Below are 72,089 nucleotides of genomic sequence, written 5' to 3' on the forward strand. Positions count from 1 at the left end.
ACTTGTTTATCCTCCACAATTGAGGTTTTGGGTTGTTTCCAGGGTTGTTTTGAGTTCTTTTATTTGCTTGGGGGTTTGTCTGTTTGTTTCTTTGCTATTATGCTTTTATGGAAAGCACTGCAATAAACATAAGCAGGCATATTTCTGTTCGTGTTGTAGTGTTGATTTCTTTAGGGTATGGACCAGTCGAGAGACCACTGGATCACAAAGCACTTGGGTTTGCATTTAAGGAAGTGCGTCCTGATTTCCACAGTGGCTGTATAGTTCAAGGCCACCAGCAATGTAAAAGCCTTCTTCTCTCTCCACATCCAGTCCAGCATTTATTATTTTCTGATTTACTGAATTTTTCTAAAAGGGCTATTGTGAGATGGTATCTCATTAACATAAAATGTCAATCCTTGTTTCGAAGGTGCATTAGACTGTATGTCTTCTAAGTTAAATCTGTTTGTTCTTTGGCCGTCCATGACACTCTCACTATTGTTTGATGGCACTAGCATTAAGGTACGTGGATTCTCCTCAGGTCTACTAATTCTCTTTTGGGTATATCTATTTATTTTAAATAAAGTGAATACATACTAAAGCATACAGAAAAAATAAGAATCTAGAGTGCACAAAATAAATAAGTGTATCCATAAATAAATAAGCAAGTACGAGGGAGGGGGTGTGGGGAGAGAGGGGGGAAATGAGGAGCTGATATTAAGGGCTCAAGTAGAAGGCAAATGTTTTGAGAATGATGAGTGCAACAGATGTGCATATGTGCTTGACACAATGGATGGATGGATTGTGATAAGAATTGTATGAGCCCCCAATAAAATGACTAAAAGTAAATAAGTGGGAACAAAGCACTCTTCTTTACAGTATAATGCTGTGTAGAAAGCACTGTGGAGTAAAACATGTATCATTAGGCAGTTATATTAATACATATTTTAGGCAAGAATCGATCTGCAAATGTTAAAAAATAAACAAAAGTTTGAGGACCGTATCTTTACATAGTCTCAAGGTATCTTCTTAGAAGATGATTAGTATTTACAAAGGGAGAAGATGAGCTGCCTTAGAATAAGGCGCTAGCAGCCCAGTAAGCAGGTAGTCAACGCTGATTTCCCAAGCAGCGTGGTAGATAGATGTCCGCGCCCCCGGAGTGGTGTTTTAGGCAGACAGAGTTTCATTCAGTCACACGCGGTCAGAACCGCCTCAACAGCACCTAGCAACGAAGCTGCAAAGTGCCGGGAAAGTCTGTATGGATTCATATTGATTCCTGGGCTATATGCATTTATCTGTTTATCTTCAAACTCACAGAAAAAAAAGTTCCCCAGAGGGAAAATAAATGCACACAAAGGATGTCCTTCCTACTGAATTTTTCCAGAGACAACTTTGGCAGAGGTAACAAGTAGGGCTCCTGGTCGCTTGGACTCGGAAGGACACTGCTCCCCAAGCTCGGCTCTCCCGGACGGCCCTTTCCATCTATGGCTCTTCTGCAAACAATGCCCATCGGTTAGAAATGCATTAAATGGAACTCGGTGACTTGCCGGACAATAATATGCCTAAAAAAATTGGTTTTTACATCAAAGTCAGAAAAAAAAGTGAGTTGTTCAAATAATCCACTTATTTGAGATAGGGGTGAAGGAAAAAAATAAATGGGAAGAATGTGCCTCTCATACCAAGCAAGTAATAATTTGGAAGATTTGTTATACACTGCAGGCATCGGAAGGAAGGCGCTATCTAATTGCTTTTGCTCACCTGGGAAATAAATTGGCCTCATAAGTTTTAGTGGCTTACCTTTTTATTGTTTTCTTCGGGGGGGATTTAATTCAAATTTATTCACTTGCAATAACTGGTCCTTTCTTAACCATGACAAGAAAAAATTCAGGTTTAAATGAGGCATCAACAATTATTATAGTTGACTTTCAGAGTTTCCTGTTACAAAACAGCCTCATATTAAGAGACTTGGGAGTAATGAACACTGCGCTGTTCTTCCTTCCTGACCATGACTCAATTGCAATTTATGTTTGTCAATCATAGGAGACACCAAACAGTAATATTGTCTCCTGTAAGTCACTGGAGTTGAGAATATTCAATATAAGAAGCAGCTTCATGAGTTTGAATCATGATGGGTTTCAGATTACCTCATTGACTTTGCAAAGTGTGGGCAGAGTATTTGGTTCCATTGTGGTCACACTAGGAATAGTCTAGTAAATTAATCATTCAGGGGGGGGGGGAAACCTAAAGGTTTCCATATGCAAGACATTATATCTCTAAATTCCAAAGTGGAAAGAGGGTGGCAGATGGGGGAAAAAATGTGTTACAATGTGTCACAAAAGGGTTAAAATGCTAGTCATCGTAACTGCAGTTGTGCTTACTGTGATAATGGGTTGTTGTTGTTTTTTAATGCAGAAGGATAAGGTAGAAGCTTAACTCAGAATATCACTTCATGAGAAAAGTTATCAATGATTGGGTTATTTGAAATGAGAATGGAGTTAGGAGTGAGTAGGACAGAGTGGTAACCAGACTACGTGGAGTCTTTATGTGCACATCTGCCTGTAAGAAACCATTAGACACATCCCTCTTCTCTACCCATGGTTTTAAATCTCCAGTGTAAAATCGTTATAACCTATGTGAGCACAGCATTGTTTTAATATAGGTTAGCCCTTCTAAGTAGTGACTCAAGGAGCCCTGTGATTCTGTGGGTTGGGCGTTCAGATGCCAATCACAAGGCAGGCAGTACAGACCGCCCGGTCACTCCCTGGGAGAAACAGAGGCAGTCTTCTCTTGTGTAAAGTTACCGGTTCTGAAACCCAATAGAGAGTTGCTGTGAGTCAGAACCAGCTCAATGGCAGTGGGTTGAGTGATTTGCTTTTCCTTTTTCTTCTAGTCCTCCAAACCATCAAAGAATGTGTCTTTCAGCGTGAAAACCATTTGTTTCCTGTTTACAATTGGGGTCTCATCTAACATTTGTTCATATGTGATTGATTTATTTCACTCAGAAAAACGTCCTCCGGGTCCATGTTATAAGGTGTTTTACAGATTCATCATAATTTTTTTAACATTCTGTAGTATTCTATTGTATATGTGTTAATTTCTTAATCTACTTCTGCATTGATGTGCACTTAGGCTGTTTCTATCTTTTTTCCACTGTGAATAGCACTGCTGTGCAATTGGGCTGTTTCTATATTTGTACTATTGTGAATGGTTCTATAATATACATGAGAATATTACATTATGGAAGTAAAACTACTGTTATTCTTGAAAAATAAACATGAGAATAATACAGTTTTAAATAGATACAACCCTGATGCACATCATTTTGTATTGAAATGTCTTATATACTTTGGGCATAGTGACAGGAAAGACCAGTCCCTAGAGAAGGGCATTATGCTTAGTAAAGTTGAGGGCATTGAAGGAGAGGAAAGACCTCACGGAGATGGAGTGGCACCGTAGCTGCAGCAATGACTCAGGAAGAAGTGTGAGGATATCACACGACTGGACAGGGTTTCCTTGTGTTGTGCACAAGGTCGCTATGGGTCAAACTGGCTTGATAGCACCTAACAACAACCTGAGGATAGCAAAACTCAGATTTCCTCTTGTGGATAGTTTTTGTTTTGTTTTTCTCCTGTTTCTAAAGGTTTTCAAAGCTAATCTAAAGCAGTTCTCATTTCTAAAAGTTAGCAACAATGAAACCAAGGCCTATGCATTCCAGAATGTATCGAAGAATTTTCAAATTTTGCATTTTAGCTCAAAAACAAAGTACAATGAGTCCGTGTTTTCTTTACAACTTCTTAGTCCCTGCCATGGAAGGAAAGGAAACAGGGAGGAAGCAAGGACTGGAGGGAGAAAAAGAAGGTGAGAGGAGGTCAGAGGAGGGAGGGAGGGAGGGAGGGAGGAAAGAAAAAGAAAATGAAGATAAAGCTTACAAAAACCAAAAGAATATAATAAATCTTTTCTCTCACATTTACCGAGACATTTAAGAACTCATTTCAAGTCAATGTAATGAGCCATAGACAAATGCAGATGAAATGCAGACTAGCCCAGAGAAATGATTGATCATTTTATCTTTGCTGAAGGGCAGAGCAAGCAAATAGATAATGGCCTGAAGAGGTTATAAAAAATGCATTAAAATAATACAATGTCAAATCCATGTGCTCACAAGTTTCCGTGATAAACAATCAGACACAGAGGAAAAATAACTGTGGCAAAATATTGTTTTCATTATATAAAAATTACTTCTTTGGTCTTGAGAAACTGTAAAGCCAAGAAATAACATGAGATTCATATTGCAACTTATACTTAAAATAGCTCTTATATTTAATCTTATAACAGAGTAATTTATAATTATTCTTTATGTGAAAATTTTAAAACATTCATTTAAAAATACACTTTATACATATAATAGTATGCAGATATAAAGTTACTATGTTGCATTTTAATGCATTTGCTAAATAGAGAACTATATTTTATTGGGTTTCATGCAACGGGTTGGCATGCTGTCAAACAAACTCATTTTTGGATCAATATTTGTTTCCTGATGATCTTTTACTGTACTTAATCTTATTTAAATCTTCATCCTTTCCCTTTCTCCTCTGGATGTAAGAGCTGTATACCTCTTCCATAAGAATTAATTCATAATCATCTTGTTTCAACATGCAAGTAGTAACTGATCTTTCAAGTCAATTGGATTTTAACACATTCCACTATCAATTTAGCAATCATACTAACTGATGTTCCCCCATTATATGTCGGGCAATCTTTCAGGTCCTTTTTGTACTAATTCATGCATTCTCACAAGTGCTCAATGAGATGCAAGGTAAGTAAAAAGGCATTACTCTTAGGGGTTCAGTTCATACGTGCACAGGTTTATTCCAAATTAAACATGTTTAAGCATGTGTGTGAAATCAATGGATGGCCACAGACAAGTTCTCTCAATACCACACTTGCTTTGACCGCCTTAGGGGGCTTCACAATAAAGGTCCCATCAAAACAGTGGTTGGAGAGGCTCTGCAGGGCGCGTTGCCTACAAAGCAGAGTCTTCTTTGAAGCTTATGGTGACTGTGTTGTGCGATTCCCAAGCTGTAATCTGAGCAGATTTTCTCAAAAGACACAGCATAACCTACTCTTTAATAACTGTTTAATTGTGTTACAAGCACATGTATTTAAGAATAAATAGAAGGGGAAAAGCACATCAGATTGATCCCTAGAGCAGTCTCCAGTGACTGCTTGCCCTATTAATGTCTTTGGGAAAGGTTGCTGACTGGAAATTTTAGTCCTTGACATCAAAAAATGTAATTTAAAATCAAAAAGTTGTTTTGGACCAGAGAAATAAGAGTGACGGTGACTCAGCATTTTGCGCAGTATTGAAAAACCAAAATCCAGAAGCCAAGGAAACAAAACAAAACAAAAAAAGAATAAATATAAGGGGGCCATAGATAATGAGCATACAAATCTCCTAAAAAATAAAAAAAAATATGTTCTGGTTGTTTCTAGGTGCTGTTGAGTTGGTCCTGACTCACAACCTCCTATGTAGAACAGAACAAAATACTGCCATCCCAACGCCATCCCCCCAACCATTCCTGTGCCCAATCCCACTGCTGAAGCCACTGTGTCAAACGAGAGGCTCTTCTTTGTCATTGATCCTCTACTTTATAAGCATGTTGTCCTTCTCTGGCAATTGGTCCCTCCTGATAGCATGTCCAAAGTATGTGAGCTGAAGTCTTACCATCCTGTCTTCCAAGGATCATTGTGGTTATATTTCTTTAAAGCAGGTGTATGTGTTCTTTGGTAATCCATGGTGAACTCAACATTCTTCTCCGACACCATAATTCAAATGCACCAGTTCTTTTATCTTCCATGTTCGGAACTATACTAGTCTGTAAGCCAGTTTTGTCCTTGGAATATGAGTCCTGAAGATATTCTGAGGAAAATCGATTCAGAAGTATAGAGATGCACTTCTTGAATATTCAAAGTGAGTCCTGCAGCCCTGGACGTACTGATGCAGAATGTTGAACAATTTCTACCTCAAAATTTATCAAATTTATCCAATCTTTAATTCCATTTTTTAGCAAAAGTTTTTAATATCCCATGCCATCGATTTAACTGGAACACTTGAGGAGATACAGCATTATTTTATGTTAAATCCAATGCAAGGTACATATTGTTGCTGAGAACTTCACTCCAGCTCATGACCCCCTACTTGTGCAAAGGAAAACTTCCCCATATCAAAGCTATGACCTTTTGGAAGCAGACTACCAGGACTTCCTTCTGAGGTTCCTGTAGGTGGGTTTGAACCACCAATCTTTGCTTAGTAGTCCATCGCTAATCGATGTGATTCAGAAGATCAAGATTTTCTCTAAAGAAAGAAGAAATAACAACATGGTCCTCACACAAAGCAGAAAACGCTCCCAATGACAATAGGACTTGTTTTGCTGTCTTAATAGAAGGCTACGGTGAGTGTTGAGTGCGGGGAATGAAAAGCCAATGGAATCCAGTTGAAGGAAAAGGTATTCTGACTTTGACCCACTTTACCAAAAAAGTTGTTTTAAAGAAACATTCATTAAACTGAGCAAGCTTATCCTGATGAAATCCTTTAAGGACTATCCAGCTGCTTTGTTTGCATCTTGGTTCATTTAACTGCCTTCTAGTCTTTCCTTGTTTTTTCAGCACTGACCCAACTGGAACACATTTAGCTCTTTGTTCAGGTGAAAACACTGAGATTGGAAGCAGCACTTTGTTAGCTATTCAGGGTCAATAAGTGAGCAAAGACAGACAGAACTTTCTATTCCTCTAAAGAGTCATAGTCTCAAAAACCCACAAGGGAAGTTCTACCCTGTCCTGTACAGTCACTGAGTCAAAATTGACACAGTGGCAATCAGTTCTTATAAGTAAGCAATAATTATTATGTTGGAGATTTCTGCTAACAGGCACTAAAGAAAACAATGTAGCTGAGAATATTAAGAAAAGGTACAGAAACTCAAAAGTCAATCAGCATCTAATAGAAATAAAAAGTAATTTTAGGGTCAGATATCATTTCTAACCACATGTTATGTCTCAAACAGATTTCTATACGCTTCCTTCCAGATTTGATAATTCACTGCAAGTATCCACACAGAAAATATTCATAGCTAAAGGGCTTATTTGGGAAATTAACACATTATAATGCAGGTGGGAAATGCTCAGGATATAGATAGTCAGGGCATGTTCCTTCAGGACTGCCAATGAATGTCTAAAGGGTGGGCTACTCCACTGAAATCCTCAACTTGAAGTCACTCAGCTCTACCTCCACAGGTTAGCAAGCCCAGCTTCCCCATTACCATATATACTTGTGTATATGCCGAGTTTTTCAGCACATTTTTACACAGGTTTTGTGGTAAAAGTAGGTGCCACGGCTGATATTTGGGTCAATTTATACTCAAGTATATACGGGTAAGTGCCTTGGGTAGAAGGGCAGAGGCATCACTCATGGAGTCTGATACATAGCTCCCTGAGAACACTACCCACCCTTCAACCCTGCATCTGGATCTGCATCGGAGTAGAAGTAGAAGTAGACAGAGAAGAAATAGAAATCAACAACTATGAGACAGATTTTATAAATTAAATACAGTCTGTATTAGGTCTGGTTGACTAGAGAAACAAATCCAGTGACATATATATATATATATATATATATATATATATATATATATATATATATATATATATATATATATAACTTTATGTCAAGAAATAATTATATATCAAGCGAACATCCCAGCCCATTCCAGATCAGGTCCATATATCTGATACTAGTCCATAAGTCCTTCAGACTTAGGCAGTCACATGTAATGATGCAGAATGCAAGAATATAAGGCTGGTGGGTACAAAGTTGTGTAGCATCACCGGTCTTTGGTAACAATCAGTTCAGCAGCAGGAAGGTGCAGGCAGGGAGGTGGGGGGAGGGTATTCCCAGGGCCCTACTTATGAGAAATCCATGCCCACAAGGAGGTACTATCAGGCTGTGATCTGATTGACAGGTTGAATATAACCCCTACACTTTTATATACCTTCAAGTTGACAAGAAATTATGTAACTACCACATAGTCTTTACCTCTTTGGTAGCTTTAAGACTGCGTTATTAACTCTCTTTGAGCCTCGGACATTTTGTTTCAATCAAATGAGTTAATTATCTATTATGTGAGTTTGTTTGGCTGTGAGAGAGAGAGAGAGAGAGACAGAGCTTAGCAAGGAACTGAGATTCCTGGTGTCATAGTGGCTATGTGTTGGACTGTGAACTGGAAAGTGAATAATTCAACTCCATCAGTGGCTCCATTGGGAGAAACAGGAGACTTTTTACTCCTATAACGATTTACAGCCTTGATCTTGACAGGTTCAAATGGTTGACCATTCTGTTAGCAGATGAGTACTTCACCATTGCACCACCAGGGCTCAGTTCAAATACATGACACAGCTAAATATGTAAGACTTGCTCTACATTTTAGAATATGACTTGGATAACTACTCAACATTTCCACCTAGTCTCACTTTAAATTATTCATGTTTACCCACCCCAAGGAAGCCTTTAAAGATACACTGCAAGCGGACTCTATTTTCATTCATTCTTCCATCTAATAGTATTTTCACAATTCTAATGCATCAAACACCAGCATCTCTTCCACCATCTTCCTTCCCACTGACCTTCCTTCTCATTTAATTGAAAACAGTGAAGCAATTAGGGGGGAAAAATCCTATAAATGAGTACCAAACAGCTTTATACAGTCTCAACATAATCATTGTAGTGACATGACATTCCCTCCCATATTCCATTGGTGGGAAGCAAGGCACACATTCCATCTATTCTCAAATTTAAGGGTCTAAAATACCAGGAGCCAAAGGGTCACGGAGGACCTACCCTGAGCACAATTTCTTCTCTGGCTTCCAATGATTTCTTTCACTACCACATACCGCATACCTTCCCTCCTCTTCTCAGATTTGCAAAAGCATCACAGTATCCATTCAAAATTTAACCTCCTAACATCTAGATCAGGATATAGATGAGGTTCCTTCCTGACTATAAACCAATCAACAGGTCTTGGAACCGGCTCATTCTGGCTCAACTCCTCAATGAAAGTTTGCCTTTCCACCTCATATGTCCTGAATCAGAACCTACATTTTATTATCCTTCCCCTGGTGGCTTTATGTGTTTTGAAATCCAGCCTGGAAAACCTTGGCAATTCCTTGGTTCCGTTTCAAGGCCTGAGAATATTCCTCCCTAACTCTGTGATCCACCTGCTGAATCCTGGATTTTGTCTGCTGAATCACCAGGGCCCTGGTGGACTAGCAGTTACCAGATGGCCTGCTGATCATTGGGTCACCAGTTGAAAACCACCGCACTATCTCAGCGACGGGGTTCAGCGTCTCTGCTCCAGCAACCAGTCGCTTTGCAAGTAGCCCAGGACGACGCGGGGGTTCTGCAGGGCCATGTCCCTACTTGGCTTCACCAAGGTCAGGTTGGTGCCGCGGCCGCCCCGCAGGGCCTCATTCGCCTGCTGGAAGGTGGAGACCTGCACCTGGAGCAGCGCCTGTCCTGCTCCAGCCTCACCACCTGCCTTTCCGTTTGGTCATCAGGTTCAGGTTCAGCTCCCCATGCTCGACCATGAGCTCCAGGTCACTGTAGTACTGTTTCTCCTGGGCCACCTTTGCCTCCAGCGTCCTCACCACTTCTGTTTGAGTTTCAGAGAAGCTCTGAACCTCACTCCGCTTTCTTCTTAGCTTAGATATTTCCTCTTTCAGTGCTTACTAGCTTACCTGCAGCGCTTGCAGGTGGAGGACTACCAGAGACTCTCCGTGGCCTGCAAAGTCTGGCTTGGGACTCCTGGAGGGGCACTCGGGAGAGGCTCGGGAGCCCCGTGTCACTCAGCGCCCACGGGGGCAGAGACTCAGGAGTGCCAGCCCCGACTGATAGGCTGGAGAAGGACACATCCGTGATGCAGGGCGACCTGCTGGCGGTGGCCCTTAGGATGTGCATCTGCTCCACCGAGGACTGCAGGTAGGTCCCTGCCCAGGCGGTGCCCGCGTCCGCATCCTCGTCCCTGTTTGTCCTGGAGGTCGCCAGACCCCTTTGGGTCTTCCAAGAATGGCTGGGAGTAATCCAGGCTACATCCCATGGTCTGTGGGCTGGGGGAGCGGAGTCCCAGGGAGTGCCGAGGGGCCTCCTTCAAGTAACCTCCACTGTTGGAGCGTGGGGGTGCTCCTCTTTAGCAGGCTGAAATTCTTGGTTTTCTTCCAGAAAAAGGAAGTTTTCCACTCCCACAAAGAATCACAGTCTCGGGAACTCACAAAGGCGGTTCTACACTGTCCTGGAGGGTTGCAATGAGTTGCATAGACTCACAGCAGCCACTGTGCCGGTTGTGTTCCCGTAATCATGCTTCCTAGTTCGAGTCAGGTGTCGCTTGTTTAGCTAAGTGGCTTTAGGGCTGATTTACGGTCATTACGTTTTGGGGAGTTGTCAGCTCTCCTTCATTTCATACTCTTTCTGTCCATTTTTATCCAAACTGTCCATCTGTTTGCTAAAGCAAGTTTCCCAAACACTTTGTCTCTTGTTGATTTCAATGTGCTGAGCTCCAGTAGACAAAAGCTGCCCCTACAAATATTTTTTCAAAGAAACACTTTGAGGTAGTTAAGGTTTATTGTGCCAACCTGGCCGATAAGCACACATGGGGTTAATTGAAGAGTGGAGGGATGAATGGCTCGATGTGCCTCACCTTTCTAGTTCTAGGGTCTCTTGCTTTCTGATGGTCAGACCAGGGTACGACTGCCTTAGCCAGGTCCCTTCTTCAGCTGGCAAGGCTCACTTCCTGCAAGACATCCCTGAGGAGAAGCCACATGGACATACCCAGATACAGCCCTGGGTGCTGGAGCAGCCATGTGGAGACACCTGCTAGCGCTGAGATGCTTACGCATTCACTGACTTGGCTTTCTCCTACAGTCGGCATCATTGTGTCTGTTTTGTGAGATGGAGGAAGACTTTGTGGATTAGTGTCAGACATATGGGTTAATGTTGGACTTGTGGGCTTGGGCAGCACTGGGTTGGGATGTTTTCTTGATGTGCACTTAACCTTTATATAAAACTTGCTCTTATACATGAGTTTCTGTGGATTTGTTTCTCTAAAGGACCCAGACTAACACACCCTTCTCCTGGCGAGATGGCTGAGCAAAATCATTTAGGTGCTTGAAGGTTCAGAGTACGTGAAGCATACACTGGACTCTTGAAAGTTCCCTTTGTCTTCCTGAAATTTCCATCTTTCTGAGGTTTAAATAAAAGGTTGTTGAATCATACGCTTGGTCTTTTCTGAAAAGCATGCTTTCCTGAAGGCGATTCTCCTCATTACGGTGTCAGTTACCATCCAAGCGTTAAGTGCCTTTGAGCTAGGTGTGATTCAGGGCTGTTCTATGTGCAATCGCGGATGTAGAGCATCTCCCAGTGTAGCATTGCTGAGTGAGGCCATGGTGGAAGGTCCTGTTCCAACCTTCCTGATTGACGGAGCGCCTCTTTAATGATCCTCTGTGTTAACAATAAAAATGTCTTCCGACTGCTACTGGAGATGAAATCTCAGGATTCTCAATATTGACAACACTCTGTCTGCTTTTCTTCAAAGACAGATTGATTCATTTTTCTGGCAATTCGTGGTGTATTTAATATTCATGAGCATCATAATTGAAATGCATCTGGTCTCCTCTGGTGTTCCTTATCTTTTGTTCACTTTTCACATGTTTAAGAGGCAATTGAAAATATGATGGCTTGGGTCAAGCACTCCTTTGACCTGAGTGACATATTAAAAATAAATAAATAAGCATTTTAAAGAAATATTTTGAAGCTGATTTTCCTGAGGGCATTGTTTAATTTATTGACTACTGCTTCTATTGGTAGTTAATTGATCTAAGTATAATAAGATCCTTGGTCGCATTGATCATGATATTATGTATTGGCCCAGTTGTGGAGATGTTTGTTGTCTTTATAGTGAGGTATTAACTTGCAGGCTTTGAGCTTCATCAGTTAGTGCTTCAAGTCCTCTCTTTGCTAAAGCGGCAGGTTCTGTCATCTGCATATCACAGGATGTTAATGAGTCTTCCTTCAATTTGATGCTACCTTCCTAACATACTCACACCTCTCAGTTTCTCTATCATTTTAGCATGTCCAGTAATTTTCAAAATCATCCAGTTCTTGTTACTTCTTGTTGAAGTCTTCCTCCCTCACATTCTCTCTTTCCTCTACTATTAGCAGCATGAGAGGATCAGGTGGCATCTTCAAACGTTCGCTTGAGATCTCTCTAGTTATATAACCAACCCCATCATCCAAGTTCCTGTTGCCACACAGCTACAGGCACCAATGACACGCTGCTCTTGTCCTCATAGAATAAGCATCTCCCTTCCTCCAGGTTCTGGGTTATGCTCCACACTTTCTCGAAGCCCTCCTCCCAAGTCCACGTCTCTATGAGCAGTCTCTTTAGGTTTTCTCAAAATACGTCCAGCCTTCAAACCTGCCCCTACCTTTCTAAGTACCTGTCACAGAACTATTTCAGTTTCAGGTATGTACGTCTATATTCCTTTTCTAAGCTCCGTAATAAATAAATAGGAGATTAGTGGCTCCGGAAGTGCCAGTGGCTCGGTAGCTACAGGTGGGATTGCTAGCTCCAAGGTCAGCAGTGACAAAACAGCAGCTGCTCTGCAGGAGAAAGAGGTGGTTCTCTAATCCCGGGAAGAGGTAGTCTCCAAAAACCACATGGGCAGTTTTACCCTGTAGATCTATGAGTCCGCATCATGGCAACAACTCCATGGTAGTGAGTTTTCGTTGCTTAAAACCATGTAGATTTATTATTTCTCAGTTTCTCTGGATTAGGACACTAGGTTCAGCTGGGTCTTCTGATTTGGGCCTAATGAGGCCACAGTAAAGGTGTTGGCTAAGCTTTGTTCACACCTGGAGGCCTCATTTAGAAACATTGGGGTAACCAGTATGTTGGCAGAATGCTCCTCCTTATGAGGGGAATCTGAGGTCCATTATGGGACTGCAGTACCATTTTATTGCTGGCTGTTGACTAGAAACCGTTTTCATCTAGACTGACAGTTCTCAACCTGTGGGTCGTGACCCCTTTGGGGGTGGAATGATCCTTTCAAAAGGGTTGCCCGATTCATACAGTAACAAAATTATAATTGGGAAGTAGCAACAAAACTAATTTGATGGTTGGGGGGTCACCACATCCTGAGGAACTGTATTAGGAAGGTTGAGCACCACTGCTCTAGACACTGTCCATAGTCTCAAGGTCCTCTCGACAGTTCACAACAAGCCTGCCTGCTTCTTCAAAGCGAGCAGGAGAGGAAGAGTCACCCCAGGCTGTTTGTTCATGTGTCTACTTGGAGAGCCAATAGCTCTTGTATTCACAATGTCCAACTTGAAATCCAACATCTCCCCCGAGACCTGCTTTTACTCGAAGTACTTTTCGTTGTAGTCAAGTGTTAGCCTTTACATCTAGGTGTTCTCTCCCACTCTTCTATGCTCACGGCTATCTTGCTATCTCTTTCCCATTTACCCCCTACTCAATCTGTAGTAAATTCTTTCAATGAGACAATGGTCACCATCTTATTTCAAGTCCAATTACCATCTGTCACATGTGGTTGATTGAAAGTCTGTCAGTGGTCTGCTGTTTTCCTCCTTGATAAGCACAGTGGAGTCAGTGTGGTCTTGTTTAATGTCTGTGGGTGAGCAAGAAGTTGCCAAGAGGCCTATTAAACCCTAACCCTGGTACATTCACAAACTCAGTACCTGAATTATTAGGTAAAGATGAGAATTATCTAAGCATTGGCCCAGGGCTATTGGGATATGTTAACAAATTCCCCAATGGCTTACTATTTCTTCTTTCCAAAATCTATGGAATTAAAATAAAAGTATATTTTGAGAGCATTCATAGATTTGAAATGAGGCAAAGTAAATTACTTTTATATGTTATCTTTAATCAACCTAATTCCTTAAAAATATAATCTCACTGGTTGCACAGCTTTTGTCTGATTAAAAAATATATATGACTTAAACTTCCCTTATCCTATGTTCTGACTTCTAATGTGGCTGTTGACAAATGCGGCATTATCTAATTACCTTTTCCTAGTAAGTAGCTAGTCTTTTCCTGTGGCTGTACTGCCAATGGGAGAAAAAGGATAACTGACCATCAGGTTAAGTTATGGAGCAATTTTTCTTGATTGTCTAACTCGAAATAATCAATTTTATGAGACTTATAACTTGTAAGATACCCAGTGACTTCTTTAAATCCTTTGGTTTACATATAAGTTTATAGGAATATATTTATAATGTACTCAAAGGGAGAAAACTGTGTGTGCTAATCTTAAAAGTATTTAAAAGAATGGAATGGACAGTTAGTTAGTAGAGATAAAGAGAATGTTTTGATACATTCTGAAGTCATAGTTAAAGATAAATTTTGTATTGTTTTGTTCCAAAAACAATGGGCTTAAAACATACTGTGAAGATGGGGCAGGACCAGGCAATGTTTTGTTCTGTCGTACTAAGAGTTGGGTCACACTGTGCTAGAGTCAACAGGATGGCATCTAACAACAACAACAACTACAACAAGAAAATCAATAGTAACATTCATTGAAGGATTGAGAATTTAAGCAGCTTGTAAATTATTTTTCACAATCAGTAAGTGAAAGAACCAGGCCCTTGTCCTAGCAATAATTCTTCAAATTCACATGTACACAGTGTAGCAGCTTAACAATCTGTGAGGGATATTTATACAGTGTAATATTGTTCTACAATTAAAATCGATGAGTTATTGCTATCTGTAACATTAATGGGTTGCAAAATACATTTTTCTAAGTGAAATAAAGGCTGCATACTGAATGAGTCAATTTATATGTCATGCTAGGAAAAAAATGTAACTTTAGGAATAAAGCACTATTGGCACAATAATCTCCATTATTGTCTCTTAACCCAAAGGTCAGCAGTTCAAATCCACCAGCCGGTATTAAAATCTTAAATTCTGAGCACCCCATTGGCAGAAGGCAACAGATAATAGTGAAAGCCCAAAATCCATGATTAGAGTCCCCATGGGGATTCAGTGTCCATTGAACTCCTTCTGTTACTTAACTAACTATGAGAGCAATGTCCTCATGCAGAGTGCATTGAAGGGTGGATTGCGTCCACCCCTCTACAGTCAGGGAAGGGAGGGACATTCTTCCTTAGAGTCTTGCCTGCATGTGTCTTTAATGGACAGAACTAAGGAACACGTAGTCACAAGCCACATCCTTTCAGTCATGCCCTGACTGCTTTGCTCTAAAGACCCAGGACCCATCTTATAAGCTCTTCCATCTAACATAGTGTGCACCTCCTAATCGTGGCTCTGTTCCCACTTCTACAGTCCCACCTGCAATTCTGATGTATTGATCTGCTGCCATCCATGAATTAGTGACAGTTTCCTTTGTTCCATTCCTTATTTAACTAGTATTTTGACTGTGAATTCTTAGGGACCAGTTTGGCCTCATGCTAATTGTCTCCCTGTCTGGATGTTGCACCTTTTTCTTTGTCTTATTCATGTCCCATTTAAGACTTAATAAATGCTCTAGTTAAACTATATTTGAAATTGGACTCTGTATTCAGCATCATTGCATATGTTTCGTGAGTTTGAACAGGACTTTATAATTGGTATCAGACATATGAGCTAATATGGGATTTATGGACTTAATCTAGACTGGACTGGTATGTTTTCTCAATATTCAATTGCTTTTGAATATAAAGTCTTTTTTATACATAACTGCCAAATCACCAAGAATCATGGTCCAGCTAAGTTGACACATTTTATGGATAAAACTCAATCCATGACACTATGGTATATTCAACGATCACATGTGAAAGCTAGACAGTGAGTAAGGAAGACTAGAGAAGAATTTATGCCTTTGAACTATAGTGTTGGCAAAATATATTGAACCTACTATGAAATGTCAGAAGAACAAAAAAATCTGTCTTGGAGGAAGTATACAAGAATGCTCCTTAGAAGTAAGCATGGGAAGACTTTGGCTTATATACTTTAGATGTGTTAAAAGAAGGGATTGATCCTGGTAACTGGGAAATACTGAGGGCCTGTAAAATGTTTCATTCTTGATAAATTAATTTAATGCTTGGTAGAAGATCAGTCAAAAACAGGAAGACCCTCAAGGAGATAGACAGAGTGGCTACAATAATGGGCTCAAATCGAGTAATAAACGTGAGGATAGTGAGGGATTCAGAAATGTTTCATTCTGTTACACATAAGGATACTATGAGGCCACATCCATTGATGAAATGCAGTGAACCCTGGTTTTGTATTAGGGTTACACATTGGGTTGCTAACCCTAGGTCATCAGTTCTAACCCACCATGCATTCCTCAGGAGAAAATTGAGACTCACTGCTCCCATAAAGATTTACCATTTCAGAAATGCCATCAAATACCTCTACTCTGCCATATAGGGTCACTATAAGTTGAAATTGGCAATGAGGCTTGGGTGCTTTTAATAGCAATAATATCAAACTGCAAAATGGCCATTATTGGACAAAATGTTATAGTGTGCATAGAAAATAAAGTTTATCAACAGATAATGGCCATTATGGAAGAATTCACAATTATCAGTAGATTTCAGAAAAGCATGCAAAACTAAGAGCACTCTATGCATCCATGTTAACAATATATGTAATAAAAATTCCCAATCATAATTAAAAGCATTCTAAATTTCCCAAGAAGATATTAAACTATATATGCATAAACTCTTTATAGAAAAATTAGAAATATATAAAATTAGAACTTAAGAGAGAAATGTGTACTGTGTAGAAGAAACATTTTACTCTAATGGAGATGTAAAATATTTGTCCAAGTGGGAAGGGAGAGTGAAAGAAAAAGAAAAAATATATATTTGTCCAATTAATTTGTAAATTCAGTTCAGTTTGACTCAAATCATCAATCAGTTTTTAGTAAGACTTAAAAATCTGATATTAAAAGTTGTATATAAGAATAAAGAACCACAAACGGGTGCATAAGCAAATGTGGCGAAGAAAGCTGATGGCGCCCGGCTATCAAAAGAGATAGTGTCTGGGGTCTTAAAGGCTTGAAAGTGAACAAGCAGCCATCTAGCTCAGAAGCAATAAAGCCCACATGGAAGAAGCACACCAGCCGGTGTGATCATGAGGAGCCAAAGGGACCAGGTATAAGGCATCATGCAAAATGTGTGTGTGTGTGTGTGTGTGTGTGTGTATACCATAGTGAATGAAGGGGGAAGTGCAGAGTGGAGACCCGAGGCCCGAATGTTGACCACTGGAGATCCCCTCATAGAGGGGTTTATGAGAGGAGATGGGTCAGTCAGGGTGCGATATAGTACCAATGAAGAACACAGCTTTCCCCCAGATCCTGGATGCTTCCTCCCACCAACTACCATGATCCGAATTCTACCTTGCAGGACTGGATAGGGCAGAGGTTGTACACTGGTGCATATGGGAGCTGGAGGCACAGGGAATCCAGGGTGGATGATACCTTCAGGACCAGAGGTGTGAGGGGCGATGCTGGGAGAGTGGAGGGTGAGTGGGTTGGAAAGGGGGAACTGATTACAAGGATCCACATGTGACCTCCTCCCTGCGAGATGGACGGCAGAGAAGGGGGGAAGGGAGACTGGATAGGGCAAGATATGACAAAATAACACTCTATAAATTATCAAGGGCTCATGAGGGAGGGGTGAGCGGGGAGGGAGGGGAAAAAAAGAAGACCTGATGCAGAGGGCTTAAGTGGAAAGCAAATGCTTTGAGAGTGATTAGGGCAAAGAATGTACGGATGTGCTTTATACAATTGATGTATGTATATTTGTGGATTGTGATAAGAGTTGTATGAACCCCTAATAAAATGTAAAAAAAGAAAAGAAAAAAAAAGAAAATGATTAGGGCAAAGAATGTATAGATGTTCTTTATACAATTGATGTATGTATATGCATGGATTGTGATAAGAGTTGTATGAGCCCCTAATAAAATGTTTTTAAAAAAAGAATAAAGAACCAAGAATAACAATATTTTTCCAACAGTATGGGAATTTTCTCTAACATATGTTAATTATTCTTTCATTCTAGTATTATGAAAAACTGTTAATATTGTGGCAAAATATGCATATGTGAAGGGACTTCAAAAAGCTTATGGGAAAATGGAATTTAAAGATAACAGAAACCCATTATCTATCAATATATATAAAAAATTGAGACTTGAAACAGACATAACTAATGGTATTTCAGTTAAAAGAAGAGCTTTGCTAGAGAGGCCCAAAAAAGAGATAAGACACCAAAAATAGTTTAGGAGCTTCTCAGATCAAGATAGACAAGAACAGTTCAACCAAAAATATCTGGTTAATAAAATTTTGGGTTAGCAAAATTCCACTGAATGCATTCAACCTTAATAGTAAATTAAAGGACTCCCAATCTCTTCTTTAAAGTTGCTGGTCCACACTCATCTGCTTCTCAAATTACAAAACAAAGCAAAAACAAATGCAAATAAACATAAAACTAAAATCTAACTCAATATTCCATTATTCTACTACATCTTTATGTCTTTTATTTGTTTCTGCTTGGTATACAAATGGTCCTTACTTATATGTCATGATCACAAGGAAGTATATGCTTTTAATGGTATAGTTTTTAATGGTTTTAGCTAGAGCCTTCAAAACTAAGTATTTTCGTCAGCATTTCATTCTGTTATATTCACAATGGACTGGGTTACATGAAAAGTATAAATGATTATTATTGATCTCTGCTCTTCATTAAAAACAACCCAACAAGTAAGAGATGGCAAACTCCATATGGCACACTAGGCCTGCTATATTTAGTTTATGAAAGAAGTGAGTTGCACAAATCTCAAGGAGGCCATTTGTGTGGAGTATGAGGAGAATTGGCTGCTCCTCGTGGGAAAGCCAGGTTTCTATCACTCCTGTAAGAATTGCAGCCCATCACCCACAGAGGCAACTCTACCCTGTCCCACAGGGTCGCTATGAGTCGGTGACTTGATGCCTATGATTTGAAGGCTTTTGTTTTTTATGAGGAGGTTTATGTGGTATAAAGAGAACAAATTCAGGATGGTACTTAACATAGGAGACCTGTTTGTACAGCAGTTAGGTTCTTGAATACTAAGCAAAAGGTTGTAGTTTCAAACCCAGCAACAGCACTATGGGACGACAAAGTGACAATCTAGCACTAGTAAAGTTTACAGCCTTGGCAACCAAATTGTACTCTGTCCTTTAGGAATCTACTCCACAGTCCACATCATCAATAGTTAACAGAGCAGTACATATCTGAAACTAGCATTTGCTTATTTAATTGCTTCTTTAAAAATATATATTGGATAGATTCATCATACTTCAACAATATTTTTGTTACTCAACCAAGTATGAACTCTAGTTCATTGTATCAGAATTTGGCATTATTGGGGTAGAGTGGCTGTGTATACTAAAGGCTGTTGCTTATTTTCCTATTTATGAATATTTAGGTTGTTTCTTTCTTTTAATATTGTGTGTCTCCTTGTTAAGTGTTCAGCTGCTAACTAAAAGATTGATAGTTAAAACCTACTAGCTACTTTGTTTGGCCAGGGGGGGCAGGGGGGGAGAAATATGAGGGGAAATCTCTTTCCATAAATGTAATAGCCATAGAAACCCTATAGGGCAATTCTACTCTATCAAAAAAGATTGTATAAATGGCAATCCACTCAACAGCAATGGATTGATGTTTTTTTTAATGGGTTACATCTTTATGGATACATATGCAAGATGTTCAGCAGGCATATGTCCATATCTTAAATTTTAAAAAGCAACCACTATCTTGATATTTATGAGATATCATATTAATATCTGAAGTATGTGAACTGCTTATCTTATAATTTTACTGCTTATCTTATAATTTTTAGGAAGGGCAAGGTAATGAGAGATTTTTATTTGTTTGTAAGTATTCCCATTAGTGACTTTATTGTCTGGATTAAATGCCATAGGATTATTTCCAGATGAAACTATGTATAAATTGATAACATGGGGTTATAAGAGTTAATGTTTGTAACTAATGTTTTATTCTAATTTTCTAGATCATTTCTTACTTTTAGGTTTCCCAAACAACTGTTCTGATCATTTCATGATTTTTATTACATGATGCATATGGAGAAGTATATGTATTTGTGTCTGCAAAGAGATGTCCTTTCTGGCTTCATCTCTTTAGCAATATTTTCATATGGAGCTGAATATAAAATATTAAGACTTGGAATTGTAACAACTAACAGCTAACTTACATAATAAGTTATGATATTTCAATTTTATGCGATATACATTACCTTGAAAGATTTGTTCAACACAGTTAAATGTTTTAATGTCATTTTGTACTTGATAATATTCTGAATCTTGTTGAATGAAGGTGACTAATGAATTGTCTGTCAATTTGTCATACTGCAATGGCTTGTGTGTTGCTTAGATGCGAGAATTTTTATCACTGTTATTTCACATGCCAGCAACATCACCCCAAATGAACTGACTTCAGTAGAGATTCCAGACTAAGAATAGACAACAAAGAAGAAATCGGCTGCCAGTTCAGAAGAAGAAGGCACTGAATACCTTATGCATATCTTAGAAACATTGTCAGAGATTGGAGTCCTAATGAGTGGAGCAGAACATAATTTAAGCTAATACCGGGGGATAAACCTCTGAATCCAGTAAAGCCTGAGAGTGGAGCCTTCAGGATCTTCATTGCTGATGAGGCACGAGTCAAGATAGGGAGAAACAGCTGCAAAAATATGCTACGGGCTGGAACTTGGAATGAGGGAAGTATAAATTTAGGAAAATTGTAAGTCATCAAAAATGAAATGGGACATATCAAGGTTGAGCTGAAATGGACTCTTATTGGCCATTTGGAATCAGACAATCATATGGTTGCTCTGCTGGGAACACACAATCAGCTTGGCATTCATAGTCCAGAGGACATTGCAAAGTAAGTCATGACGCACAAGGCTGTCTGTAATAAGGTTATGTCTCTCTGTCGTGATGACGATCCAATCAATATGACTATTCTTCAAGATGCACCAACCACAAAAAGCTAGTGATGAAGGAATTGAAGAAGGCCTTTATCAAGGCCTTCAGTGGAAATTGATGAAACATGTAACCAAGATGTATTAACAATTGGAATGCAAAACTTGGAAACAAAGAGGAAGGAACAGTAGTTAGAAAATATGGGCTTTGTCATAGAAATGAAGCTAGAAATCACATGTTAGAATTTTGCAAAACCAACAACTTGTTCATAGCAAATGCATGTTTTCAACTACACAAAACAACACATGGACCCCTTCAGACAGAACACACAGAAATCAAATTAACTACATCTATGGGAAAAGATACTGGAGAAGCTCAATATTAGCAGCTTAATCCAGGCCAAGAGATGACCGTGAAACTGACCATTAATTGCTTATCTATAAGTTCAGAATAAAGCAAAAGAAAATCTAAACAAGTCCATATTGAACACTGAAGGCAGAAAAAGTCATTAAAATGACAGGAAAGAAAGAAAAAAATCAAAGTGAATGTCAGACGAGACTGAAACTTGCTCTTAATCATAGAGTAGCTAAATGGGAAAAAATTATGTAGTCAAAGAACTGAATAGAAAATGCCAAAGGGAAGCATGAGAAGGCAATGCCAAATATTTTAAGGAAATGTGCAAAAACATAAAATTAGAAAGATTAAAATGGAAGAGTCGACTCAGCATATCATACACTGAAAAAAATCAAACCTTGAGTTGCAATCTTGAAAAATTCTATGGGCAAAATATACACTGTTGCAAGAAGCATTAAGAGAAGATTGAAAAGCTACATAGTCACTGTGCCAAAAGAAGCAGTCAGTGTCTCAGGAGGTAGCACATGAGCAAATCCACTGTAAGTACTACCCAAAACCACGCCCCAGGAATTGATAGAATGCCAAGTGAAATGTTTTTTTAAAAAAAGGTCTTCTGGCAGCATCATGGGTTACCAGTTGGACTATAAACTGAAAGATCAGCATTTCAAAATCGCCAGCCACTGTGGCATAAAAAAAAGTTACATGAGAGGCTGGCATGTAAATCTTTAATGAGGTTCCCCAGACAAGGAGACAGCCCTATCAGAGGGAGGAGAACATTAGAGAGGGAAAAGGGAGCAAGCAATCTGGAGGAACACAAAGGCATATCTGTTGGTAGGAAAAGAGGGAGGACGGACTTCCAGGTGTGGGGAAGAAGGATGGGAAATACTTTGGGGGCCACTAGGGTTGGGGGGAGTACCTTTGGCAGTATGCACCAGATGGACCACATTCATTCGGGTGTCTGAATACATCCTGGGGACCTACGCCAGGTGTCGAGGTATGCTGGTATACTTACTATTGGACCTTCAAGGCACAGAGTATGCTCCAGAGGCTGCTCCAGTGAGATTCCATGCAGGAAGTACATTGGGTGGGCTGAACTCCAACTCAGACGCACCTAGAACTTGAGGGCTTAAGCCAGAAAATGCATGGGGTCTGAGAAAGCAAAAGAAAGCTGCGTTGTAATTGATGAGCTGTTGGCAGGTAGGCAAATAAGATCTTGCTGTGTCAGTACCCTATATGTTGTATTAAGATATGTATTATTCTAGCAAACCAGGAGCATTCATTCTGTTTTATGTGGTTTTGGTTTGTTTCTATTTGGGTGTATCTCAGAGGTGCTATGTTACTGGGGTTACCCTGTGAAAGTTGTGATATATGTTTTCTGTCTTTCAGTAAATGAAACCCAGAACTGATGAACTTTTGGGGAGCACAAGTAGAATAAAGATTTTGAGGTGGGTGGGGGAGATTAGAGGATTTCAAGGAACCTAAGAAGAAATAGTATATTTGGAAACTGATTATGGAAGCGAAGGTACAATTCTGATTTACGTAATTGAATGATACAATGACATGACATTTGTGTTAGCATCCAAGTGATAATAAATACAAAGAACAAAACAAAATAAAAACACATCGATCCAGGAATGGGGTTTGGGTTTTCCACTAAATCCTAGCTCTAACTTACGAACAACTACTTCTTGCATTAAAGCCCGGCTTAATACTCATCCCGAGGAAGCACACACAGAAGAGATGGGTGCTATAGCAGAGTGTGGTGAAGAAATGAGATGGTGCCTGCTTATTAGATAAAATAGCATCTGGGGTCTTAAAAAGGCTTGTACCCAAACAAGCAGCCAGCCATCTAAGTGAGTTGTTATCTAAGTCCACATGGAAGAAGCACACTAATCATCAGTCATCAAAGGAGTATGAAGCATCTAGCCCAAAGTCAAAGGCGGGACTAGAATCAGAGTCGAAAGTGTGAGAATCTGGTTTGCAGGAGGCTAAGGGTCACAGTGGGCGCCCAAGATCCATTTGTGGACCTACACAGGAATAAGCCTCCCGTGAGTGACCGCCCTCTATGCACAGTTGAGGGATAGAAGGAAAGCGGTTACTAAACACACTGCATTAGAGAGGCGAGCACAGTAGATCAAAGGCATACATTTTACTTGGCCAGCTAAAACAGCAGGTCCCTCCCCTATGATGAATGGTGGACCCGAACTAGTTTCCAAATGTTTCTGTATTTTGGGTTTGTTTTGGTTTGTTTGTATATATTAGGGGGTATCCCAGCAGAGTTAAGTCATTGGGAGTCAGTCACCCTCTTGAAGTTGGGTTATATATATTTTTGGTTTATCAGTGTATGAAACCCAGGATTGATGAACCTATAGAGACAGCAAGTAGAACAGGGGTTTCAGATGTAAGGGGATACAGTGGTGTCGATGGGGAGAAGGAGAGACGATGCCAAAGAGTCCATGTGGAAAAGGAATTTTGGAAATTGTGTAGCAAATGCACAATTCTGCTGAATGTGATTGAACTATGGAATGATATGATATAATATATATATATTAATTCCTGATGATGAAGAAGAGCAGCAGGAGGAGGAGGAGAACAAAAATAAAAAGAAAAGTTACAGTCTCAGAAACTCACAGGAGTAATTCTAACTCTGCCCTGTAGGGTCACTATGAGTTGGAAATGACTTGGCAGTAAGTTAAAGTATTCAAACTGTTATTTATTGTTGGAAAATTTACTTTTATATAAGTATATATTTTTAAAGAGTAACTTAAAGGTCTTTGTGGCAATCATGTCTTTCTACTTAAAATGTTGTCTGTTTGGAAATCTTTATTTTCTTATGTATCATTGTAACCAAACTAAATAATTTGATGGAATTAATAGATTAGATATAACCTCTGAATCTTTCATTCGTTCCTTGGACTTACTGGCTAAATCTACTGTCATCATGCTTGCTAGTGACCTTCTTTCTGTTATAAAATAAAAAATTAAATAAATCAGCACTTAATCTTATTTCACTTACTAACAACATTTGACCTTCCTGGTGGTTGCGTTGCTTAAATTATGAAACTATTCAACCCAAATGTAAGAGCATTTAAATAATGTAAAAATGACTGAGATCTCCAACATGAAGCCACCGTCTTGCTCTCCCCATGCTTTATCTAGGGTAAGCTGTGAGGTGTGTGAACATGACCTACGACCTTTCAGATACATGTCCATGCATATCCAAATGTTCCAACTCCATACACACGTTAAAACATGTCTAATCATTCAATGAGCACATAGCCACTTTTAAAAGTAAGAAAATTAAATACCCATTTGCCCCACTCCACCAAAAATTACCATTGAGTTGATTCCACCTCAAAGCAACTCTAGAGGTCAGAGTCAAACTTCCCCCTACGGTTTCAGAGACCAGATGTTCACAACAGCAGACAGCCCCTCCGTTCTCCCACAGGTGAGCTGCCAACCTTGGGTTTCATAGCCGAAGGAAGCACAACACCACTAGGGATCTGTAAGATGATAAAATAGACAAGCTAATCTGGCCATGGTCCCTACATGGAAACTCCACACCAACATGGGAAGTAAAGGTTGTGGCAAGAAGTTGCCTGGGAGAAGTTGGCAAAGTTCTCTAGGCATTCGTTTACTTTAGGCTTCAAAGAAGGGTGAATTCTTCCATAAAAGGTAAAAACAGAAGTATTTTCAGAGTGCTGCAGCAGCAGAGAGAGAAATAGAGAGAGAACATTACATGGGACAACTTACACACCAAAATGTTTTTAAAAATTGACATCAAGAAACATGCATTTAATGTTCTCATAAATATATTTTGAGTGATCTATGAGAAGATTACAGGGAAAATAAAAGGAAAGCAGTGAAATTGGACACAAAAATAGATTCCTGTCAACTGTCAATGTATGTCTTTTAAGGTTTCCTGGCAGGAGAAAAGAGACATAAAATAATAGAGGAAGCAAATAGAATATATTTATTGTAATGCATACTTATGTCTTTATTTTATGACCCATGATTTCTGTGGCCTGTATAAAAAGCATTTGAAGAATCCATGTCAAAAAAATTACTTCTATCATTCCTTCAAGATGATTTATGGTTTTGGTGCTTATGAATTTTTTTCCATTTCAAATATATTATTACATCCACCGTGAGGGAAAGATTGTGTTGTATTTTTGACTTATGATGTGCAATTGTTCCAACATTTGCTGAAAAGGCTTTCCTTTCCCACTAAGCTAATTTGGAATCTGTGTCAAAATCAACTTGCCATATACAGGTATAAATGCCCAATTATACTACTTTATTTTCTTATATTCATCTATATAACTATTCTTTTTTGTTTAATTGGGGGTTCTTACAGCTCTTATTATAATGCATACCTATGTCCATTGGGTCAAGTACATCTGTACATATATTGCCATCACTTAAGGCCTTGGTATCGACTCCACATTTCTTTCTTTTCCTCCCTCCCCCGCCCCACCTCCCCAATGAACTTTTGATAATTTATCTTTTTTTTCCATGTCTTACCAACAACTGTCTCCCTTCACCCATTTTTCTGTTGTCCATCCCCCTGGGAGGAGGCCCTAGGTCAATCAGTTCCCCCGTACTGATCATTGTGATCAATTCCCCCGTATCCCTCCTTCCCCGTCCCCTCCAGGTATCACTACTCCCATTATTGGTCCTGAGGGTCAATGGGACATCCCCTGTCAGAAGGGCCACAGGAAGAGTGCAGTAGAGCACCAACAAAAGACCCAACTTTCCCCTAGTCCCCTAATGCTTCCTTCCCTTCACTTCCACCCTGCCCACTATCATGACGTCAATTCTACCTTACAAATCTGGCTGGACCATAGCATGTACACTGGTACAGATTAAGAGCTCGCAACACAGGGAACCCAGGACAGATAAACAGCCCTCAGGACCAGTAATGGGAGTAGCGCTATATAGCTCTCCTTATGCCAATGTCAGCATCCCTGATAACGAAAGCAAATCATTTTTTGGTTTTAGGCTCTTAATTATTTTGCTGCCATGGGCTGAAACATCACTACAATTGTGAGGGTGACCCAGAACCAGGCAGTGTGTCCTTCTGTTGTACATAGCACAGTTATGAACCGGAGCCAACGGGATGGCATCTAACAACACCAACAATTATTTGTCAACATTTTTGTTATGCTCATTCACGCATTAAATTATTTCACTTTAACAGGTTTTCACTTTATTTTTAAGTATTCTACTTCAGAGAGTTGGTGCTTTTCCATCTCTTGTAAGAATATTCTTCATCTTTTTTTCTCTATCTCCCAAGTCAACGATGCATTTAATGTTCTCCATGGGCCCTTATTGTTCATTTGGAAGGTTCAAAAACATTTTCTATATTTTCCATTGCAAATTTTCCCATGACTGTGACATTGACATTGTTCTTCCTAATGACTATACTGCTCAATATGAATCTAGATGTTCCTGGGGCTTCAAATTTTTATTTTTCAGCTTAGCTGTGTGTGGTAGTTCTGTAATCTGTTGTCACTTTAAGACTTACAAGTGAAGGGGTGGAGGGCATTCTGCAATCAGGTCACAAGTTGATGACTTCATTTGGAGGAACAAAGGAGATTAATAGCTCACTGGAGGCAGGACACAGGCTCACTCCCTGGGAGACATTTCAGTTGACAAGCCACGTGGAGACAGGCTGATGGCAGCCAGAGCCTCAGAGCTAGAGAAGCCACATGGCAACCCCTGCCAGCACTGAGATGCTTACAACGCCACTGGATCCACAAGACTTCCCACCCACTGGTCTGTGGTCTCCCTGCATTCAGTGTCATTGCATGTGCTTCATGAGTCTGAAGAGGACTTTATAGATTGGTATCAGACATATGAGCTAATATCAGACTTATGGACTTGATCTGGACTGGGCTTAGACATCTTCTCAATATTCAATTGATCTTGTATATAAAGTTCTTTCTTACACACTTGAGTGTCTATGGATTTGTTTTTCTAGTCAACCCAAACTAACATACTGTTTGGTTGTACATTTCTGAGTTTTAAGTCAATATGGTGAGCATACAACCACCATTGTTTCTATGAAGGTCCTTCCTTGAGATCTTTCCCAATTCAACTATGAGGAAATATTTCTCCTCTGGATCAAGTATTGTGGACCATCACTACAGAGATGGCAATCATTTTCTCTTCCCTTGGTAAGATCCATTACCAAGTTGAAAACTGTGCCAGGAATCAGTTGGGGAAAGCCCTTCTGGTCATGTTCATTAGCCCTAAATCAATCTCCATCCTACTTGAGCTTCTGATAGGAGTAAATCTCTCTCTTGTGTAGTATAATTCATAATTTCTTTCCAAGCCTTTTTTACAGTTTGTATTTATACACATATATGTTTGGGCCTAAAGGAAACATATCCTCCAAGTTGAACTGCTAGACGCACAATGTCAAGAAACATGTCTACTTTGGTTTTTGACAAGCCAGGAATGGAAATGGTCTATATGTATATTTCTTTATTGGAAAAGGTAAGTATCTGTGATTTAGGTACATGGACCAAATATCTTCACATCTTTAAGTTAATATTAAGTGGTTGGTTTGGGTTTTTTTTTCCATTTGCAATTAAGCATGCTTAAGGCATGGTTCTCTATTGCTCCAGTGTATAAACATGTTTCCCTTATTTTGCAGTCATTGGGTGTAAAGCAAATGGTTTTGCCTGGCTTCTGTTTGCATTAGCTTACCATTCCTTGGACAAAGAGATCTTGGTCTAAAAATGAAAAGTTTCAGGATCTAAAGTGTCTCTAATCTTTGCTTTTTAGGAGTATGAGTTTTTCCTGGCATCTGGTATGTCTAACCGTTGTGCATTTTATTGGAATAAAATAACTTCAGTTTCCATTAAATGGCTCTCTATTCAAACCACTAAAGTTCATGAAATCATTTTCTCACACATAGTCATCAAGAATTTCCTTCACGATACCCACTTCATTGAGTGTTTTATTTATGGAATACATCTTCCACAAAACAAAGTCATATTTGATCTCTTGTTTCTTCCTTGTCCTGTTGCCTTTTTTTTTCTTTTTGCTGTTCTTCCAGCAATTGTACTCTTTAAGTTGATGTGAAAACAAGGGTACTGAAATGAGCAAGACACGTCAAAAGGTTTCTCATTAAGCCTAGCATGGTCCATGCCAAGGATTGATGAATGGACCATTCCACTCTGGACCAATGTCAGGAAGTTCCACCAGACCACTAAACCAAAGGACCTGAGACCTCTGTTGTCCAAAATAATATCTGTCCTGCATTCTGACCAGCCACCAACAATATAGCTTATCCTAGTTGTACCAATGAGGACATGGAGGAAAAACCTCCTTGTGAAAGGTTTCTAGATATCAGCTACCCAATGACTGGGATTTTATGGATGAGTTAAAAGACGTGGGTTGAAAAACTGAAAACATAAACCGATTCCCAAAGAAGAAAACATCTGGGATGGAAGATGGTAACAATATGTAACTGCACTCTGTGGTCATCCATTCCCAGAGATTTCCCAGAGATCTGTGGATCTGTCTCTAGATCCCAGAGGGATACACACAATTCAAAAAGAATTGTTGATGATTCCACCTACAGCTTTTTCTAAAGATCCTCGAACTTTAAAGCATTACTTTGTATTCCATCCTTTTTAATTTTAAAATGTTAAAGTGAAGATTTTGAAAGAAAGGCGATTTATAAATATTCATATCATTCACAGTCCAGGGAACTACAAGATGATGCTTTGTAATAATTAAATAGTTTCTATCATCAAGTTCTCCAAAAAACAAATTCCATGGAAATAATATATATTAAAATGAAGCAATAACAGTTCATCCCTCTGTGTACAAGGCAATAAATTGCTAGTAAGAATACTTAACAGAAACCATTATGAGCCATGCTTGGCATAAGCTTTATGAGCATATAATTATTATTATTATTATTATTATTATTATTTTCTTTTATGAGTCCCTAAATAAACACTTAGAGAATATAATGATCCTTGAAAGGAAAGGGCCAATATAATGGATACATACTTTAACATTTCAAAGAATTTATCTAAATATTATTGATATTTCTATGTGTTAAATGCTTTTTAATCACAACTTTATGGGTGATAGACAAAATCTGACACAGCACACCTTTTACTATTAAAAACCCCTTGCTTCGTTTACTTTTTTTGCTTTATTTATTTTATAAAATAAGGTTCTTTGCTTCTGTTCTAACTCCTAGTTCATTGTGTAGTGCCTGGAGTCTTTTTTTTTAATTTTTCTTTTTCTTTTCCCAACGGTTTTACTGGCACATAAAAGCTTGCAAGCAGTCGTTGATCTTTATTTGAGTGAGACAGCAGAGGAAGAAGCAGGGTCAGGAACTGCTGCTGTTGTCAGGTGCCATGGAGTTTGCTCGAGTTCTCTGTTGTGACTTCAAACAAGCTAATTAAACTTTTCCTCTTGGTTACCAGATAGCCAATTGGCTAATCTGAGGAAAACATAAGTATCCTATATGCTATAATCATTCTATTAAGTGCATTTACTCCCATCTCTCTCACACACTTTATCACCTCCCATTATTCATTTCAGCTCAGCCCCTAGTGCACTGAGTCAGGTGGGGAATAATCACAGACAAATAGAGAGTGGTTATGCTGTTGGGCTGTGATCTACCAGGTGAGTAGTTCAAACCATCAGTAGCTCATAGAGAGAAAGACAGGACTTTCTACTCCCATAAAGAGGTACGGATTTGGAAATGCAGAGTGGTAGTGCTACCCTGTTCTATAGGGTTGTTACTTCATCCCAAATACAAATTTATTAAAAAACTAAAATGATACTGATTTGAAATTTGGGAAGATCTAGAACAGGCATCTCATAAAACAGTGAAATGAAAAGTATGTCCGGTCATTTTCCCCCCCAGGTTATATGTGATATAGACTAAGAAATAGAACATATAAGATATAGACAGATAACTAGTTCTATACATTTGCTGATAAGTAAGGGATACAGCAAAAACAATTAGCACAGTTTTTCTTAGGGGGAAAATGACTGCTTAAAGTCTTAAGAAAAACACTTTATGGAAATAAATGCTTTTATTTCACAAGCCAAATAGAGAACTATATTTTTATCTACTCCTTTTATTGGAGCTCAACTTCTAAGCACCCGGTTTGCAAAATGGCAGTGACAGCTCAAAATCCATTTTCAGGGTTCCCAAATAGACTACTGAATTATTTCTACTTCCTTAACCAAGGACATGGATCACCTTACACACAGAAAGGGTGCCTTGGAAAGTAGATTGCCCCCACAGTTTTCCAGCCAGCCCAGGGAAGGGCAGCCTCTCTTGCCTACCTGTGCCCTAGATAAAATTTGGTTCACAAGATCCCTTTAAAGTTACCATACAGGGAAGTTGAATATTTATGAGTCATACCTTATCAATCTAACCCTGACTGCCTTGGTCAGACGTCCCTGGACCTACCTTGTAAACCCTTCTGCCTAACATATGTGCATACCCCAATCAAAGTGCTGTTCCTTATCCTGTAGTTTCACCTGTAACTGTGATGCATTGAACTACCACAAGTCATGAATTTGTGACCACTCCCTTTGTTCCATTCCCTATTTATGTGGCTTCCTGATTGTGAATCTTGGACTGCACTTGGACATCATACTAATGGCCTCTATCATCTGGATGATGTGTCTGTGCTTTGTGTTGGCTTTTCCTCTTTGAAGACATAAGTGCTATTCTTAATATTAGAGATTAGAGTCTCCTTCACTTGATGGAAACAATATAAAAACAATATTAAATAACTATTGTTTGAGGCAGAGCAACTTTAACATATAGACAAATGCAAAATTTAGGCACAAGCATTGCTTTATGAATATAGTAATATAAAATACTATATTGAGTAGACCACTAACCCTCTGCCATCGAGTTGGCTCCCTAGAGGATGGAGTAGAACAGCTCTGTAGGATTTCCAAGACTAACAATTTCTTTTGGAAACAGAGTGCTTCACCTTTCTCCGGAAGAATGGCTGGATAGAAATGGAAAAATACTTCCTTTGGGAGGAAATTCATTAAAAAAAAAATAAATAACGGCTGCAGAGAACACATTTAATTAAGAAAGAATTGAGCGCTAAACTACCTTCCATTTATGATCAGAAATGGAAGCCTCACAACAGTGATTATTAAACTTAGTGAGCTACCATCAACAATATATTTTTGAAAACAGATGAATGTTTTAGAAATAAAATCATTTTGTGTCCTCTCCAAATTAGGGAAAATAAAATTTAAAATCAAGAGGTATTTCTAAGAAAAAGAAGATATTGCAAGCTTTAAAATACTGGTAAATCACAGTATGGTGAAATCCTTTCACATACTTATTCAATCTGTATTCTGAATAAATATAACTAAGAAGAGTGTGATGTCAAGATCACAGGGAAGCTCATTGACAATCTTTGTTATGAGCATGTCACAACTTTGTTAAAAACAAAAGAGACTTGAAGCACTTACTGATGAAGATCAAAGAATACAGCCTTCTATATGGATTACAACTCAATTTTTAAAATTCCTCTTTAATAGATAGGTAGATTAACCAATAGATAACATGATATGGTAGAAAGAGAAAAGATTGACCGTGTCAAGGATTGCCTTTATCTTGGATCCATAACCAGCACTCATGGAAATAGCAGTCAAGAAATCAATGATATATTGCACTGGATGAATTTGGTGTACAAGACCTCCTTAAAGTGTTAAAAATCAAAGATGTCATCTTAAGAACTTAGAGATGCCTGACCCAAGGCATGATATTTTCAATCATCTCTCCTGATGTGAAATCAAGACAATGAATAAGGAAGACTGGAGAAAAAATGATGCATTTGAACTATGATGTTGGCAAGCAATATCGAAAATACCATGGGCTACCAGAACTAACAGATCTATCATGGGTGAAGAACAACCAGAACGTTCCTTAGAAGGAGGATGAGATTTTCCCTCACATACTTCAGACATGTTTGGAGGACAACCCAGTCCCTAAAAGACAGCATGTAAAGTAAAAGGTCAGTGAAACAGAGGAAGAACTTCCAGGACGTATGATGAGGCAATGGCTGCAAAATTAGGCTCAAACATAATAACAATTGTGAGAAGGTGTAGGACAAGGCAGTGTTGGGTTCTACTGTACAAAGAGAGCTTAAGAGTTGAAACACAACTCAGTGGCACTTACAAAAAGTGAGATATAAATGATAAATTCTGGAATAACATCGCAATGAATATTGCAGGATGAAAATGGGGTTTTATTAAAGAAAGAAAAGCATGCATGGATAATTAAAAAATATAAACTACAATTGAGTGTTTATAAACCCATTAGGAGCAGTAAAAGACAAATAGCAGGAAGTGAAATCAGTGAAGTGGAGGAAATAAGCAGTCCATTCGGAATAGAGACTAAACTAGCCCCAATGATAGGACAGTGGACATGAGGATAGAATAATAATTCAATATACACATTTGAAGATCCCCTGCTGGCACTGCAGTTGAACTTTTCCCGGCTAACCCTAAACATTAACCTTTTGCATCAACCAGATACTCTAAAGGGGAAAGATATGGCAGTCTGCTTCTATGACCATTGCAAGCCTCATAGTGAATACCATGAAGCAATTATATGTCCTATAGAGGCTCGATTAGTTGGAATCAAGTTGATATCAAGAGTTTGATATATACATTTGATCTTCCTTAAGAAGAGAATGGAGCCTGGTGAAATAGTGGTTATGGGTTCAGCTGCAATCTACACAGCGAGCGCACGGAAACCACCAGCAGCTCCACTGGAGAGAGGCAGGGCGTTTGATTGAGTTTTAGTCGTAGAAGCACAGGGAGAGTTCTATCCTGTCCTGTAAGGATGCTGTGAGTGGGCATCAACGTCATGGCAGTGAGTTCATTTTTTTTGTTTGTTTTGTTTTTAAGGAGAGAGGCAATATAATGCATTAGAAACAATAAACAGAAATAATAGAAATGAAATAGCACACGATATACTTAGAGGACAATACCCAAAAGCATGAGCAACAATAGGAAAAAGGATAAACTGAATTCAATAAAAATAGTTTGTGTATCACGAGACATTATTGAGAAAGTAAAAGAAAGAATAGGAGAAAATACTTTTAGGAATTGTTTATCAGAGTGCATTTAGGATATAAAATTCAAAACACGACTTTCAGGAAGATGGTGCCAATGTAGGATCACCCACTGGGACTTCTTCCCATTGTGTGACCACGAGATCTACACAGGAGGAGGCCAATTCTGGGTGATGCAGAGGCAAGCCTAGTGTGGAGAAAAAGGTGTTTGCTCCTCGGGTCAATGGGACAGGAACACCACCTTCCACAGTTCACGACCCATGGGAGAAGGCTGAGGCTCAGCCATGGGAGCTGATGAAGCCATGACTGGCCTGTCTTTTGGCCACTTGCCTCCTGGTCCCTGATTAAAGCTGCAGAAGACAGCGGTCTGCAAACTTTTCAGTTACTTCATTTCCAGCCTCATCCTCCCCTCCCATCTGTGAATAACTTGGCTGATGTATTACTGCTTCTTCGTACATCTTTGAATTATAAACCGTCTTATTGTAAATCTCACGTATTGTAGACTATGTGCAGGGAATGTATTTAATCCTGCTCCTCATAAAGTACTCTGCCCTGGAGTGTCTGTACTGTAGGGACACCGGCACCCTGACTTCAGCTATACATACATAAGGGTTTGGATATAACCTTTCTCCAGCAGAACCTATAGGTAAAGTAAGATTAGAGCCGGTCTCTACACACTACATTATTTTACATTTGGTCCCTTCACATGGACGAGGGGAATCTCTCTCATGAGTTTACAGGAAAAAGATTATTGTCATGGGAAATGGAAATAGGAAATTAAGAACAAAAAAAACGTAGGATCTGTGAGTAAGAAATCAGGGAATTTTTTTGGCATGCCACAGGGTTGTGGGGCAAGGCAGTAAGCGGATAGTGGCACACACCCATTTCTTTATCTCGCGATTAGGCAAAGTGGTGCGACAGTGGCCAGACAGCATTTTCTTGCAGGTTTCAGGAATATACTAATTGGTCCCTGGAAGAAGTCACGGTGCAGTGAAGAAATTTTTTTGAAGAATTTTTAATTCCTGGGGTAGGTAATTGTAGATTTTAAACTTGGTACAATAGTAAAACATTACTAACTTTTACTAGTAAGTTGCCCTGTTAGCCACAGCAAAGGAACATCAATACAGATCAGCTAATTTAGCAGGGGTTGTAATGTCTAAGTAATTGTAGTAGAAGAGTTCATTATAAAAAGGATTTTCTGGTTTATGTAAGCAGAGAGCAATTTTTTCTCTCACAAAGAAGCTGCATATTCGTAGGGAGAGCATGTATCTTGTGACAGTTAGTTTTTGTAAGTTTTAGTTAAGTAGTTTTAAAGCCGTTGCATGTCAAAGAAAAGTGTGAAGGTAAATGTGTGCATAATTCAGTACAAAAGCTGCTGTGTCATTATTAATTAAATGAAAATACGTGTGAGAAGTGTGAGATGAGGGACAAGAACATCTCCTCAAGGGGGATGCCCCTGGAGGTTTTTTGTCTCTTCCATCAACAGTGGCTAGATTTTGTTTCTGGAAGTCATCAAGTTAAAAATGTCAACCTTGTGTCTTACAAGCGAAATATTACCAGGCAGTAAGAAAAAGATATCAGACAAGTGCATTCTGTGCAAAAATAGATTCACAGCCAGAACAGAGAAAAAAGTCTTATCTGAAGTAGCACCTTACCTAAAGGTCTCAGGACTTGTTTTGTGTTTTTGGTAACTTGTATTAACCTTTTACCTGATGTAAATAGTTCTCAAGGGATGAAGAACATTAGACGTAATAATTTTTCTTTTCAATGAAACAGGCAGTAATTAGCTGTGGAGTTAAATTTTTCTTTTACATTCACAATGATGAAATCCTTAGCTGAAAAGGAATGGTTTATTTCTGCTAATTGGATAGTACGGAACAGGGCTTGTCTCTCACCCTCCAATTATCTGTAGCACAGTGCTTGGTGAACGAGAGAGGTACTGAGAGGTGGGCAGAAAGAGCAGCTTCTGTTACAAGGAAGTGAAAGTGCCGATTTACTTGGTTGCCGGCCACCTTTGTTCACTGTTTGATGTTTTTCCAGAGACAGAATTCAACATAACCTCCCCAAAAAAATTCAAACCTTATCATTATTTAGTGAAATTGGAGTTAAGAAAGGATGGCTTGTGTGTTGTTAATAGTTTCAAAAGTTCTTTATGGACATTAATTGTGTAAGTTCATATGTAGGCTTTTCTTCAAGCATGTTGTCAGTTTGGGGTATGGGGGTTTGTTTGTTTTTTTGCCACTTTGCAGAGAAAATGTTTGCCTCTGTCGTTCATCAAGCATTTGAAATTATTGAAAAGAATTAGTCAGGAATTTATTTTGAGATAGAACCTCAGAAAGCAATTGATTTATTTTTTCATTTCCTGTTTCTCCCATGAGAGTGTTAATACAAGGAGAAAAACATTTAGAATGGATATTTTTTTTGAAGAATTCTTTTCCCAGAGTTTTAAAAGCTTATCTTCATCAGATAGCAGAGTTAATTACACAAGGCAGGACTTAATGTGTACATCTAATTGCTCACCATCTTAAATTCACATTTGGGCACAAAATTTTAATTGGCTGATTGCATTTTCAGGATATTCTGGACAATTAGATTGATTTCAAGTAAATTTTGGAAAATTTTAAAGATACTTTTTGTATTGTGTCACAGAAAGCTTTGTCACAAGCTGAGTGATATTTGACAGATGTCTCCCATGTATTGATTTTGGGAAACAAGCCTCTGTACAGTTCTCTATTAAAAAGATTTTGGATGTATTTGGGCTACGCCTCACAAAAGTGAGGCCACCAAAGATGGAATTTTTTAATTTGGGGGCTTATTTTTATGCTATGGGACTTTCTCAACCCATTATAATAGATCATGAACCAAGCCACAGCAATAAGCTATTCTTGTTCTGAACTCTCAGAATGCAATATTTTGTATTTATGTAGATAATGCTACTTGGAATCACACAAGATCTTCTTATGGGGCTCACACTACGAAACTGATGGCATGTAATTAGGGTGGGCTAGCCCCTCCTGGACCTTGTCTTTTGTTATTAGGACTTGTGGAGATTGCCTTGGGCTGCACATGCTATGCTTTCTTAGATGGGGCATAAGTTCTGTAGAGGCACAAGTTGCTCACCTTCCAGATAAAACTTTACACCTAATGAAACTCATTATATAACTTCTTGGATACAACTGCCTTCCGTGATTGCTATTGGACATTTAAGCATTGACTTGTCAATGAGAACAGTAACTTGCAGCAATTTTAAATTGCATTCTTGTATTAACACTTCTCTGCAAGTGAATTTATGTAAAGCAAGTCTTATCATATTGAAGTCCCGTGTCGGAGTGTGGCTGCCAGTTCAGAAGTCTCAACCTTGGGAAGAACGTCCCTTACTAATGTGTTAACTAAGGTATTGCAGAAACTGCTGGAAAGACATAAAAGGTTTATTAGAATGTTAATTGTCACTAGATTAGCTTTAATAACTATCACCAAAACTGCAGCTGATGTGCTAATATTTCTTTGTAAACCTGTGAATTTTTAACTGTCTCTTTGTTTGCAAACTTGCCATGTGTTGCAGGTTATATGCAGGGAATATATTTAAGCTTCCCCCAATAAAGTACTGGGCCCTGGGTTGTCTAAATTGCAGGGACACCAATACTCTAACTTTGGCCATCCCTTCCATATATAAATTTTCTTATGCAGCTTGTGCTCTCTCAAGCCTGTATGTAATGTAAGATAAGATCAGTTTCTTCATTATCTTACAGATTGAGTGTTGCAGCACCCCAGGGTTATTTTACTGGCTTTCCCACAAAGAACTTAGTTGTGCTTGTGCACTCTAGCATACCCTTTTCACAGTGCCCAGCCACACCTTACGTCCCTTGTCAGTGGGGCAGCAATTCTCAGCCTCTCCCCCTTCTCCCCTGGGTTTGGCCACTGCTCCTTGTGGGGAAGTAACCCAAAAGTCTGCTCCTCAAGGGCATTCCATGGATGCCTGCATGGACTTCTGGGAACTCTAGAGCCGCAGCTTGCAGAATAGAATTCCCATTGGCATAATCCCTTTCAGAGGCACCTCAGACTTCTATAACAGCGTCATCAGGACTAGGCGCCCCAGGTAGATAACCCTCGCTATAGAGAGAGGGTCCGACCCCAGTGCGACAAAATACGCAGCTCAAACCCACAGTGCGGTGGGCTCTACGACTGTGAGACTTGCTCCAGTTTTCTTTTAAGAAAGAAAACACAAACCTACTTTCCCTGCAATAGGAAATGGAACTCCGGAGTTTCCAGATTTATCAGTAGCTTTCCCCACCCCTGGCTAGGTAACCTGCAGACACAGGCCCCCATTCCCCTTGCCCCGATTGCCCGTAATTTGAAGCCCCTTCTCCCTGGTGCAACCATTAGAGTAACCATTTCCACCCTCCAAACGCACATAAGGAGAGGATAATTCGGAGTTGTGTCGAAATCCACTGTAAAGGGGAACTTCTGCTTTAAACAAAACAACACAAGAACTGTACTCTCTCTACAAAATATACTGGATCAATAAGATAATCTGATAGATTTAATATACCCCTCACTTACTCAGTCACCATAACCTCTAGAACCTAGTTTCTCCAGCTCAGCAACACACATTCTCCTTTAACATTACCCAAGTAAAATTGCATAACCCCTTCCAAGTCATTAAAACTTACAACTTAACAGAGAGGCTTGCTATGATTCACACCACCAAACCTACTCATAAGCACCTGTAAACTATCCCTCCTACTAACCCAATGAACACGCCCTCCTGATCTACGCACCACATGTTTTCCAGCACCTATCTGATCCTCCCTTGACCTAGTCAGCCCCTCCCCACTTCCACAGCTCCTTCAGCTCATATAAGATGCTAAGTAAACAACAGCCAACACCAGCAACTACAAGAAAAATCTATTTAAAAAGTCAATTACTGAAAAATACCAAAACCCTATGAATTACACAGAAGAAGACTCTGAATTGCCAGATAGGTAATACAAGAGAATGATACTAAGGACTATACAAGAAATTATGGGATTAATCCTGAAAACAGATGAAAAATGTAGATAGGAGAATCCTCACACCCATGAGAAATCCAGGAGTTAAGGAATGACATAGCAGAAATTAAGAACAAGGTATATTGAATGGAATAAATGGAAAATTAAATCAGCAAACTCAAAGATAACCAAGATAACCAAGGAACTCAAAGATAACCAAGTCGAATTTAGCAATCAAGAGAAACAAACCAAACAGCAAGAGAATCTGAAGAAAGTCTGAGGATGATGTGGGATACCATGAAGTGAAACAATATACAAATTATTGAGGTTCCTTAAAAGGAAAAAAACAAATAAAACTACAGTTAAAATAGTAAGGGAATTCTTGGAAGAAAATCTCCCCAATATCATCAAGGAGGAGATGATAACCACTTGGGCAACTGAGAGAACACCAATTAAATGAAACCTGCCACCCGAAAACACATCAAGACATAGAGTAGTCAAATTATCCAACGTAAAGGAAATTGAGAATCGTGAGAACAGCTAGAGAGAAAAGAGCAGTCACATAGAAAGGTATAAGAATGCTGAGATCAGAATAAGCTCAGACCGCTGCAGAGACCATGCAGGAATGAATAAATTGGGGAAGCATATTCCTCACTCCGTGCACAAAAACAAACTCAAGGTGGATCAAAGACCTACATGTAAAACTCAAATGTAGCAGAAACATAAATGAGAAAACTGGGACAGAGGTAGGAGCCCTAGTGCAGGGAATACATGGGTTATCAGAAATAACAATGGAAACACACTCCATGGAAGAGAAAATAGATGAGTGGGACCTATTAAAAATAACACTTGTGTACATTGAAAGACTTCATTAAAAGAGTAAAAGAGAGCCCACAGATTGGGGGAAGATATTACAAATGACATAATAGACAAAGGACTAATTAATAAAATCTGTAGTATTTTACAAGCTTACAATAAAAAACATACTAATAACCCTCTGGACAAATTACCTGAATGATTCACGAAGGACAACACTAGAATGGCTAATAAACACATGAGGGAATGCTCCCAGTCACTAGGCATCCAGGAAATACAATTCAAAACAACCATGAGACACCAACTAACACCCATAATTATAGCTGAATTCAAAACAAAACAAAAAACTTAGAACAACAAATGTCGGTTTGGGTGTGGTGAGACTGGAACTCTTATCCACTGCTGGAGGACTCGTAAATACGTAAGCCACTATGGAAGGCTAGGTATGGCAACATCTAAAACAGATGGCAATTGAAATATCATACGATCCAATAATACCATTTCTGGGTATATACCCAAAAGAAATAAGAAACAGATCACGAACAGATATCCCCACCCCATCTTCATCACAGAACACTTCACGATAGCAAGAAGCCAGAAATAACCTAAATTCCCATCAGTTAAAAAGTGAATAAAAAAACAACTGTTGGTGTATACATACAATGGTATACTATGCATCCCTAAAACACAACGATGAAACCATGAAGCACCTGAAGACATGGTAAGAAGAGATACCAGCATGAGCACAAACTCAGGCTTGAAGGGCAATCGAGTCTTCTGGCTGGGGGGAGGAGGGGTAAAGATAACCTTGTAAAGAGCCTGACCAGTGCCAATGAATCATACGTCATCCTCTCGAGGTAGCTTCTCAAGAAACTAAGGTCTGGCCCCTAAGCGTTGTTTGTTTTTGCTTGTTTAAATCAGAATCCAGATAAAGACCATACACTGAGAAAAAAACTAAGTTATCATTTCTTGTAAGAGTTCTGAGTTTAAAAAAATAAACAAATCCTAACAGTTTAGATGAAAGACATACTTTCAGATAATTTAAAAATCTATGGAGTTCATTTGTACCTATTTTCTTACAAGCATACGTCTAAATCATATGAAGTCCATAATTAAATTCTTCACTCATTATGTAATCTGAATGGATTGTGCCCTCACCAAACAAAAGGAAAGGTAAAACAAAAAAAGTAAATCTTTCATTCTGTTGCCTTTTTTTCCTACTAACATATTTATATCCTTTTCCTGGTGACTCATTTCTTTCTATATAAATGAACTTTTACTTTACATTTCTTTACATTTTCACTTTGGTGGGATTTAGATATTAAATCAGACCTCTGACTCACCATTCCTCTAGAGAAGAAGAGAGGCAATTTTGGTAAATTTATTTCCAAAATAATAAGCCTAAAGTCTTTTTTTTTTTGCCTTACACAAAATCTAAATAGTGCTGACCTGTAAATGAAATTCCATGTGTATAATAACCCTTGGCTTTCTTATGAGTGTTTCCAATGAATAAAATGACATTGCAAATGCATAGTGCAGTTGGAAGAGAGTCTAATAAGGATTCTAAATGTGAGATGCATATAGGAGTGGGACTATGTGCCTGTACATGGAATGTATTCATTTATAATAATTATGTATCTTGGGTCACTAATAGTATTTTTTAATGTAGTAACTTTTCAAAGCTAATTCTGAAGAGATCTAAGTAGACATTTTTAAGTACTGCTTGTAGAAGTTTTTGACTGGCACATTCTATAGAGAACTCTTACAATGCTTACTAAAATTCAGTATAAGATTGATTTTGTTGTTGGTTGTTTTCTTTTGTGCTTGATTTTGGGGGGGTTTATTTATTTAAACAATTTTATTGGGGCTCATACAACTCTTATCACAATCCATACATACATCAATTTTTTAAAGCACACTTATATATTCGTTGCCCTCATCATTCACAAGATTCACTTTCCGCCTGGGTTCCTGGAATCAGCTCCTCATTTTCCTTTTTTCCCTCCCCCTTCCTCCCCACTCTCTCTCCCTCATGTACCCTTAATAATTTATAAATTATTATTTTATATTATCTTACACTGTCTGGCATCTCCCTTAACCCACTTTCCTGTTGCCCATCCCCCAGAGAGGAGGTTATATGTAGATCCCCAAGATCGGTTCCCCCTTCCTACCCCCTCTTCCTCCCCAGTATCGCCACTCTCACTGTTGGTCCTGAGGGGTTCATCTGTCCTAGATTCCCTGTGTTTCCAGTTGCCGTGCATCCTCTGGTCTAACCAGGTTTGCAAGGTAGAATTGGGATCATGATAGTTGGTGGGGAGGAAGCGTTTAAGAACTAGAGAAAGGTTGTGAGTTTCATTATTGCTACAATGAACCCTGAGTGAATCATCTCCTCCCCACTACCCCTCTGCAAGGGATGTCCAGTTGTCTACAGATGGGCATTAGGTCCCCATCATGAGCTCCCCTCATTCACTATGATATGATTTCCCCCCCACCTTTGGTGCTTGAAACCTAGTCCCCACGGCCCTTCATGATCACAGATGTTGGTGTGCTGCTCCCATGTGGGCTTTGCTGCTTCTGAGCTAGATACCAGCTTGTTTACTTTCAAGCCTTTAAGTCCCCAGACACTATATCTCTTGATAGCCGGGCACCATCAGCCTTCTTCACCACACTTACTTATGCACAGATTCGTCTTCAGCATTTATGTGGGGAAGGTAATCACACAATAATGGTTTTTGTTCTTTGGAGTCTGCTGATCCCTTCAACACCTCGTTTTCACTGAGGCTTGTGTGCTTCTTCTCAATGAGCTTTGTTGCTTCTGAGCTAGATGGTCGCTTGTTTATCTTCAAGCCTTTAAGACCCCAGACGCTATATCTTTTGATAGCCGGGCACCATCAGCTTTCTTCACCATGTTTGCTTATGCACACATCTGTCTTCAGCGACCATGTTGGGAGGGTAGGTATCATGAAATGACCGTTTAGCTGAGCAAGGTGCTCTTTTATTGAGGGAATTGTTGTGAGGAGGCCCAATGTCCACCTGCTACCCTATTACTAAACCTATAAATATATGCACATAGGTCTATTTTTCCCATAATCACAAGTATATTTACATATGTACTTGTCTGTATTTAGGCTTCTATGTATGCCCTTTGCCTCCTACTCCTTTCCTCTATTTCCTTATGCTTTCCTCCTGTCCCACTACCATGTTCAGCCTTCATTCTGGTTTCAATAATTCCTCTCAGTTACCTTGCCCTTGGTCACTCCCTACCAGTCCTCCCATCCCCTCCCTCCACTGCTTTTGAACCACTCATTGTTCCCTTATCTCTGGGTTGGCCAACACCTCCTCCCTTCCCCTACCTCCCACATGCTCATGTCCCTCCTGGACCCTTGGTCCCATTATTTTCTTCTCACATTGTTTATCCAGCCTATCTTATCTAGGTGGACCTGCAGATATAGTAATATGTGCATAAAAATGCGGATGGCTTTGACAGCCCCAAAGTGGCATATAAGAACATGGCATCAATGGCAGCAACACTGACAAGCTAACAAACAAAAAAAGCCACTGACGTACAACATTTAAAAAAAGAGAAAAAAATAAAAAAACAAAACAAAAAGACAGCAAAAAAAAAAAAATGCCTGTTAGTACTTCAAGGTCTGTTTGTTGACCTTTAGAAGTGTTTTCTGGACGAGTCTGCTGATGGGGTGCCACATCCTGGCCCCAAAGTCCATCCTTTATACTCCCTCAGGTCCTCCTTGCTTTGCTTCCACTGCCGCTCCATTGCACGCCCCCAGTGTTTGCCGCAGTGTGGTGGGTCAGCTCAGTCGCACATCCCACACTGTGTCTCATGTGTTGTCTCATGTAGAGCCATGGGTCAGTGCAGGATGTCGCATCTCGCTGTGGGGCTGGCTATATGGTCCTCTCTGTACATTGGGCCCTTCGAGCTGGGCTATCATCCTCTGAGTTTGGTGGGCCTGTAGAGTTGAGCCTGTGGGCAGAGGCTACACAGGCTGGAGTAGCCCCCCAAGGGCGGGCCTCCTGCGCCGGCCTGAAAATGCTGAGGCTGCAAGGGGTGCTGAGAGATGCACGGGGCACAGTGCCTGCCTCCTATGCCGGCTGGGAAGGGCAGGCTTAGATGCTGGTGCTGGTGTCTCCGCAGGGTCCTGTGGTGGTGAGAGTCGGCTGGGGCACACAGATGGCTCCAACGGGGACCACAAAGCCGTGTCCTAGGCTCCCTAGCAGACTGGGACATTTATCGCTTAAGCCACTGGCCCTGTGAGCAGTGCATGCTCCACAGTGACATTGTCCGAGCCAGATTGGACAGCGGCCGCCCTGGTGGGAAACAGTGTGCAATGGTTCTTGTCCTCCGCACTGGAAGGAATGTGTCACAGCAGGCTCAGAGCTTGGAGCCACTGGCCACTGGAATTCCCACAGCACACCATGGAGAGCAACGCCATGTAGCTTGTGCTCCCAGTAGGCAGGGACGCCCACTGTTGCACAAGGAGCTGTAGGCGCTGGAAGGGGCGCCCTCTGCAGGCAGGCTTAGCGCCTCGGGGCCACAGCTACAGGTCTCCATGGTCTCGGGGCCAGCCTGAAGTGGCTCTGGCGGAAATGCAGTGTCGAGGGTAGAAGCAAGATGGGTTCTGGTAATGCTCGGACTGGCAGGAAGTGTTCAGCACAAGTTCCAGGGCCCAGTCAGGAGTCGAGCAGGCGCTAAGCTGATGGGGTGGGCGGCTGGGCAAATGGAGTGCCAGTGGATAGGTCCCAAGCAGCAATGGGGGTGGATGGTCCCCTGTGGGGGTCGCCCAGGCAGCCCCAGGTGAACTGCAGGTCAGTTACCCAGGCCTTGGATGGAGGGAGGGAGGGATGTAGGCCCAAGGGCAGATCGCTGCCACATGGGCAGAGGGGAGCCACAGGAAAGAGAAACTTCTCTCCTATTGGGGTCCTGTGAGTGAGCAGCTGTTCTAGGTGTCCCACGTCTGCTGAATGTGTTCTTTCTCGGCAGGGCAGGCAAGAGACTCAGCTTGGGGTCCCAGTCTAGGGATGGAGTGGGCCTATACTTAGTCGTAGACCTGCAGCCTAGTGTCCTAATATGTCCCAAGAATCGGGCCTGCATGGCTGAGGGCCCTGCTTGGGACAAATGCATAGAATGGGGGTGGGATGCTGTCCCGGGGGATATTTCACTCACCAGACTCCTACCACTCAGTTACCTGGGCACCAAACCTGCTTTATTCTAAAGAGTTCTCAGAGTATGCGGGTCCCCTGGTCTGCCATCTTTGCTTGCTTTTTAATATCGAGGTAAAATTACAGAAAATCACATGTAGGTAAATGAAAGTTTGGTTTTGTTGGCTGTAAATAAAATGCATTACAAATAATTTGAATAAAATTATTATATTACAAATAAGGATATTCTTCCCTATGTCTATAGTTATAAGACCTATCTTTATGTGAACAGTACTGTGTCATTGTGGTTGTTGTTGTTTGGGACAATGGACTGAGTGAATAATGCATGTAAAATGTATAAGGATATCTTAATTGATGTGTCAAAGTCAAGGTCAAGTTGTCAAACTACTTCAAAACAGTATATTTTATTTCATGTAAATTCATACATTATGAAGAGTATAAGAAATTTCAATGCCTTTTAAAACATTTCTTAGACCACGAAAATAAGAGTAGTAACCCTAAGTAAGTCTCTACTAATAGAAAACAAATTTATTTTATTTTTACCATGCTGTGGCTGACTTTCGATAGCTCTTCTTGCCATAGGCATTGTAATTCCCACCAAATAACTTTCTTCTTGATGGGTCTGGGTAAGAAATCATGGGTGAAGATGCTGAAAGGATTATCCAATTCAGTTGTAAGTGAACATTAGCAGAAGTAATTGCAATTGTAAAAACTTACAACCCGGAAGAGAGGAATTGGTGAGTTTTACCATCCTTAGGGGTTTAAAATGAACCATCTTAGAAGTAGAAGTGTCTCACTCCTTTAAAGGTTTAGGAGCCATGATTGAAGCTTGCCCTTTGGACCCCAAGATCTCTGAACATTGAGCCTCCTCTATCCAATGACAGAAAGTTGTGAAACAAGAGAAATGGCAGAGAAGTTGGAAAGGAGCCATGACACCAGAACCAAAAGCCAGAGCACAAGACAGAGCAATGGGATTCCTGATTCATGGAGCAAGTGATCCTAAACATCTTCAGGTAAGCGACTTACTCGAAGAGTGGAGTGTCTTCAAGTACTTGACTGTGAAGCTAGATTGCTGACCACATGGAGCTAGAGCTGCTCCCCATGGGGCTTATGGAGGAGCAGTTTGCCCTTTGGGCACTAATTAATGGAGATACCTGCTTTGCCACATTGGCCAAGCAGGACAGAGGCCAAGGGGTCACAGGCCAAGGGGCCAGGTAGCAGAAAGACCAAGATCTCAGCGATGCCTACCTGCAAGGACAGCTGAGAGAAAGCTGTCCAAAGAACTGTATCCTGAACATTTCTGATGCCAAATTTTACCTTATTAATTACTCTAATAAAGTACATAACCATATCATCTGTGAATTCTGTGTGGCATTGCAGCCAGATATCAAACCCAACACAAAGGCTAGAGATTGCCTAGAGAGGGATGGCTGGTGTGCACATTTGTAAGGAGAGTTGAGGGATGAAGGGATGTCTTACCTCAGCCTCACAGAAATAGGCCTGGGGTTGCTGATGTCAATGATGATGAATCTCTCTTCCCTTTGTAATTAGATTCAGACATTTCTCCTTGTTGTCCTTTACAGTTCTATAGCTAAATCAATCTTTTCTTTTAAAAAAAGCAATAATTTTTTAATGAAAAATACAATATCAGAAAAAATTCTCATCATTAAAATAATTAATTGAGAATATATGCATTTTGTTCAATCTTCTTTCCTAAATATGTTATTAATTTTAAAGCTGGGTCCATAATGTGATGTCATCATAGCTATAAACTATAAAATCTAAGCCAAATACTTTTCTCATATATGAAAAAATATATAGAGAGGGCAAAGTAGTCTATTTTATTACCAATCAATATGTTTTATATAGTAATAATATCTCCCAAACTGTATTTCATAGTACAATAGTTTCCCAAGGTACATATTTCAAGAAAAAAGCATGTTTGTGATAACTTTTTGTTAGAGGATGTCAGAATAGTGGAGGCAGCATCTGACCTCCCGTGACTTCTCAATAGGAAACGGAAATAACCACTAGAATCAGCCAATGCCAATTTGGACAAAGTAGAGATCAGGCACGCCTCCACCCTCCAACCTTCTTTACCAATTCTGACACTAATCATCCCTCTTAAAGCTCTGTCTACTTCTCTTCTAGGTTCAATCATTCATTTCAATGCTTGCACAGAACTCCCAGCTCACACCTATGCTTCTGGTATTTATTAGGGAAGTTAAGAGGTTGCAATTCAGGATCAGAAATGCTTAAAATACAGTTCTCAGGTCAAGACATCTTCTTCTCAGTGATGTTTACAAGCATACTTCTCTCTGGTCTTGGTGCTCTCAGAGACCCCATGGACTCTGTGTTGTTTATGCAAGTGTGACCAAGCTTTGACCCCTGCCAATAAATGCTCAAAAGACTCTCCTCTGTGCCAGTGAGCCTCGGCTCAAAGCTTATAGCTCATGAGTCAGCTAACTTATCTCCTCGGATAATACCTGGGAGGCGTCTTACACTGAAGGAGACTCCTGCTCCTGGCCCTTCACTTGCGTGCTGCATGGGCTCTGCCACCACAGCCTCTCCGACAAACCTCTGCTGTATCTTGGCCACCTTTGGTATTACGGATATCTGTCTCCTGGACCAAGGAGGTTCAGTATAGGATCTTGGGGTCAAGATAGCATTTGCCACTCCTGTCTTAATAATAGCAATGATATCTCAGCTCTCCTTTTATTTACTGAAACGTCTCATTTTAAACCTACTGGGTAGCAAAACTGACCAATCCCCACATTGGATTTTCATATATCCTGGTTTCATGGTCTCACCCAAAATGAGAAGGGTGTGTCAACAGTATGTTATTTGCATTAGTAGCAAGCTATCCAGTCCCCGGGTGGGCAGTAAGCACCTCATGTTTGCATAGTCCTACTCTACTTAGCACAGGCGCACTGGTGGCATCGTGGTTACTGGTCACCCCATGGTCAGTAGTTTAAAACCACCAGTGGCTCCAAGAGAGAAACATGAGGCTTTCTATTCCCGTGTACAATCTCAGAGACCCACAGGGGCAGTTCTACCCTGTCCTATAAGGTTCCTATGAGTTGGAATCAACTCATTGACAATGAAAGATACCCTTCTTAGACAGTCAGTCGTGGTACTGTGGTGGCTTATGTGTTCCTGTTAGGCTGGAAGCCAAGTCATTGGAATTTCAAATACCAGCATGACCAGCCCAACTGAACAGGTTTAGCAGAGCTTCTTTGAAGAAGAAATAACCTATAAAAATCATAAGAGTTGTATGAGCCCCTAATAAAATGTTTTTTAAAAATCATAAGAATTAGCTATTGAAAACCTTATGGATAGCCACAGAGCATTGTTAACTACTAAAAATCTCATGAAAAACAAGAGAACATTGCCAGAGATAATGTCAGAAGATGAGCCCCTCATGTCAGAAGGGACTCAGAATATGCCTGAAGAAGAGTTACATTCTCAAAGTACAACTGGCCATAATTACATCTGTATGTGAGTTTATTGTGTCAACCTAGCCGATAAACACATGTGGGGTTAATGAAGGGCAGAGAGATAAAAGGCTTAGTGAGCCTTACCTCTTGAGTTCTTGAGTCTCTTGCTCTCTGATGGTTGGACCAGGGTGAAACTGCCTTCGCCAGTTCCCTGCTTCAGCTGGCAAGGCTCACTTCCTGCAAGACATCCCTGAAGAGAAGCCACATGGACCTACCCCCATGCAGCCCTGGGTGCTGGAGCATCTGTGTGGAGACCCCTGACAGTGCTGAGATGCTTACGCGTTCACTGACTCGGCTTTCCTCCTGCAGTCAGTGTCATAGTGTGTGTTTTGGGAGATGGAGGGGGACTTTGTGGATAGGTGTTGGACATATAGGTTAATGTTGAACTTGTGTGCTTGGAGAGCACTGGGTTGTGATGTTTTCCTGATGTGCACTTAACCTTTATATAAAACTCTCTCTTATGCATGAGTTTCTGTGGATTTGTTTCTCTAATGTACCCAGACTAACACAGTATGCTATGCAAATAATCAGGGAATTTGCATCCCATGAAGAAAAATGTGGCATCAGGATAAGAGGAAACCTTATTAACAACCTGAGATATGAAGATGGTAGAACTTTGCTGAAAATGGGGAGGACTTGAAACACTTGCTGAAGAAGATCAAGGATTGCAGCCTTCAGTATGGGTTACAACTCAGTGTAAAGGAAGCCACAATCCTCATAACTGGACCAGTAGGTAACATCATGATGCATGGAAAACTGAAGTTGTCTGTGATTTTGTTTTGTTTGGATTCACAGTCAATGCTCAGAAAAACAGCAATCAAGAAATCAAAGAACTCATTTCACTGAGAAAATCTGCATAAAACCTTTGTAGTGGTGCAAAGCAGGGAGGTTTCACTCTGAGGATTAAGGTGCGTCCTGACCCAAGCCATGGCATTTTCCATTGCTTCGTGTGCATGTGAAAGGTGGACATTGAATAAGGAAATCTGAAGAAGAAGCAATCCATTTGAACTATGGTGCTGGCAAGCAACACTGGGAAAAATCCTGGACTGCCAAGAGAACAAACCAATCTGTCTCAGAGGAAACACAGTCAAATATCTTTAGAGACAAGGCTGCCAAGGCCTCATCTCACATACTGTGGACACGTCATCATGAGAGGCTGATCCCTGAAGGAGCATCATGCTCATAAAGCAGAGCATCAGTGGAAAAGAGGAAGATTCTAGACATCGTGCAACAGGGTGCAAACATAACAATTATGAGGATGGCGTGGGATGATCGATGCTTCCTTCTGGTGTAGACAGGGGCACCGTGAGAGCAAATTCAGTGTCACCTAAACACAACAACCCGGCCGTTTGGTAAGAATTGCAAAAACCACCTAGAAGCATCATAACAAGTAATGTATTGCATCGCACTTCTTAGAAAACATAGTTTTGAAAACACAAATATGAAAAATGGCATGCAATAATTTTAAGCATCTGTGCCCATGCTTCCAGAAAATCTGAAAATTGATGACAAGATCACCCTGTGTATAAGCGGGCACGCACACTAAGTGGTACTTCTCTTAAACAGTGGTAAGCATCTGCTTTTGCTTAATAATCACCTAAGCATGAATTTCTCTCTGCGAAATTTCTCTTTTAATTATAAACAAAATATGAAGAACACAGCTTTTCTATTTCCATCTCTTATCAAAATTACATGTTGATATTATAATCTCATGCATCAGTTAATTAAGAAATTAGATGGCTTTTTGCTTTCATTAATCTGAGCTTGCATTTGTGCTTGTCAGGGTGTTCTGTCACCTGCATTTAATAACACACATATTCATGGGCAAGGGGAGTAATTATAATACATAATCTATTTCATTGCTACCTCAAACATTTATTCACTAGTTGATAGAAATATTATTTATATGTACATGAGAAATTTTTCTTATTAAAATTAATACATATTTCACATGTAGTAGTTTCCAATTAAGTTTTCAATGTATTAAAATGAATACATATTCCACATAGAATAGTTCCCAATCCTGCATCTTTGGTAGCAGTACCAGCAGTATAAGGTATTACAGAGTATCTGTCAAACACCACCTCAAACTAAGAGATCCACTCTGATAAGGATGGATAAATGGCAAAGGAATATAATCATGTACCTTATCCACTGGGTGACATCAATAAACATTAATCTCAAAAAAGAAGAGATATGGATCCAGATTAAGGATTTTTAGTTTTAGACATTATCCTTAAAAATGCATATATTTTTAATCCATGATTATCTATTATTCCCATTATGTCCCTATTAACTAACATGCATGGATGAGAGACTGGACATACATAAAATGACCAGACCTTTGATGAAATCAACTTCTGGGTCACAACCTGTAGAAACCAGTCCAGAAAGCCATATCATAGAGTCTGTAGCAATCAGCCTATAATATCTAGGATCTCATCACCTTTAGCTTCCCTAATTTGGCTTCACTTTCATCAAGTTCAGGAGCCCTTGAAGCATAGTGGGTCATTTGTTGAGCTGATAACTGCAAGGTCAGCGATTTGAAACCTCCAGTTGCTTCCTCCATTGGGAAAACATGAAGCTTTCTACACCCTTAAAGAATTACAGTCTCAGAATCCCCCCAGAGTTAATTCTACTCTGTCCTACAGACCGCTATGAGTCTCAATAGACTCACCCGCGATGAGTTTGGATTTTCATGTTAAGGCCAAGAGAAGTAGAAACACACTCCTAGAACCAATCACATAGGACGTCCCATTTCTACTTACCCTCTTCCAGTTTTCCAATACCAACAATCTCTGGTCAGGGCATACCTCAGTTCTTCCATTATGTTCCGCTGTAAAACGTTTATATTTTCCTCCAGTCTCTGAAACTATAGCAAACACACATGGCTGTGGCTGACTCGCTGGCTAAAGCAAGCCTTTGTTCTATTTCATATGTCGGGGTACCCAAAACACTCAGGATTCTTTTCAAAGCTATCTATTTATTTTGGAAACAAATCTTGGAAACATTTTTTAAACTCCTCTGTTTGGATAACTGACAGCACCTCCCTCAATTTTTTCTTCACCTCTTCTACATCATCAAATCGCTGTCCTTTCATGTCCCTCTCCATTCTCAGAAACAAAAAGAAGGTGCAGAGAGAGGTGTAGGTAAGAAGGTGTGTGGAGCAAGAGAGGCATGCTGTTTTTGGCAAAAACTGGCACATGGAGATGGCTGTGTGAGTAGGTGTATTGTTGTCTTTTCGTGGTGCCCAAACCAGTCCCCCATTTGCCACAAATCAGCCCTTTTTGTTACACACAGTTATGAATCTTTTCAGAGCCTCTAAATAGAAAGCTTGATTAACAGTCTGACCTGGTGGAACCAACTCCAAATGCACTACAAGTCAACATTGTCAAACATTTGGAAGTTGACAGATGTCAGAACCAGGTTTGTCATCAATCGACATTTCACCTTTTTTGAAATGAGAAAACCACTCGTGCACTTGAGCTTTTCCCATAGTGCTGTCACAACAGTTTCTGCAGCATTTTTTTCAGAGCAGGAAACAAAACTTTACAGCTGCATGCTACTCTTAAATCAGTATCACACACACACACACATGCACACACACACAAACAATATGAGGTTCAAGTGAAACTGCTTTTATAAAAAAATTGACTCTGATTAGAGAGAAACTTCCCGGGCAACAGCACCAGAAGCACAAACTCAGAGTGAGTTCCTCAAAGCTTGCCTACCGGGAAAAATTGTATACTACGAAAGCTCTGCCTAGAGGAGCTTTTTTCTGTTTATTCTTTTTGGGGGGTACCCTCTCATGTGTACTATAATTTTCATATGTTTCAGGGTCTAACCAATAAAAGTAGGAATAACTACTTTCACTATAACACATAATTATCCATAGAGGAATGCATATTTATGTCCTATATATTTGTCAGCTGAAATAAACTGGTATTGGCCGTTTTAAATCAGATAATCATATGGTCTATTATGCTGGTGATAAAAAAAAAACTAATGAAGAATGGCAGCATAGTAATTGTCCAAAAGAACTACATTTTTTTTGCAGACTACATTGAATTAGAATGCTGTCAATGATAAGATAATATTAATTCACCTAAAAGAAGATCAGACAACACAACTATTCTTCAACTGTATGTGTCAATCACTAACGTCAAAAGAGAAGAAATTAAAGATTGTATCAAATTCTGTAGTCTGAAATCGATCAAATATGCAATCAATATTCATTGACATTTACTGGCAATTGGAATGTGGAAGTTGAAAGCAAGGAAAAAGGATCAGTAGTGGGGTCCTGTGGGTGTAGAGGTTATGATTTGAGCTAGTAATTGAAAGATCATCAGTTCAAATCCACCAGCAGCTTCACAATAAAAAAATTTTTAAGGATCACTAGTAAGAAAATATGGCCTTGGAGATAGAAACTTGGGTTTAAGATCACATAATAAAATTTTTCGAGTTCAAGAATATAATCATTACAAATACCTTTTGTCAATAGCATAAATGATGATTAATGTGATACACGTGAACATCACCAAATGAAGCACTCACACACACACACACACACACACAAAATCCTCTGCATCAGTACACAGAGGGGATGGAGAAGCTCAATACCATCAGTCAAAACAAACCAGGTCCAACTATAGAACAAACCATCAATTGTTTATATGCAAGGTCAATTCAAAGCTGAAGAAAATTAGAACAAGTGTATGAGAGTATCACCTTGACTATATCCCACCTGAATCTAGAGGCAATCTCAAGAATCAACTTAATACATTAAACATTAATTACAAGAGAGTGGGTGAGTGGAGGGATGATACCAAGGCTATTATACAGAAATCAAGCAAATGACAAAAAAAGAAAGAAAAGACTAAAATGGATGTTAGAAAAGACTCAACATTTACTTTTAAAGGTATGATAGCTAAAACAAATAGATAAAAAGGATGAAGTAAAGAAATTATGTATTGCAACTTTGACTTGCAATATAAATGAATTCTATAGGTGAAGATCACAGATTTCAATGTGGATTACACCTAAGCATAAAGAAAATTAAAATCCTCATACTTTGACTAGAGACCTGTATTCTCTCTATTTAAATGTTTTTTGTTACATAGAACACAAGACACAACACACGTTTTGGTTCAGTCTAATAACTCTGGCCTGAAAAATATTTTCTGACATTAGTAAAGGCTCCTTAAATGAAAGAATGCAGTCATTAATGAATTCGTATATCCAGAGAAATGGGCGATTTCAGAAAATTGAGCGTTGTGTCAGTGTCTCAGACAGAGCCTGCGGTGAAGGTGTCATAGCCACTAAGAATTGCTGCAAAGAAACAAAATATTTTGGCCTATATGTGGTTTCCCTTTTCATCGTTTCCAGAGGGGACTGTATATGGATGTCTGACGTATTTTTTCCTCTCCACTGTTGAAAATTGTGTGTTTAAAGAGGATGCCTGTGTGTTTCATTGTCTAGAGAAAGACAGGTAGACATGTGGGCTATTAAATTCACTGCCCCAGAGAGTTATTACCTGAGGGTAGAAGGGAAAGGGTGCAGAGTTATTACCTGAGGGTAGAAGGGAAAGGGTGCAGAGTTATTACCTGAGGGTAGAAGGGAAAGGGTGCAGAGTTATTACCTGAGGGTAGGAGGGAAAGGGTGCAGAGTTATTACCTGAGGGTAGGAGGGAAAGGGTGCTATTTTTGTTACCAATTTTTGATTCCTATCTCCACACTCCACAACCTCTCTCATGGTCTACTAGAAGTAAGACCAGAAACTACAGCCATGGACAAGTTTCCACTTTTATTTTCAGTAAAATCAACTAACGGCTTAAATTAGAAAAGGAATTACATGTGTACCCGACATCATCTTTTAACATGATATGCAAAATAATAAGGCTATCGCAATATTAAATTCTAACATGGTACTTCCTGGGTGAGGAACCACAGTTAAGCATTCAGATGACAATCGGAATGCCAGTGATTTGAACCTCCCACCTGCTCAAGGGAAGAAAGATGTGGCAGTCTGCGTACGTTGTTGTTAGGTGCGCTCACATTGATCTCGACTTCGAGTGGCCCCTTATAGAGCAGAAGGAAACACTGCCCAATCCTACACCATCCTCACCACCATTGCTATCTGGGAGGCCATATTTTGTAGCCTCTGTGTGAATCCATCTCATTAAAGGCTCTGCTTCTTCAATGACCCTTTATTTTGATAAGCATGTTGTTCTACAGGGACAGGTAGTTCCAGATAGATGACACATCCAAAGCTCATGAAGCAAAGAATTGATATTCTTGCTTCTAAGAAGTATTCTGGCTGTACTGGTTCCAAGTAAGATTTGTTCATTCTATTAAGAAGTATGTGGTACAATCAATATCTTTCACCAAAGGTCTAATTCAAATATATCACTTCTTTTTCAGTGTTCCTAACTCTTTGTCCAGGATGCAAAGGCAGATGAGGTGATTGAAAATACCAGGCATGGGTCAGATGCAGCTTAGTCCGTAATGTGACAACTTTGCTTATTCATACTTTTCAGAGGCCTTTTACAGCAGATTTGCCCACTGCAATGTGTTGCCTGATTCCTTCACTGCTGCTTCAATGGGGGTTGATTGTGAATCTAAGTAATAATGCGCCTTAGAGGCAAGTATGTCAAGACAGTCTCACATACTTTGAACATGTTGTCAGAAAATACCAGTACATAGAGAGGGTCATCATGCTTCGAAAAGTAAAGAATCAGCAAAAAAGATGAAGGCCTTCAATAAGATGGACTGACAAAGTAGCTCAACAATGGTCTCAACTGTGAGGATGGGAGAGGAATGAGCTGTGTTTGGTCCCATTGTACTTAGGGCCACTATACATTGGAACTGACTCAACAACACTTAACAAAAACAACAAAGCATGCTCTATTAATTTTTAAAAGATTACTCTTTTTAATTTTTTTACTTGCTTAATGAAAAGGTCCCTGTGTACATCTTAAAGACTACATCAACAGAGGAGACTTCAGCTAGTATCAGTTTCTCATGTTGGTGGAGAACGGGAGAAGACGAATCAGTTCCTGGTCCATAGTCATCTCAAATCAGGAGACACTCCTAGATGGAAGTTCAGTGAACCTTTATGGAAATCCAAGTCCAGAAGTAGTGGTAGGGGCATGTATGTCTCAGAGAAGGCAATTTCGCTTCTGTTGGTGGGTAAATTAGCCTATCATTGTGGAAATGCTTAATCTTACTTATATAGAACTTCATTGGGCATGGTATCATGCTCCTAATTGGGCACTTTTGACCTTGTTTCGGCCCAGCCCTAGGTGATTCAGGCACAGTGCTATAGACTACTGGGAGAGTAGATTCTGTCCCTTTCAGGTTGTAATACAGCATCGTTCATAGGTCACACCAGTAGGATTCAAGTTGGAAGCCTTACTAAACAAACCAAATTTTACCATAAACATACTTGAAAAACGTTAAAGGAACTGAAATATTCCCTTGGACTTAAGGCTAAAATTCCCTGGTGGGAGATGAAGCAGATGACTACTATTCCAACGTTATGGATTTAGAAGTCATTGGACTTTGGTTCAGATCTCTTGTTCTGAGGGTGCCTAATGAATTACAATTTAATACTGCCATTTATTTGATATGTTCACACTCTTTGATTTTTTTGTGACACGTCTTAGTCCAGCAGGCATAGTTAAACTTTCACGAATGAGCATTATTGAAAGTCTTTCCCTACCTCCAACTATCATTGTTTGCACAAATCATGCCCAGTTACTTAGGTTTTTAATCTGTACAAGTCAACAATCTATATATTTTAGTCTACAAAGCTGCCCTATGCATTCTTTTTCTCAAAAGTATCTTAGATTCTATAACATTGGATAAATTAATGAAACTCTCAATAGAATTGCCATATACTTCAAGGGGGTGATTTATAACTCCCCCCCCCAAAGTGATAATTTTTTCTGTAAAGTAGACCAGGAACATGTATAAATCATTGCTATATGAATGGAATTTGAACTCACACTTAATTGTAGCCCTAATCCAAGAACAGTTACTTCTTATGATGTGTCCCTAGTTAATACTTGCCCTGATGAAGTTGCAAAGTGTGGTGAAAAAATCAGAGGGTGCCTGCCTATCAGAAAGAGTATCATCTAAGGTCTTAAAAACTTGTTAAAAAGTTGATGGTGCCGGGGTTTCAAAAGATATAGCATCTGGGGTCTTAAAGGCTTGAAGATAAAAAAGTGGCCATCTAGATAAGAAGCAACAAAGTCCACATGGAAGAAGCACACCAACCTGTGTTAGCTTGAGATATCTATGGGATCAGGTATCAGGCATCAAATACCCAGAACAAAAAATCATATCAATATAAATGAGGGTGAATGGGGAGTGGAGACCCAAAGCCCCTCTTCAGACAACTCAACATTGCCACACAGAAGGGTCATGAGGAATTGATGAGCCAGTCAGGGTATAGTTTAGCACCTATGACACATACAACTTTCCTATAGTTCTTTAATGCTTCCTCCTCCCCACTATCATGACCCCAATGCTACCTGACAAATCCGGCAAAACCAGAACATGTACACGGGTACAGACAAGAGCTGGAAACACAGGGAAACCAGTACAAATAAATCCCTCAGGACCAGTGATGAGAGTAGAGATACTAGGAGTATAAGAGGAAGGTGGAGGAGAAAAGAGGGACTGATCATAATGATCTACATTTAACCCGCCCGAGGAGGACAGACAACAAAAAAAGTGGGTGAAGGGAGACATCTGTCAGTGTAAGACATGAAAAAATAATAATAATTTATAAATTATCAAGGGTTCATGAGGGAGGGAGGGAGGGAAAATGAGGAGCTGAAACCAAGGGCTCAAGTAGAAAATGTTTTGGAAATGATGATGACAACATATGTATAAATGTGCTTGACACAGTGGATGGATGCATGGATTGTGATAAGAGCTGTACAAGCCCCCCAATAAAATGATTGAAGAAGAAAAAACTGTCTAAAAACAAATAGCCATCTAAGTGAAGTGTCAGCTAGGTTCACATGGAAGAAGCACACCAGCCTGTCTGAGCTAAGGATAGTAAATAATAAAGTCCAAGACTAGAACTGAGCTTACATTCTCAGTACCTGGTTAGCAGAAGGCTATGGAGGACAGAGAAACGACAAGATCCGTTTGCAGGGTCCCTATGTGGACTAAGTCCCCGGAGAATCCCCTCTGCTCATCGACAAGGGAGGTGAATAGCCCCTGCTATCAGACAGAGTGCAATGGAAAGGGGATCAATGCAGATGCAGTTAAGTTAAAATTTGACACCTTATCTTTTGACCAATTTTAAATTTGCTCTAGGTTTTATTATCTTCTGCTTTTTGTAGATTGAAGTGTTTCTGTTTTATTGTTGTTGGGTGGGGATGAGGGTATATGTTTTTCTTTATATGAAACTGAGGATCAGTAAATCTATAGAGACAGCTACTGCATTAATGTTTCTTAGAATTATGGCAGGGAAAGTTGAGGGGAAATGGTGAGTCAATAATAATGAGTACAAGAAGGAAGAAAATGTGTTAAAATTGACTGGTGATTGTACAACCCTTTTTAATATGCTTAAACCACTGACTTTTCTGGTATGTAAATTAGATACGAATTAATCTGTTAAATTTTTAAAAGAATAGAAAAGAAAAAGGTAACGATCAAAATGAATTGTTTGAAGGCTATGATTTATAATTGAAGGTATGCCTAACCTGGAGGTATCTGATGAACAGTCGGGAGACTCTCACTCAAAGACTCACAGCCATTGAGTCATGGTGACTTTATAGAACAGAGTAGAACTGTCCCTGTGGGTTTCTGAGACTGTAATTCTTTATGGAAGCAGAAAACTTGGTGGTTTTGAACTGCTGACCTTGCAGTTAGCAGCCCAACTCATAACCTCCTCTTGGGGCATTAGGCTCCTTCTATTTCAAAAATTCTTCTTATGCTCCCTTATTATTTCATTGTCTTTCTTTGCAGAGTTAAGGGACGTCTGATAGCTCCCAGTATATTATCTGTAGTAGAAAGATCTAGTCCTAGATGATGTAAGATTTTTAGCTGTAGTCAACAAATTCACAATTTAAAAAGGATAACATAGTCAGCATATTACAACCTAAGGAGTATCAGAACCCGATGGCTTCATGGCATTGTGAATCCAACCAACCTCAAGGTTGTCTATCTACAATCCTCACAAGCAGAAAAAAAGCCAACATTCCCACAGTATAAATCAGTGGTAGTTGGTGTTTGTGTTACAGTTATAAGCACTCGTTACAGATATATATCATCCTCTGCTATTTGATCTTTCAGCCGTGCCAATTTATTCTTTTTTTGAAAGCTTCAATATTAAAATAAAAATTCCTAAGTTCAGTATTCTTCAGAAATCCTGCCTGTAGAAATTTTACAGCCTAAAAAGCAAGATTAAACATCCCATTTTCATTATATAGGGTTCAAAGACACCATAGTTTATCAGCAGAAAAATTAATGCAAAGAAAAATAGATGGTCATTATAAATTAAAGTTTATTTTGCAGCTGTTATATCCAATGATAACAGCATGAGAAAAATTAATGGCATTTAATTGTCTGCACTGTTCTACAAAGAACCTGTGTTACATTTTATAAATAATAGTGTGAGAGTTCTAAATTTTCTTCCTTCAATTTCTAACTTGCTGTAGTTTTGCCTTGGCTTAAACATTGGACTGCTAATTGCAAGATCAATGGTTTAAAGTTGGCTGACATTCTATGCAGAATGATGAACCTGCCTGTTCCCATGAAGACTTAGGACATTGGACACTCTAAGAGATGTCCTGTCCTATAGGGCTGGTAATTGTCGGAATCAACTCAATGGCAATGGGTTTGTGTTTGTGTGGAGGGTTGGTGGTGGTGGTGGTGGTTCCATTGATGAAGACAAAAAATAATACCTTTTATGCAAAAATCAACAACTATAGATGAGGAGCAACAGACACTAAACGACAGGGCAGGATTACCACCTTTGATAGGTGAAAACGATTTCCAGAGAGAAAATAAATTCTGGATAATTTAGTTTCTTTTATTTCTAAATATCTCTCAAAGAAGAAATGATAAGTGTCCTAATTGCATAGTACTGCTAGGACTCTGAACCTCACTGGTATCAAGTCAGTTGGGGCTCATGGCTACCCTAGGACAGGGCGGAAATGCCCCTGTGGGTTTCCAAGACTGTAATGCTGTGGGCGTAGAGAGCCGTGAAGAGCTGCTGGATCCAGACTGCTGCCTAAGCAGTCCTATGAATGCGTAACCTACGATGCCGTCAAAAGGGTGGATTTAACAAACACACTTATTCTCTCGCAGGGCAACACCTCTAGAGAAAGGTTTTCTCTTTCTGAGGGTACTAGGGAAAGGTCCCAATCTCTTTTCAGCTTCTGTTCCTTAAGATGCCATGTGACTTGGCATATGTCTTTCCCAATTAGCTGCTCTTTCGTATCTCAAAAGAGAGCCATTTAAAACATGTCCATGCGTACACTAATACTGCCTCATTAACCTACCAAAGAAAACTCATTCTCAAATGGAGTGATAACCTTAGGCATCAAAAATGTGAAGCCCAACTTACTGGTGTCAAGTCAGTTTTGACTCACAACCACCAGGAAGGACACAGTTGAACTGCCCCTTTGGATCTCTAAGGCTGTAAATCTTTGCAGAAACAGAAAGCCTCATTTTTCTCCCATGGAGTGGCTGGTGGTTTTGAACTGTAGACCTTGTGGGTAGCAGTCCTGTGTAACCCACTATACTATAAGGGCTGTAGTAGAATTTATAATCCCTATTTGGGGTACAATTCAATCCATAAAAATAAATTAGTATATATATATTTGGCATTATTGAATATCCTTGGTTAAAATTGTCCCTTCCTTGGACATATTTCTATGGTACATATAGAAAATGGTGTGTGTGTGTGTGTGTGTGTGTGTGTAATTAAGTACAAACTCTTAAAGTGAAACATGGGGCATATACATTCCAGACCTAATTGGGAATTAGGATTTTAGGTATTTTTCATTTCCTTAAAATAAGACACAGAGGTGACTAAATACTCCAACCCCACAAGAGAACAGAGCTTCAGGGAAGTGTGATACAGCAATGTAAAGGAGGTTATGTAAATAGCATATCATTTGCCAAATCCAAGCAATAAGGACTGAACTATCAGTTTCACATTAAATCAGAAATACTTTTAGACTAAGAAGATGCTGGAATTGCTTTTGATTCCACTTAAATCAGTGGTTCTCAACTTTCTCAATATCGTGACCCTTTAATACAGTTCCTCATGTTGTGGTGACCCCTAACCATAAAATTATTTTCATTGCTACTTCATAACTGTCATTTTGCTACTGTTATGAATTGGGCAAACACTCTGAAAGCGTGGTTCAACCCCCAAAGGGGTCTGGAACTACAAGTTGAGGGGACCGCTGACTTAAATGCATGCTCTCTCTCTCTCTCTCAAATTGAATTTTGGGATTTTTTTCAAGTATTGATATTAAAAACTTGGGGGAAGGAGCGGTATAACTTCAAATCCAAATGTGCTATCTGCAACTTTGAAGAAAATAAGAGACTCCTCTCTCTCCTAGTCTCATTTTTTCTTTTGAAAACAAAAACAAATGCTCTCTCCCATCCCACCCCTCCATGAATCACTTCTTTTTTCCACTTAAAAATCTCTAACTGCCCCTTTCCATTTTGGGGCTAATATTTGAATTCCCTGTTTTCTAGAGCTCTTGTTATATCTTTGTTCAGAGGGAGTGACTCATACATAAGAGTTGATAATGGTTAATTGTACAATATTTGAAGCACTCCTCATTTCAAACGAGGGCAAATAGTTCTGTGTGAATAATTGCCTCCTCCCTAAGAAATATCACCTCGTGCACCCTGGGAAAGCACCCACGTGCGATCGTGACCAAATACATAGACTCCTTCTCTCACCACTGGCATGATTATAGCGATGGAAAGTTGTTGTTAGGTGCCATCGATCCCCCCTTCCATTCCATAGCAACCCCATGCTCAACAGAATGAGACACTGCACAGGCCAGAGCCATCCTCGCAAGTGTTGCTATACCTGAGCCCTTTGATGCAGCCACCTTAGCATACCTTTGATGGAAAGTAAAATATTAAAATCTGGAATTTTTGAAACACTTTAGATATTGAATGGCTTCTCCACTTTCTCATCCTTTTATTTTTAAAAGTTATGACAAAGACACATTTGCTAAACTCAACATTTTGCCACACATACTATTCAAGAGACATTGATTGTGTTTGGCCACTGTCACCGTGGTCCTCTGCTAAAATGTCCGTCACCATAAAGAGAAACCCAGGGCTTCCTGGAGGGTGACCCATGATTTCCTTTCCTCCTAGTACTTGTAGCTGCTATTGGATTTTGATATCTCTGCCTTTGCCCATTCTAGATGAGTCATATGAATGACAACACCAAGTGTATGCCCTTTGGAGATTGACCCCATTCACTCACTGTTTCACCGCAGGGTCTTTGCTCCTTCATTTTGTGACTCAAAAATTTGGTAATTTCCAAACCACCCGACCTTTGCATACAAATCAATTATCATCCCTGGCTTGGATCTATTTAAGTACTGATGACATAAGGAGTAATCAAATAGTGTGGTACTGATTTGTGTGAGGACAATGATTCAGCTGTGCCCTTTAACTTGATGGGGTAGCCCCTGCAAACTGTTATAGAAGAAAGGGCACAGAGACTCTGGGGTGCACAGTCAGGACGACCCCTGGAGATGTGGGGACATCGGTTCTGGCTTAAGAAAACACATGAACTCTCTCTTCAAACTCATTTCTCTCTACGTTTCTATTTGTTCTTCTAAAATTACGCTTTGTGCTTGGTATTAGCTACTATTGTAATTCCCTGAAGAGGATCCATAAGGCTTGCAGAAGCTTGCTAAGTATTTCTACCTAGCACATCTTTGTCTAAAAGCTGCACTGCATCTTGTTCCACAACTATGAACCACAAGCCTCTGCTGAAGGGTGGGAGCTGTGTGAGGTACTTTGGCAGGAATGGAACACGTGCCTCCCTCAGGGAAGAGGAGGACTCTACTGAACCATCACAGCCCTCAATTTGCCATAGTGATCTTCTCTCTACACCCATGGTTTAAAACAAAGTTCTTTTGCATGATTAATCTCTGAGTCAACATTGACCCATTTTTTTGTTGTTTTGTTTTATTTAATTTTTTGCTAGTTTTATTTTTTCCCTCTTTTTATTCAAGATTTGTTTTCTTTTTTTGTGTGTACATCTATTATTATTGTTTTGCCTACCTGTATAAGGTAGACATGGGAAGTAAGTCCAAGGAGAAAGCAAAGGACCAATGGTTCCAGAGAGACTTGGGGGCTGGGCAGAAGCGGTGAGCAAACAACACCATAGACAGGGGGATAACTAGGGAATTAAAAGCAGCAATGAGAAGGTCGTAGAGATTCCCATGGTGTTGGAGAACAGCAGTCTAACTGAGAGGAATGGCTAAGAGACAGAAGAAGGGTGAGCGTGATGGTGGATCAGTAGGAAGGTAAAAGGAAACAGAGGAAAGATCTAGGAAGCAAAGCCATGGACAGATGTATAAACATAGGTGTGCACTTATGTAAATATATTCATTCATAAAAATGGAGATATTGGCCTATACATATATTTATATGGCAATATATTGAGGAAGTGGATGGATTGGGGGCCTCAGCTCAAGCCCTCCCTCAACACAAGAATACTTTGTTCTAACAACCTGGTATTCTCTGATGCTCATCCTCCCAACAGGATGGCTGAAGGCAAAATCCATACATAAGCAAATGTGGTGAAGAAAGCTGATGGTGCCTGGTTATCAAAAGACATAGCATCTGGGGTGTTAAAGACTTGAAGTTAAATAAGCAGCCATCTAGCAGAGAAGCAACAAGCCCTCATGGAAAAATCAACCAGCCTGTGAGATCACAAGGCGCTGCCAGGATTAGGTAACAGGCACCAGAAGACCCAAAACAAAACAAACAACGTATTGTTGAAAATGATGGGGGCCGGGTGGAGTATAGACCAAAACTCATCTTTAGACAATAGGACACCCCTTACAGAAGGTCACATGGAAGACATCAGTCAACCAGAGGGAAGTATACAATGAAACACACAAATATTCCTCTGGTTCTTTAGGCTTCCTTATCCCCAACGATCATGATCCCAGCCCTGCCTTTCAGTTCTGGCTAGACCGGAGCATGTACTCATGACACATGGAATCCAGGTCAGATAAACCCCTTAGGAACAGAAATGGGAGTAGTGAGACCAGGAAGGTAGGGGGAAGATAGTGGGAGGAGGGGAGGAAGGGGGAACTGATGGCAATGATCGATACAACCCTCCCCCCTCCCTCCAGGGGGATGAACAATAGAAACGTGGGTAAAGGGAGACAGCAGTCGGTGTAAGATAATAAAAAAATAATTTATAATTTATCAAGGGGTCATGGTGTTCCTTGTTTGTCCAGTTGTGAGGCTTTTGTTGTTGTTTAAGTATAATCTATACTAGAGGACACTGTCTTTGATTTTCATCAGAGATTTCTTCAAGTCTTCTTCACTTGCAGCAAGTGAAGTTGTATCACCTACATATCATAGGTTGTTACTGATTCTTCCTCCATCTCTAATGCTCCATTCTTCTCCAGATAGTCCACTTCTTGGATTGTTTGCTCAGCACACAGATCGAATAAGGATTGTCAAAGGATAAAACCCTGAGGCACACCCTTCCAAATTTGAAACCAGGTTCTGTTGAAGAAGTTACCTCTTGGTGTGTGTACAAGACCTCCATGAGCACAGTGAAGTGTTCTGGAATTCCCATTCTTCGGCACAGCCGAATGTCTTTACATCGTCAATATATTTTTGGTAATCTCTGCTTTCAGTCAAGATCCCCCTGAGACTAGAAATGATTTGCCATAATCCTCTTCTGAATCTGAACTTTTTTTGATATTTTTCTGTTGATATACTATGACAACCATTTTTTAATCATCTTCGGCAAAATTGTACCTCCATCTGATACTAATAATACTGTTCAATAATTCCTGCATTCCTTTGGGTCAGCTTTAGGAATGCCAAGTACGCTCTTCCCTTTGGGTTTTCTAACTCTTGCCACCTTTCATTATCATGCTTTACCCTGTCTTCCTAAGCTGCCCTTTGAAACCCTCTGGTCATCTATTTTCGATTTTTGTTTATTCAGCTTAGGGGCTCCATGTTCAAGAACAAGTTTCAGAATCTCTTCTGATGTTCATTTTGGTCCCCCTTTTCTTTTTTCTTCTTTTTAAAAAATAAATCATTTTATTGGGACTCATACATCAATTATTACAATCCATACATACATCAATTGAGTAAAGCACCCTTATACATTCGTTGCCCTCATCATTCTCCAAATTTGCCTTCCACTTGGGTTCCTGGAATCAGCTAATTTTCCTTTTTTCCCTCCCCCTCCCTCCCTGCTCCACCCTCCCTCATGAACCCTTAATAACTTATAAACTATTACTCTATCCTATCTTACACTGCCCAGTGTCTCCCCTCACCCACTTTCCTGTTGCCCATCCCCCAGAGAGGAGGTAACATGTAGATCCCTGAGATCGGTTCCCCCTTTCTACACCCCCTTCTCTCCCAGTGTCCCAACTCCCACCGCTGGTCCTGAGGGGTTCATCTGTCCTAGATTTCCTGTGTTTCCAGATCCCTAATGCACTGCTGTGCATCCTCTGGTCTAACCAGGTCCACAAGGTAGAATTGGGACCGTGATAATTGGGAGAGGGGTGCGGGGGAGGAAGCGTTCAAGAACTAGAGGAAGGTTTTGAGTTTCATTGTTGCTACACTGAACCCTGAGTGACTCATCTCCTCCCCACTACCCATCTGCAAGGGATGTCCAGCTATCTATAGATGGGCATTGGGTCCCCATCATGCACTCCCCTCATTCCTGGTCCCCTCGGCCCTTCATGGACACACATGTTGGTGTGCTGCTTCCATGTGGGCTTTGTTGCTTCTGGGCTAGATGGCCACTTGTTTACTTTCAAGCCAAACTCATTTTACAAAGCCAGCATTACTTTGATACCCAAACAGGGCAAAGACCCCACAGGTATAGAGAATTATAGACCAATATATCTAATGAACATAGATACAAAAATCCTTAACAAAATATTGGCCAATAGAATACAAAAATATATAAAACTTATCATCACCACGACCAGGTAGGATTCATCCCAGGGATACAGGGATGGTTTAACATCTGAAAATCATCAATATCATACATCACATTGAGAAGAAAAAGGATAAAAACCATATGATAATATCCATAGATGCAGAAAAAGCATTTGACAACATCCAGTACCCATTCCTAATCAAGACACTCATGAAGATAGGATTGGAAGGAAAGTTGCTCAAGATTATACAAGCTATCTATGAAAGACCAATGGCCAACATCATAGTCAATGGAGGAAAGACAAGAACAATCCCACTGAAAGGGGTACAAGACAAGGATGCCCCCTATCCCCACTTCTATTCAATATCATTTTGGAGGTTCTGCCCCCTTTTCTTTAAATTGGCCTTTTGTTTTTCTCTGAAGAGCACGCTAAGCTTAGATCTCCAAGGGCAGCAGTCCACAATCACCAGACACTTTCTGTGGAAAAAAAGATGGAATTTCTACTCCCATACACAGTCACAGTCTCAGAAACCCACAAGGCAGTTCTACCTTACTCTATAGGGTCAAGATGAAATAGCCTCAGCTCATGGCAGTGAATTTTTTGTTTTTCTTCATGTGTGAAGTCCTTAATGTTATCCACAACTCATCTGGTCTCCGGTTAGTAGTATTCACTAAATCAAATCTATTTTTCAGAAGGCAGCTAATTTTAGATAAGATATACTGAGGGTTGTACTTGGATCTTGAGAATTTTTTTATCTTCAACTTCTCCTTGAACTTGTATATGAACCATTGGTGGTCTGTTCCGAGGCTGGCTGCTCATCCTGTTCAGACTGATGATAATAATCATAGCCGCTTTTTTCCACAGATGTAGCTTATTTCATTCTTGTGTGTGCAATTCAGGAAGTCCACTTGTGTTTCACTATTTTTGTTGCTCAGAAAAAATATTTATAATGAATAAGTTGTTGGTCTTGCCAGTTTCTATCATGAAATCTCAGTATCATTTCTATCATTAAGTTCACAATTTCCAAGTATTATTCCTTCTTTGTTTCTAATCACTAGTACTTAATGCATCTTGATTCCATACTCGATCAATTTTAGCATTCAGAAATTGGCAAATAAGCTTTAATGTCTTCATGATTAGCATTAGTGATTCATGTGTCAATTTGATAGTCCAATCAGCTGGTCATCTTGTAGGTGTGGAGACAGTATTCTAAAGCATTGTATGTTAAGATAGATATTGAAATGTTTTTAATAGTGAATATGATGTTGTTTCTCTTCAGTTTTTAATTCCTGGCATAGTACGCCATATGATTGTCAGATTAAATGAATAGCCAACACCAATTCATTTCTCAAGGATGCCTAGGTCATTGTTCTTAAAGTACTCCTTTTCATTTTTTAAAATTTACTTGATTTTATTAATGAATGTTTGCAGTCATGCCATCTCAATTAATAATGGTCCTGAAGGCTAAGGCTGGCTCTGCTTTAAGGAGGTAGCTCTTCTCAGTCATTCTGAGTGCCTTAAAGGAGTCAAAATAAACTATATGATAGTGAGTTGTTGGTTTTTCCTCTCCCAACCATAGGGGCTCAACATCTAGGACAACATTGAACGATGCCCACACTATTATCCACAAGTATTTCATTGGGCAACTTTTCCTGTAGTAGATCCCCATATCCTCCTTCCTAGTCTGTCTTAATCTGGTGACATTTGTTGGTAGTCCTGCTGGTGTTTGAAAAACCCACTGAAATTCTATAGCTTCCAGCATCATGAAAGCATTCATGACAAAACTGACAGAAAAATGAACAATCAACCAATAAACTAAGGCAAAAGTATACAACTAATAAGAATATAGATATTTTCTGCTGCTGCTTAGATAGCACTAGTTTGAGATTAAATTAGTCTTCAGCAAAAGATAACATTGAAGTCTTAGTCCTGGCTAATCATGGTACCTGTGAATGGGACATTGTTTTCATACAAGGTCTTTAAAGATGTTGTTAGTTGGGTTAGCATGAGGTCATACTGGGATAGGGTATGTCTGACACCCATTTGACTTAAATCCTTTTCAAAGAGAAGACACATAGACACATGGAGACAAAAAAAGAACACCATGTGAAACAGTTAAAGCCCAGGAATGTCTGAAGCTGCCAGAAGCTGGGAGAGAGGTATGACAGAGTTCTCCGTCAGATCCACAGAAGGGAACAACACAGCTGACACCGATCTCAGACGCTCAGCCTCTAGAACAGAGAGACAATAAATTTATGTTGTTCTGGAACCCATTAGAAAGCTGAGATCAAAAAGTATGCAAATATACTGAATTTAAAAGGATGCCAGGATCCCAAAGGAGAAATGGGTCACTTTGAGCAAAATACAGGGTGAAGAAGAGCCAGTAGGAAGAAACCTCCTGAAATATAAATGACTACTTAAAGGTCAAATATGAGCTGGCATGGCAGTTTACTGTCCCCAGAGTTCTGTGACTCAAAGATAGCTTACAAGAAAAAATGAGAGTTTGATAGGAGACCTGAGAAAGCCCCAGTCGGTGACATACAGTCATGCGCCTTGCTCGGTTTTTCCCTGAAGCAAAATTGTAAGCTACTACTGGAAGTGATAAACTCTTCCTGACTCCTGGCATATCAGAAATATGCAGTGATTTTGAAAAGGAGATAAAAGCCAATGCAGTCTGAGCAGCAGGAAACCAGCTTGAGCCTTGCAAGGGTAGGAAACAGAAGTGTGCTACTGTAGGCGAGTGTCAGGAAGTGTACTCCTGCCCAAACAAACAAACAAACAAAACTGTAGGAATTGAGTTGACTCTGACTGATGACAGCCCCATGAGTGTTGGGATAGGAGTCTATGTTATAAGGTTTTCAATTCCTCACATTTAGAAGCAAATTCCTGGGCTTTTCTTCCAAGGTGTCTCTGGATAGACTTGAACTGCCTACTTTGGGATTGGTAGTCAAGCACTTAAATATCTCTACTACCTCTACTCATAGAGGCCAATGTGATTGGCATAGGATGAAAGGAAAAGATAGCTGAGAAACACCCATACGCAGCATGATGACTAAGACTGAGCCTGAAGAAGACGCAAGAATGACTGGCCCTTCCCACAACCCTTGTATGTATTGAGTCGTAAGCAATAGCAGTCAATCTGATCAAGAGAAAAACTTGAAGATTCATTTTTTAATTAGGGCAGGATTCTAGGAACGGTGGAAAGTTGAAGGTGGGCAAAAGCTTGAAAACCAAAAAGAGTAAAGCCACTCCCAGTCCCAAGCTAAGCACAAAGCAGCAGAAATCCAGTGTGAAAGGAATTGCAGTCGATGGGCCACTGAAGGTAATTACAGCAAAAACAATATGTAACATGGGTGAAATATTTTGTCTTGGTTCTTTAACGTTGCTGTAGCAGAAATGCCATAAGCATGTGACTTGCTGGAACCGAAGCTTGTTTTCTCATTGGCTGGGAGTTGAGATGTCTGAATTCAAGGCACCAGAGACATTAACTCTTCAGGGGAGTAGAAAGCCTCTTGCCTCCTGTGGCGTGACTGGTGGGTTAGCACTGCTGACATTGGGGTTAGCAGTGCTGCCATTGTAACCACTACACACCAGGACTCCTGAAACCAAACTCACTGCCAACAAGTCAATCCCCACTCACAGAGAGCCTATAAGACAGAGTAGAGCTGACCCTGTGGGTTTCCAAGACCATACATTTCTAGGGGATCAGAAAGCCTCGTCGTTCCCCAGCAGAGTGGCTGGTAGTGTTGAATTGCTTAACTTTGTCAGCAACCTAACTCCTAACCCCTTATGCCATGAGAGCTCTAATGCAACATTCATTAGAATGCATGGGACACCAAAAAAGGAAGGATAGCATTTAAAATAAGCAATGAGTGTGTCATGTCAACAAAAAATCCAAGTTATAACTAGGCCCAGAAGTGACAAAAATGTTAGAATTATGAAAATGGGTATTGTAAGATAGTAATATTTTTATTTACATCTGTTTTCTTGAAGTAATAGCATTCTGTTTACTTTCAATTTTGTGTTGGTTTAGCCAATAAATTACTTAACCACTTGACTTGTACAAATTTCACATATCTCCTTTGAAGTTAGTAAAATATTGAAAACCAGAAATTGCTACATGATATGTACATGTGATAAAACTAGCTTCAACAAGCTTAAAAGATTTTCCCAAGCAGCATCTGTGCTGATGTTTAAAGAACATGCAATTTAAAGTTCCATCCTCATGTATTTTAAGCATCAAGGAATCTTATCATTCTTAGAATATCATGCACTTGTTCCATTTTAGCTTTTAGTTAAAATAAGCACGTGATTGTTCCACCTAGTAGCCCGAGAGCCCATTTCAGAGGGTTACTCTGGTTTTCTCCACACACGTGGAATCAGCTGAGGAAAGGTTCTCCTGACCTGCTCCCTGTGTATTTTACAAAGTCATCACTGATCTTTCGTTGTTAGATGCTCGGCGGGCAGTTCCACTTCACAGAAACCCCGTGTACAAGAGCACGAAGCACCACCATCCTCACAGCCATTAGCATGTTTGAGCTCATTGTTACGGTCACTACAGAAATCCATCTTGTTCAAAGTCTTCCTCTTTCTTTCTCCAGGACTGGCCTCTCCTAGTCACGTGTCCAAACTGCCTGAAACAGAAAATCTTGTCAAGTATTCTGGCTGTATGACTTGCAAAAAAAATTGTTTATTATCTGGCAATCTGTTATATTCAATATTCTAAACCAACAGCATGATTTACATGAATCAATTACTTCTTCAGTCTTCCTTATTCACTTGCATCTGAGGCAAGGTAAAATGCCATGGTGTGGGTCAGACTCATCTGAATCCGTACAGTGACATCTTTGCTTTAAACACATCTGAAAAGGTCTTTATTTGCCTAATCCAATAAATATATTATTTGATTACTTGTCTCTGCAACCTCAGTGGGCACTGACTATAGCTCCAAGTAAAATTAAATCCTTGATAACTTCAATCTTTTCTCTGTTTTCACAACGGGGCTTACTGGTCAAGTTGTGAGGGCTTTCTGTTTTCTTTATCCCTACTGAAATAATTTATCTTTTCCAGTAAGTGCTTAAAGTCCTCCTCACTTTCAGCAAAGTTGTATGTGGCATGTGTATATGATAGGTTGTTAGCGAGTCTTCCTCCAGTCCTAATGCAGTGCTCTTCTTCTGCCTAGTTCCTGCCTAGTTCCTGCTTAGTTTCTCAGATTATTTGCTCTGCGTGCACACTTACTAAGTATGCTGATAGGACTCAACCCTGATTCACACCTTTCCTGTCTGTTTTTACATTGTGTTCATTTTAAACTTCTGGCTGCATGAGTGCAATTAATGTTCTGGAATTCCCCTTCTTCACAATATTATTATCTGTATTCTATATTCATTTATACCAGAGGTTCCCAAATTTATTTGACCTACTACTTCCTGTCTATGCCTCTGAGCTGTCTCTCCTGACGTCTCTATCAATATTTACAGTCTCACAGTTACTATGAATCAAAATAGACTCAAGAGCAGTGAGTTTGAGTATATGTGTGTGTTTGTGAGTTTTAGTATATGTATATGTGTCTATATGTATATATGTTTGTGTATATATATGACTTTGTGTATATATGTCAGTGTGAGTGTATGTGTATATATGTATACATATAAGTTTGAGTATGTGTATAGACACATATATTAGGGAAAATAATCATATATATTATTTTCATATTAATTTTATCATCTACATATATAGCCCTGTAATTATTTGTATTTCTCATGTAAGAATACACAAAGTTAAAGAATTTAATTAATTTTCCAAGACAAACAAGTTTTGGTACGAGACTCATTAATTTGAATTTCAAAGACCATTATAAATGTTCAAATAGGCGCTTTTGGTATTAACATAAATGTGATGCCCCTTTCATTGGAAAGCACTTGCATTTCATAGATAATAAAATTGAGTGAATCCTTAGAAGAAATGAAGGAGAAAGCTCTGATTTGGGGCCTCATTTTAACCTTTATATTTATGCGACATGGTGTCTACTTCTACTGCATATAATGGGATGCTTATGATACAAATCATGTCATTAAAATGCAGTTATACTCAAATATCCTTAACTTGGTGAACTGTAGGCAGAATGTGAAAACTCACAATTGCTTCGTGAATAATACTATAATGATTCCTTTGATCTGCATTATTCATTTTATGAAGAGGATCTCATAATTTTATTATATAAAAGTTTCTTTTCAAATATAGGGAAGAGGTGGACTTTTAAATTAAGTGTAATGAGACATCATTGTACAATAATATCAAATTATTGGGTCTGTTGATATTTTTTCCTAATTTTGGATTTACTCTTTCTGAGTCTAGCATATTTCAATGAAGTCTTTAGTCCTAGAAACTGCTGCCTATTCTGAAGCACCATTCAATCTCCTAAGGTGGGATGCTTAGCAGTACCGAACATATTTCCCAAGAGGCCACGGAGCTCTCTTCACTTTGAAACAGAGGCTCCAGGTCCCCCAGCCAGAAAAACTTCTGATAACTCCATGCCGATTTCTGTTCTGCTCCACACGATTCTCAGCCTCCCAGAGGCCCACACTGCCCATCTGTAGCATCGTTTCGGCTATGAGCCTAGGGGAATCTTTTGGACACTACTGCTGCTCAATTAGCAAATTCAATTGACTGTAAAACACTGCCATCAAGTTCACTCTGACCCAGAAGGGCCCTTCTGGCCAAGTAGAACTTTTCCTGTGAATTCCTGAAACTATAACTCTTCATAGGAGTAGAAAGCCTCATCTTTCTCTAGTGAAGCAGCTGGTGGTTTCAAACGGCTGAATTTGTAGTTATCAGCCTAACTCACTACCCACCGTGCCACCAGGACTCTATTTACTACAGCAGCTCTATTTACAAGAGCAACCAAGAATGTGGGTCTATCACCAATTCACTGAGTGAGATCATGGTGTTCGGCTGGGGTTCTTCCATGCTAAGTTGT

General features: G+C 39.7%; 1 pseudogene; it reads right to left on the minus strand.

Moving 5' to 3' along the window:
• Positions 1–8,201: 8,201 nt before the first annotated feature.
• On the minus strand, positions 8,202–43,853 carry LOC142453148 (endosome-associated-trafficking regulator 1 pseudogene; annotated as a pseudogene).
• Between the last annotated feature and the right edge of the window lie 28,236 nt (positions 43,854–72,089).

This window comes from Tenrec ecaudatus, chromosome 7 (assembly GCF_050624435.1).
Source record: "Tenrec ecaudatus isolate mTenEca1 chromosome 7, mTenEca1.hap1, whole genome shotgun sequence".
In the NCBI taxonomy this organism is placed as follows: Eukaryota; Metazoa; Chordata; class Mammalia; order Afrosoricida; family Tenrecidae; genus Tenrec; species Tenrec ecaudatus.